The sequence below is a fragment of the Coenobita brevimanus genome, chromosome 60, assembly GCF_032717465.1.
Source record: "Coenobita brevimanus isolate Jiangsu-jjx chromosome 60, ASM3271746v2, whole genome shotgun sequence".
Lineage (NCBI taxonomy): Eukaryota > Metazoa > Arthropoda > Malacostraca > Decapoda > Coenobitidae > Coenobita > Coenobita brevimanus.
Window position 1 is genome coordinate 1229120 of NC_137013.1, and position 72089 is coordinate 1301208.

Genomic DNA, 72089 nt, shown 5'->3' on the forward strand with positions numbered 1-72089 from the left:
CTGCTCTAACTTATTCACTTCCACGTTCACTTCCCTGTTTCTTATCACTGCTTTCAAGGAACCAGCATCATTCTGAAAATATACGCATCATTCTGAAATATAAGCAACTGTGAAGGATTTGGCAACAAGACTGATATTGCGATGTTTCCAAGAATCATTTGTCTCCTTGCATCCGAGGGCTTATATTCGTTTTTACTGATTCTACACACACACACACGCACACACACACGCACACACACGCACACACACGGAGAATGAGGGGAAATTGAGAGTCAGTGAGAGTAACTTCCTAGCCCTTCTTTCCCTCTACACACACACACACACACACACACACACACACACACACCAGGTGATTCTCTGCATGTTTGAAAGAACTAGCAGTGGACTAGGTTAATGAGAGAAGGTATATGAGAGGGGTGTCTGTGAGCTGGGAGCAGGGCAGTGAAATGGCGGGGGACAGGGCGACGTGGAGGCGACTGGTTTGTGGCCACCGCTTACGGGATTAGGGCAGTAGATAGATAGATAGACAGACTAGGTTAATAAAGGCTGCAACTAACCCCAGCCACATATAAAAATACCTCCTACGCTTTAATAATCCTCTGAGTGAAGAAAGATGAAGGAAAGACGTATGGCAGTACATTACAACCCTCCATCTTTTCGCCCACATCAGTATCTTTGTCGCTTCTGTTTCGTCTCCCTTCACTTTATCTTTTTCAAATTCTCCATCTTGCCTACCTCACCCTCCTTCCCTTCCTCCTCTCCTCACGGCACTGCTTTCCTCCCTTCCTTTCCCTAAATTTCTCACTCTTGCACCCTTTTCCCTTCCCCTTCCCTCCTTCTTCCTCTCCTCACGACACTGCCTTCCTCCCTTTCTTTCTCTTACTGTCTTTTCTCACTCTTGCACCCTTTTCCCTTCCCCTTCCCTCTTTCTTCCTCTCCTCACGACACCGCCTTCCTCCCTTTCTTTCCCTTCTTCTCTCATACTTGCACCCTTTTTCTCTCCTCCCCTTCCCTTCTTCCTCTCCTCACGACACTGCTTTCCTCCCTTTCTTTCCCTAAATTTCTCACTCTTGCACCCTTTTCCTTTTCCCTTCCCTCGCTTCCTCTCCTCACAACACCGCTTTCCTCCCTTCCCTTCTTCTCTCATACATGCACCTTTTTCCCTTTCCCTCCCCTCTCTTCCTCTCCACTCCTCGTTGCTCCTCTTCTGCCGCCGTTCCTTCAGTAGCAGCGGTGTGGATTTGAGTGTAAAATAATTCGTTCGATATTGTATTTCAGCGGATGGTTAGTAGTTGGCTGGTAGTGAATGGTGAACTTCGTGAAAATCGTGTGGGTAGTTGAGTGAGGCCTTTACCTACCAACTCAGCCTTTCATCTTGACGTGCATCAGTCTTGGTGCATCAGCGTAAAGCAAGTGTGATGTGGGTGGGTTGTTTGCAGAGAGAGAGAGAGATTATTTTTCTTCACTCTCTCTCTCTCTCTCTCTCTCTCTCACACACACACACACACACACACACACATTCTCTCTCTCTCTCTCTCACACACACACACACACACACACACACACACACACACACACATTCTCTCTCTCTCTCTCTCTCTCACACACACACACACACACACACTCTCTCTCTCTCTCTCTCTCTCTCTCACACACACACACACACACACACACACACACACACATTTCTCTCTCTCACTCTCTCTCTCTCTCACACACACACACACACACACTCTCTCTCTCTCTCTCTCTCTCTCTCTCTCTCTCTCACACACACACACACACACACACACACACACACTCTCTCTCTCTCTCACACACACACACACACACACACACACACACATTTCTCTCTCTCACTCTCTCTCTCTCACACACACACACACACACACACACACACATTTCTCTCTCTCTCTCTCTCTCTCTCTCTCTCTCTCTCTCTCACACACACACACACACACACACACACACACTAGGAAAACTTTCCAATCTTACCGCCTGTAAACTTTCACATCTAATCAGTAGCGACGTGGCCTGCAGTCCTAATGGGCCCAGGTTCGAATCCCGGCTGGGGCAGGGAACAGTTTAAGGATTTGAATTTCTTTAACGCAGGCTTTACTGATCTACCAGAAGACCCGCCGACATGTCGTAAAAATACCCCCGCTAATACCAGTACACCAGTCCTGTATGAGACAGCCCTAGCATGTACTCAATATAGACGGTGGTGTTGTAAATATACCCCTGCTAATACCAATACACCAGTCCTGTATGAGACAGCCCTAGCATGTATTCAATATGGACGGTGGGTGTTAGCGCCGAAGTGGTGACATGTGGAGGTGTATGGTATGTAGGAGGACTACTGGGCCTTGGTAACGGGCTGGGAAACCTATGCCCAGAGTCGGACACATAAAAAAAAAAAAAAAACTATCTCTGTCTGTCTGTCTCTGTCTGTCTGTCTCTCTCTCTAGTCGTGTCGCAACTTTACGCAAGGGTTACGCTTCCAAGGCCTCACGTCAAACCAAAAATTGCGTATACCCAAAACACCGCACTTTTCCCTATATATTTCGTAAACTTAGAAAAAATATATATCAACAGATCAGTTTAATACGGTACACTAAATTCACATAGATTTTTAAAACAGAGGAGCTGGATTGTTTGGTATTTGGCGGTGAATGTGGTGAAAGAAAGACTACAAACGACATCAGATAAAAATATGACTAGAAGAAGCTGTTGATAACGTGGGGATCGTTGTGGAGGTGGTGTGTGAGCTGTTGTCTACTCCAGTTTCTTTTTATTGAGGCGAAGATGCACGTGAGAGGTTGGTGTTGATTGGCTGAATGCAACATGTCCGAATAACATTTACTATAGTCGCGGCGCACGACTCTGAGGCTGTCATTATCGTACCCTGGCAACCTACCATTCAAAAGTGCGTCCCATTTCGTGCATAACATGAGACGCAAGTGATTCGTGTATAATATGTTCGTGTATAATAATATTCGTGTATAATAATATGATTCATGTATAATATGACGCGAAATGGGACGCACTTTTGAATGGTAGGATACCAGGGTACGATAATGACAAACCTCAGAGTCTTGCGCCGTGACTATAACCCAACTTTCTCCCTCAGATATATGTTGTCAGTTAATAATGCAAACGAGTAAAGAGATTATATGGTAACGTTGCATTCAGACAATTAACACGAACCTGTCAAGTGGATCTTCGCCTCAGTAACAAAAATAAAACTGAGTATAGTAATTATGGAGGTGTTAGTGACCTCTTCAGTAGATCTGGCCTGACCCTACCCAGTGCAAGGCGTGGTAATCTTTCAGTAGGAGTGATGGACAGTGCATTGGAGTCCACCTGTTCGCCGTTTATGATGCTGTGTGACCTACTTCTTCATAATCTTGGTCAGGCCACTCAGGCAGGCTTGGGGAATTGGAAATATTCAAGATGGCTTTTAAAATGGGTGCCGAGAACATGAGAAATACAAATTAGTCACAACTTCATTATTGATTCACTTAGAAATATACTTTTTTTTTTTATCTAACTATACAGGACTCTACAGGACTCTACAGGACTAACTATGTAGGACCACACAGTCTGTTGTGGTGATAATATTTGCTACGATAACTAACAGTCTCCCTATCCACAGGAACTGGCGTACTGAAGAGATGGTGATGCAGCCATAACCCCTCTCCACCACCACCACCACCACCACACACATTGTCTCCACTACCACCACCATCACATTACGTCCACCACCAACACTACCACCACCTAACACACATTGTCTCCACCACCACCACACACACTATTTCCACCACCACACACGTAAAGCCACGAACAACATCAGTGTACAAGCAACGAAACCAGATTAGTGTACAACCAAGGAACACCAGAGTCGGCAGTCATGAACATTTGTACAACACGCAGCCTTAGATAGTTATTGCTCATCTAAATTCTTTCCCTGTAGCGAATTAACAACCTCTAACAGCATCCAGAATTGTCAGTATTTATCCGCCGGAATCTACCTATCTATCTATGTATTGCCAGACGCCTTAATCCCGTGAGAGGTGGCCACAAACAAATCGCCTCCATGTCAGAGTAATAATAAACTACCACCCAACTCTCCTGCCTCATATTTTAACAACTCCATCATCCATCAGTTCAAAATACTTCATCCCACCGTCATCAAAACCAACTGTGGATTCTTGTACCCGTGCGACTCTCGACACATTCCAGGCGTTTTTCTTTGAACCAAACACCCCCCTTACTACCCACCAAGTCTAGCGAGGAATTAAAACACAAAAACACCAGCCTCAATCAAGCTTTAGAAAGGGATAGACTAGCAAACATCTTTAAGTAAATGATATAAAAAGGCCTGGACGAAAAACCGAATGCAACCTACCTACACCAACACCTAAAACAAATGGACTAAAACCTTCATCTTCTCTCTTACTTTCAAAATCTTCTCCCATTTCTTTCTTGGGTTTATTCTTACTTTTTATCCCTTTCTCTCTCTCTCTCTCTCTCTCTCTCTTTCCCTCTCTCTACTTCCAAAACTTTCTATTTCCTTCTTGTGTTTTTTTTTTTTCCTACTTTAACCCTTGCTACCTTTCCCTCCCTCCCTTTCCCCTGTCTCTCTCTCTCTCTCTCTCTCTCTCTCTCTCTCTCTCTACTTCCAAAACTTTCCCTTATTTCCTTCTTACCTAATTTTTTCCTACTTTAACCCTTGCTACCTTTCCGTCCTCTCTCTCTCTCTCTCTCTCTCTCTCTCTGAACAACCCTCTTCGTTTCCCCGCAACTCGTCCATCGCTCCCGCCTTCCTTACTCCTTCCCCTGCATCCTCCCCACCTGGTCGCCCCAGCCTCTTCCTCCCTCTCCCTGCCTCACCCTCGCACCGACACTGGCACACTTGAGTATTTAGGGTGACAATAATATCACCTTAAAAAAAAAGGGATAAAGGAAAAAAGCTAGCAGACAAACTGTTTAAAATACTTACCCCCTTTCCTTCTACTCTAGGTACAGTTTATAAATATTTTCAGATCAACACCAGTATTGTTCAGTCCAGAGAATTATTACATGATTTTTATAAAGCTAGGGAGAGGATTTTGGGTCATGAGGCGGTATATACACTCCTCATTACCTCATTCTTAAACACACACACACACACACACACACACACACACACACACACACACACACACACACACACTTCATTCATAAACACACACACACACACACACACACATTCATTCTTAAACACACACACACACACACACACACACACACACACACACACACACACACACACACACTTCATTCATAAACACACGCACACACACACACACATTCATTCTTAAACACACACACACACACACACACACACACACACACACACACATTCTCTCTCTCTCTCTCTCTCTTACACACACACACACACACACACACACACACACACACACACACACACACACACACACACACACACACACACACACACACAGTCAAGAGAATAGTTAATGTGAAAGAAATACACACGAACATACACCTACATATAACCTTCTTTCGTGCCTACATACACACGCACATACACTAACCTTTCGTGCCTACATACACACGCACGTACACTACCCTTCTTTCGTTCCTACATACACACGAACACACACCTACACACACCATGACCCACGAATTCAACTTAAACGAAGAGGGTGAGCTGGAAGGCTTTACGTGGCTGGATTACCTGCTTTTCGTGGTGATGCTGGTCGCGTCCCTGGCCATAGGTGTCTTCTACGCCTTCAAGAGCAGGGAGAAGGACGCCAATGATGAGTTCCTGCTGGGAGGAAGGTCCCTGAGTTGCGCGCCTGTAGCAATGTCTCTCGTGGCCTCCTACATATCGGCCATCTTGGTTTTGGGTGAGTGGGTGTGGGTGTGGGTGAGCGGGTGGGTGGGTGTGGGTGAGTGGGTGTATAGCGAATTGCTCCGTGATGTAATTTCTTGGGTGCCTCTTACAATTTTATATTTAAACAATTTTGAATACATTTGTTTTTATCTCTATTTCGTTATATCAATCCCTTCACTACCATTGCATTTTTTTTCCAGCTTATTCTCACTCTCTCCAATTTAAGAAAAACTTTTATAATCAGTCTTTAAATATATGCTTACTAACCCCCTTCCCTACGACAGCTTCATCGAAAGTAGAAAACGATACAGAAAACGGACGTAAACAGACATAGGATTGAAGCGGTAACTAAGTCATAATGCGTCGGCAGGACCAAAACTTCGCCTTGTCACTCTAATACCTCTCCCTCACACTTAGGGCAGGTCTGGCACGTTCCCCTCTGACACACGATATCAAAGAGAATCATGTGTGGGCAGAGAAGCATAAGACAACAGAATGAAGTGAGCAGAAGAAGGGAAATATTAGGGAAACTTTTATCTTTGCTGTGCCGCATATTTTTCCGTATTCATATTTCAATAGTGTTTCTTGACTATCTGCCATCATGACGCCTATGTAGTCGATAAATTGTCCTTTTCCTCCTCCTCCTTCTTCTCTTCTTTCTTCTTCTCGTTATCCATATCGTTCAAAGACCTAAACCCAAGCCATTCCTTGGATTTAAACCCTAATCAGTCCCACCTGGTTGGAGCGCCCTTATCCACTAGTACACCAGGGGGTCTAGGTTATATATTTACTACCTAATTCAGTTAATGGTTTCTTGGAATATAAAACCACTTGACTTTTCCGTACAGAGTCGCGTGAAAATACTAAAATAGCATAATATGATGTGAAACGCCCCGACCTGCCAGCTTCAGTTTTAAGTCTCTTGCGGATCTATACGGCCTTCGTGTGGGATCAGCTCGATAACATTACTATGCTTGTAAAATATTAGTACACATTAATTTCCATCTTTTACACACTTGAGATGTGGCCCACTGTAATGATGCATTCGTGTTCAGCAGACAGGTTTGAAGGCTTGAATGGTGAGGCAACAGATGTATATTTCGGTTGGCTCTCCCTTGACAGTATCTAATTCTGTGTTCTTTTCCCTGCGTCTGGATTCTGCACATCCCGTCTGTAACTGTGGAAAGTTGGTATAAGACAAAGGAGATAATAAAAGTATAACTGTTTCACTACGACGGCGTATCATTACACCCGCACTCGCAAAGCGAAAGCAATGTTGTTTTGAGTAGTGTGCGCGTGTATGAAAGAAGTACAATATGTTTAATCCAACTATAGGCATATTTGGAGGAAATGTTGAAGGTCAGCCAATAAGTCAAAGGTCAGAGTCACAAGGTTAGGTCATCGTTTTATCTACAGAAGTCAGTTTGAAAAATTTTATCCAATTTAGACCAAACTTGTGGGAGGTGTTGAAGGCAAGACAAGAACGAGGGGAGGTAATTCTGAGAGCAGTCAGGCCAAGGCCAAAGTTCAAGCCTTGTGTTTGTGTGTGATGAATGCAACTAAAACAGCTTTGATTTTATTTGGATGGAACTTTGTGTAAGAGATGAGGATCACACAAGGGGATGACCTAATGTTTTCGAGGTCAGGGGTCAAAATCACATCGAAAAGGTCAGCTTAAATAGCTTCTACCTGAATTATACCAACTTTATGGTTTTAGGATAAGACAAGGATAATGGGATTCGATATTAAGAACAGTCTATCAAAGGTCAAGGTCACAGGGAGGGGACAAAGGTCAAGATCAAAAGGTAAGGTCAATTTAGAAACAAAATGGAAGGGTTAGGGGTCAGTGCTTCGATTCTGAGAGCAGCCAGCCGAACTCGCGACATAAAAAGCTCACTCGTAATGAAAGGGTTACTGAGAACTCCATGTAATTCCTAGTGTGCCTAAAGCCTCTTCTTCTCTCTATAATTTTCTAGTGGCACGTAAAATAAACTATGAAATACGTCACCGAGTTGAAAAGGTTAATGTATTTTCTGATGATTCTGCAATACACCTTCTGTTTTTCATTTTCTAAGGCACTGTCACCTGGAACGTACCTTCTCAAGCAGGTGCGCCGACTCTCTCTCTCTCTCTCTCTCTCTCTCTCCTGTATCTTCGCAAATAAATCTATGGCAAGTTGAGAGAATTCACCTATTTCAAAGACAACTTTTCTTTTCGAGTTATTTTGTCTCAATGGTCAACCTTTTTAGACCGCGACTGCTACATAATCTGCAAAAGTATATAATGTAATCTCTTTCAAGATTTTATACCCGTGAATGTAATCAGTGAGACAAAAATTTATGGATTCCTCTGCTGTTAAATTCTGATCCACCTTTGGTACCCACTGAATCACTGTTCCCCATTTCTTATGCACGTACAACCAAGGGAAGTCGGTGGTACCTTGGTTGGCACATTCAGCACGCGCCTGGAAGAATCCAAGTTCGATATTGGGCCCCGCCAGACTGTTAGACAAAATCCGTTTACCCATTTCCTCCGTCCACCCACTTGTGCAACCGCGGAAGACTGGGACTTTGCAGGAACTCGCCGCTTTAATCGCTCTCGTGTAAACAATAGGTATAAATCTACCCTACCCGTAAATTTACCCTACCTATCTTGTGTCCACCCTACCTAACTTGTGCCTACCCTACCCATCTTGTGCCTACCCTACCCATCTTGTATCCACCCTACCCATCTTGTGCCTACCCTACCCATCTTGTGTCCACCCTACCCATCTTGTGCCCACCCTACCCATCTTGTGTCCACCCTACCCATCTTGTGTCCACCCTACCCATCTTGTGCCCACCCTACCCATCTTGTGTCCACCCTACACATCTTGTGCCTACCCTACCTATCTTGTGCCTACCCTACAGGTGCGCCCGCAGAGACCTACTATCACAATGTTGGGTGGTGGGTTGGGGTGGGCGCCGAAATCTCCACCCCCATCGTGGCCTTCGTGTTCATGCCGTTCTTCTACAACCTGCACATCACGTCTGTCTACGAGGTGAGGTGAAGGATACGAATGTTACACAGAAGGGCTCATTACTTGAAATTACACAACATTATTCTTATAAATACGGATTGTGCATCAAGAGGGTTCGTCGTCCCATGACCTGTGTCGCATTGTGTAACCGCCAGGGAGGGGGAATGGGTCAGATGGGTGGGAAACTTGGTGGATGATGGAACAGAGAAAATGACGTTGTAGAATTAGTGGTTTCAGTGTTATGAGGGCCTATTTCTCAAAGGATAAAAATGCCACACCAAGAATCGGAGGAGAAAGTCTGAGCAGAGTTCTACGTTTTCATTAGAAGAAACGGCTACAGAGCCATCAGAGCGGAAAAGGGGAGGGAAGGATAATGAATTAAGATGTTAGAAAGGTTTTTGATAAGATGCCAGAAGGAGCAGGAAGAATCTGAGTTGGAGAGTCGCCAATCAAGCTCTTTGTGAAGACTTTAATGCCCTGAAAGTTTGTTTACCTTTCGTCTTCGTTCCTGGCTTTTCATCAGCTCTACTGTACATCTACCCGATCCCTTACTTTCCCCAAGATCTTACCAAAGACCGAGTTGTTCATGAGCCTGTGTCTTTCTCGAACTCATTCCCAGCTTCTTTTCCTTTTTGTGTATTAGCCAATGTAGGACCATGCACGGGCTCTGACTGAACTCTCAACACTCATTGTACTTTCTTTAGTGCTCGAGAATAATCTGGCACGAACTTTGTTATTTTATCCACTTCGATCTTCCCTGCTGCTTGGGAGTAGTCGTTATGGCGGTCGTGGAGGTTCTGGGGTATTCTAGGACAGTCTGTGGGATATAATTCTTCTTCGGGTTATCAGGTATTTTCTCTAGGCTATGTGTTCTGTCTCCTTCACGCACTTGAAGCTGCCTGAGGGTAGGTACTGAGACACTGCCCAGCCATAAAGATTACTGGCATCATGGTACGCAACGAAAGTATTAGGCTTTGTTGGATTGTATTTTATCCAGGATGATTAACCATTGCGTATGTGTGGGTGATGGTGCTAATGCCTCCTTCAATCCCCTTCTCCTTCATCACAAGCATAAAGTCTCGTATAAGCAACTTTGGACTTCCATTTACCCATTTTCTTTGGGGGGGGGGGCGGATTCGCTTTCAACTTTTAACTTTCCTGCGAATAAAACACGCTTTTTTTTTTCAATCAAATTCAGTTATGGTTCCATTTACCTATTCTTTGGGAGGGGGGGGGGAATGATTCACTTTCAGATTTTAACTTTCCTCCTCATAAAACACGATTTTTTTTTTTTTCCAATCTCGAAGGTCAAAAACGCATGGCAAGATCAAATTCAATTACGATTCCATTTACCTATTGTTCGGGGGAGACCAATTCACTTTCAATTTTCAACTTTCCTCCTTATATAACACGCTATTTTTTTTATTTTTACAATCTCGAAGGTCAAAAACGCATGGCAAGATCAAATTCAATTATTTTCACCTTCTCATCGTTCACTCCTCAGCCTGGAAAACACCATTACCACCGATCCCTGGAAACACGTCTCCTGAAAGAGGCAGATTTCAAAACAGGATGCACGGTTCAGAGATGGTGCCTGTGTTAAAATGAGGCTGTTGATTACCATTTACTCATCAAATTTACCCCACAGTCACTCAACCTCCTTCGTCTTCCTGGCAGTGTATGGTATCTTAGAGTTGAATATCCTACCGTCAACACCACATAGCTGTAGCAGTTTAAACAGTTTATAAGATAGACAGTATTAACCGGTACTGCGCTAGGCAAAAATAAGTAAATATATAAATATATATATGAAAAATAAATGATACCCCTCTATGCCGGCCGAATTTATATTTTTTTATTTTTCTGGGATAATGGGCTTAATACATCAATACAAGACCCCAGGCGCTAATCAAAGTAATCACCAAAGACAGAAAGTTGGTTGGATCGAGTCGGGTTGCTGCCACTCGACCGCTGCAGTCTTCGAGGTGACGTGTGTAGATCCACCTGACTGTGTTTGTGGTTCTGTATCTGTCTCAGCGTACCAGATATATATTAACAATGGACGGAAATTGTTGAGGACGCATATATCAAGGCCCTGGACACTTCTGCAGGACGTAGATCAATGTCGTAGGCGGTTTAAATGGGGATGTGTATGTAGTACGCTGGAGTGGTAGACAGTGAGGGATTTCTTTCGATTGCTGTTCTTCACTTCCCCGTTAGCTCCCTCACACTGATTCTTGAGGATAACGAATCTCTCTACATCATCCTGTACACAGAACCAATCTTTATGCTTCTTTTCAGCGACCGTAAGTATATTTCCAGAGAATACTTTGACTAATAATAATCTGCATCACAGGAACTGGAAAATTCAGGTGGAAACTAGCAAGGGGTTGACAGTTTTACAGGAATTACAAACTCTCAGCTTATTGAATTCCAGAAAGCTACGTGAGCATTCCATTTATGTAAGTGTAAAAGACTATAACAACATTTGGATAGGTTTCTCCTCTTTAAAACAATTTTCACTGAGATACAATGATTTACAAACCCTATTTCAAAATTCTCATTAGTCTCGTTTAGTCACCGATGACATTCAAATCAAAAGATGAATTCAATGTTTTGGAACTTTAGATACAAAACTGTTATGGGGATTTGTATGCATTTGTTGCTACAGAAATTTATATGTTGGCTGGGTTTGTCAACTATCTATCTATCTATCTATTGCCAGACGCCTTAATCCCGTAAGGGGTGGCCACAAACAAATCGCCTCTACGTCGCTCTGTTCCCTGCCATTTCACTGCCCTGCTCCCAGCTCACACCCACCTCTCATATACCTCTCCACTCCATCCCTCCATCTCATCCTTGGCCTCCCCCTCCCTCTTCCCTCCTCCACCTCACTCTCCTCGTCAGTCTCTCTCTCCATCCTCTCCACATGGCCAACTACCTAAAGCCATAAAGGTCATCGCCCTGTGTACGTGGGCTGAATTAATCACCTTTCTTTGTGGTGTTGTAGTGAAAATATTTGAGTGTTCCTGCGGTTACGTTTAATTCCACCACACGGGACTATACCAAACACTGCCTAGGGTCTCTTGGTTGTATGGTATTGATGCACCACAACGAACTGTCGCAATGGTGTGTTGAAAGAGACGGGAGTACCATGCTGTGTGACCTAGTGAACGTCTGAGAGTGTAGTGGGCTGAGTGTGTGTGTGTGTGTGTGTGTGTGTGTGTGTGTGTGTGTGTGTGTGTGTGTGTGTGTGTGTGTGTGTGTGTGTGTGTGTGTGCTTTTATTGTGGCTACTCTTTTCTGGGAGTTACCAGCCATCTGACACTCGCTGGTGGGCTGCTACATGAGGGAGTTGAATCCACTATCAGCCGGCTAGTGAATGCGGCTGGAGCGTCAAATATTTCCACATATGTACGCTCGTGCAGTGTATGTTCCCCCATATATACACCTACATATACACGAGTACAGTCAGTACACGTGTGGGCATATGAGGAAAGCGTTCAATCCTCTAGTCAAGAATCGAACTCGGGACTTTTGGACAGGAGACAGGCAGTGATATCCTTACTCCTTCACGTGATAAAAAGCAAAGCCACCTGCATTCCATGAAGGACCACGTCAATCCATTACGGGAGGATATGTTTCGACTCCTGTCCGTAGGGTGACACACAGTTCAGTCCCCCATACTTCTCTTTAGCCTCACAGATTACGCTGAAAACTGAATTACTTTCTATTTGCCTTACCCTCAACCCTTCCACCGAGTTTGGTCTACTTCCAAGATAAAATTCTTTAAATTCACCTTGCCTGTGACCTAAACTTCTTCTGATCTTTTGATCCGGAAATAGTTGGGTTACTCCATAGCTAACCATGCACCAAAAAGTAAATAAATAAATAAATAAATAATAATACTAATAATATAATCATCATCATCATCATCATAAAACATAATAATAATAATAATAATAATAATGATATAATATAATATAATAAAAATAAAGATCTAGTTGTTTCAGATACTCGTATAATATCTCACCAAAACATCCACTTGTCATACTTTGATCTTGTCCTGTAACCTTGACCTTTGACCGATTCTCCCCAAATGTAGGTCACTTCATTCTTGCCTTACCCTCCACCGTTCCTCAAAATCTGATCTAAATTGGATGAAAGCTGTTTGAGTTGGCCTTCCCCTATGACCTTGACCTTCGACCTATTGTTGTGAAGATGAGCAGATTATATACCTCTTGGGTGATCCTTAACCATTTCATCAAAACTTGGGTCAAAGTGAGTGAAACATGTGTGAATTATTTTGCCGACAGACACATACAGGGTGATCATCGACTGTGATCTGTGACTGATCTCAAAACTGAATCACTCCATTCTTGCCTTACCCTTAACCCTTCCTTCAAGTTTGGTCTAAATTGGACGAAAACTGTTTAAGCTGACGTTGCTTGGACGATGTTTGACGTAACCCTGTGGCCTATCCCTCAACCTGTCCACCAAGTTTGGACTAAATAAAAAATGTTTGTGTTATCTTCTTCACATACACACACACTCTCTCTCTCTCTCTCTCTCTCTCTCTCTCTCTCTCTCTCTCTCTCTCTCACACACACACACACACACACACACACACACACACACACACACACACACTTGTATTGTTTTTGTTTTGTTTTGTTTTTTCTTGGAAGGAACAGGTTACGGGCTCCTGGCCTTTGGTTCCTTCTTCCTAGCATAAACATACACACACACACACACACACACACACACACACACACACACACACACACACACACACCACTCATAGCCTCTGTTTCGCCTATTTTTCCAACATAGGTGTCAATCATACTGAAACTGACCCAGGCTGACCTTGCTGTATGACCCGCTGCTCTCAAAATTCAATATCTATAACCTTGGCTGACCTCAGTAGTCTATCCATCTATGTATTGCCAGACGCCTTAATCCCGTAAGGGGTGGCCACAAACAAATCGGCTCCATGTCGTTCTGTCCCCCGCCATTTCACGGCCCTGCTCCCAGCTCACATCCCCCTCTCTCATATACCTCTCCACTCCATCCCTCCATCTCATCCTTGGCCTCCCCCTCCCCTCTCCCCCCTCCACCTCACTCACATACACTCCTTGTCAGTCTCTTACTCTCTATCCTCTCCACATGGCCAAACCACCAGTAGTCAGTGTATGAAATCTAGCCCATATATATATATATATATATATATATATATATATATATATATATATATATATATATATATATATATATATATATATATATATAAAATCGATAGATAACAGGGGCAAAATTTTGACCTTGCCCTGTGAACCTGACCTCTGACGACCTATTCTCAAAATCAAAGCCCCCTCAACCTCGTCTCACCCTGACCCTCCCAGCAAGGTTCATCGTGCCTCGTGACCTTGACGCGCTCTCTCTCTCTCTCTCTCTCTCTCTCTCTCTCTCTCTCTCTCTCTCTCATTTGGTTATTTTTGTTCTGTCTGTCTGTCTGTCTGTCTGTCTGTCTGTCTGTCTGTCTCTCTCTCTCTCTCTCTCTCTCTCTCTCTCTCTCTCTCTCTCTCTCTCATTTGGTTATTTTTGTTCTGTCTGTTTGTCTGTCTCTCTCTCTCTCTCTCTCCTTTGGTTATTTTTGCTCTGTCTGTCTGTCTGTCTCTCTGTCTCTCTCTCTCTCTCTCTCTCTCTCTCTCTCTCCTTTGGTTATTTTTGCTCTGTCTGTCTGTCTCTCTCTCTCTCTCTCTCTCTCTCTCTCTCTCTCTCTCTCTCTCTCTCTCTCTCTCATAACACCAACACACATGCTCGCTGCGACACATTCCAGTTTGAAATGCGGACGGTTATGATTCAATTTCACTCACATTCCTAAGCAATTTATTTACGTCAGGAGAGTCTTTCAAACTGTAGTGGCCCAATTTTTTACTTACGTTCAATTTTCCACCACTGTAGTTGTTACTGAGCTGCGTAAATTGTCTGACAGTAGGTGGAGTGTTGTGAAAGTGACAGTACATTGTTTAAGGCTTACGCATTTGAACCTACAGAGGCTGATACGATGGTTCAAGTCTCTAAGGCTGAACTGAACATTATGAACATTTGAACCTCACGTCTCAAAAGAACAACTGAACATTTTGAACCTCACGCCTCTATAGCACAACTGAACATTATGAACATTTTGAACCTCACGTCTCAAAAGCACAACTGAACATTATGAACATTTTGAACCTCACGCCTCTATAGCACAACTGAACATTATGAACATTTTGAACCTCACGCCTCTAAAGCACAACTGAACATTATGAACATTTTGAACCTCACGCCTCAAAAGCACAACTGATCATATTGAACATTTTGAACCTCACGCCTCTATAGCTCAACTGAACATTTTAACATTTTGAACGTTATGCCTCTAAAGCACAACTGAACATTTTGAACATTTTGAACCTCACGCTTCTATAGCTTAACTGAACATTTTGAACCTCACGCCTCAAAAGGACAACTGAACATTTTGAACATTTTGAACCTCACGCCTCTACTGTATAGCTCAACTGAACATTTTGAACATTTTGAACGTGCCTATTGCTCTTTGCCCTGGCCTTACAATGACCCCTGACCTCATTCAGCGTGGTTGATTTCCAAGTAGGGTCACACTGGAGGGATCTGACTAGCAATCAAGGAGACTTACTGGCCATGTGGAGAGGATGGAAAGCGAGAGACTGACGAGGAGTGTGTATGTGAGTGAGGTGGAGGAGGGAGAGGGAGGGGAAGGGAAGGGATGAAATGGAGGGATGGAGAGGTATATGAGAGAGGGGGGTGTGAGCTGGGAGCAGGGCAATGAAATGGCGGGGGACAGGGCGACATGGAGGCGGTTTGTTTGTGGCCACCCCTTACGGGATTAAGGCGACTGGCAATAGATAGATAGAGAGCTAGATAGATAGAATTTCATGCAACTTCCACTCCATAGTCGAGATTTGGGAGTGACCCAGTTCCGTCATGTGAAAACAGTCTACAGTTCTTTCACCTCAACTTGGCGCAGATTTAAGTCCTTTTGTAGCCTCTCTCAATGCAGAAGCGAAAACCAAATTGGAAAAAAAAAAAAATATACATCCTTTCCACAGCCCCTATTGACTAACATGAGAATTCTTTTTACTTAATAACAGTTCGTGGTTCAAGATGGACTGATGGCAAGTTAGGACAGAGTTAGAATTAGAAAAGTGTAAACAATGCAGCGGCGATAATTAAATTAGGGAAAAAAATCTACATCCTTTCCACAGTTTCCCACTGACTAACATGAGAATTCTTTATAATCAGTTGCTACAGCTCGTGGTTCAAGATGGACAGATGGCAATTTAGGACAAAGTTAGAGTTAGAAAAGTATAAATGCCAGAGCTATTCCATTCCCAACAGTACCTCGAGATGCGGTACGACTCCAAGTGGGTGCGGAGGATGACCAGTGGCATGTATGTGCTGCAGACGCTGTTATACGAGGCAGTGGCCATCTACGCCCCATCCCTGGCCCTCTCTGCCATCAACAACATCCCAGTGTGGATCTCGATACTCTGTGTGGCCGCCATTGCATCCATCTACACCGCCATTGTAAGCAACAGTTTCTGCATTTAGTGAAAGACGTCCAGCTCAGAGTGTGCCTGTAGAAGATGTTGTTTATGTGTTGTACTTGCATTTGGGTTTGTCAGGGATCCGCATACTCTTTGTCTTACTGTAACATCTCTTCCTTAACGAACTGTTTTGTATACTGTATCTTCAATGTCACTGATTGCATAGGAGCCTAGTGGTTTTGCATAATTTTACACCGCCATTGTAAGTACTGCACGTCTATCAGTTCAGCAATGTCGCCGTCGTGCTGAGTGTTTTTCTTGAGAACCGCATAACTGAAAGACTTCTTTCCTTCCAGTATTATAAGAAATTTATCCATACACTGGTCACCACCCTTCTGCAAAATTCCATCAAAATCTGTTCATAACTTTTTGAGTAAAGTTGCTCACAGACAGACAAACAAACAAACCAACGTGGGCAAAAACATAACCTCCTTGGTGGGGGTAATAAAATGATACACAGGTCCCGTGGTTGAATGAAGTACTTGCATAGTGTCCTTGTCCCCGATTTCTCTAGGGCGGGCTGAAGGCGGTGGTGTGGACGGACGTGCTGCAGCTGGGCTTCATCCTGGGCGGTCTACTGGCGATCGTAGTAAAGGGATCCATAGACTTAGGTGGCTTGAGCAACGTGTGGCAGGTGGCGCTACAACACAACAGGACTGGCACCGATATCATCAGGTGAGGACTGTAGGTCGGGCCATGTGCAGAGATAGGAAAATGAGAAATTGACTAGGAGAGTGTATGTGGGTGGGATGCAAGAACACAATAGGACTGGCACCGATATGATTAGGTGAGTTGGACACGCAGGAGAGAGTCTGAAGTAACCTGAAATGGTTTGGACACGTGCAGAGATGGGAAAATGAGAAATTAACTAGGAGAGTGTATGTGAGTGAGATGCAAGAGGATGGGGGAAAGAGGGGGACCAGGGATGACATGGAGGGTGATGTGAGTTGGAAGAAGGACAGCTTGACAGATGATGACAGGGTGGCATGGAGGAGATTCGTTTGTGACTGCATATATAGAGTAGAATTAATCATGCAGGGGGAAGGGAAAAATGGAGGGGTACATCACAGAAGTAGAGACTCAACTGGGCAGACAGCGAGGAACAGATGAGGAACTGACAGGTGTGAGTAAGGTGTACGTTGAAATCTGTGCAGCATGTGAGATAGTTTGGGACGTAAGGATGTGAGAGGAACAGCGTGGGTGAGTGAAGTGAAAGTACTGATGAGAGGCCAGAGAGTGACTGGTTGGGAGAAAATGAGGATAGGGTGAGACAAGAGAAAAAATAAGGGGGAGAGAGAGTCATAAATAAGGTTGGTTATAAGTTTAAAGCGTGTCTGAGGGTAAGTTGGAGGAAGTGTAAGATACTGGAAGAAGGTCAAGGATGTAGGTGAGGGTGATAGGGAAGGTAGTAAGTGGGTAAAAGATAATAAATGGCTGAATAATAGTGGACAAGAGAAAGTGAAGAGATACAGAGAGCGTTTGTATCATGTGCTGAATGTAGCAAACGAAAGCAGTGCAAATGTAAATAGAACGACAAAGACTTGGAGAAGGAGAGAGGTAAGAAGGGAGGAAGCTGTCAGAACAGAAGTGTGTGAGGCAATGGCAAGATTCGGACTAGGGAAAATAACAGGCACCGATGGATTGTGTGGTGAAATTTTGATGTTTGGGGAACATAGTTTTGCCATTGCACTTGACATCTCAAAGGTTTTCGATCGAGTCTGGCATAAATCTTTCATTTCCAAACTGCCCTCTTACGGTTTCTATCATTCTATCTGTGCCTTCATCTCAAGCTTCCTTTCTGGTCGTTCTATAGCCGCTGTTGTAGACGGCTATCGTTCTTCTCCTAGATCTATCAACAGTGGTGTTCCTCAGGGCTCTGTCCTATCACCAACTCTTCCTTTTATTCATCAATGACCTTCTAAGCTGTACATCTAACCCTATCCACTCATACGCTGATGACTCCACCCTTCACCTTTCCATTCGGTTCCCGCAACGCCCATCTCAGCAGTTACTTCAACAAACAAGGGATGAGGCTATGGCACACCTGATGTCTAACTTGGCTCGTATCTCTGACTGGGGTAAAAATAATCTGGTTGTTTTTAATGAATCTAAGACTCAGTTCTTACACCTATCAACCCGACAAAATCTTCCACAGGTATACCCACTAATGCTTAATAATAGTCAGCTTAATCCTGCATCATCCTTGAACATGCTTGGGGTTTCATTTACTCGGGACTTGTCTTGGAAAGATCATATTACATCACTTGTAAAATTTGCTTCTAAGAGTTTAGGTGTGCTAAGCCAACTCCGTTCCTTCTTTACCCCTGCACAATTGTTGACTCTATACAGGGGTTTTATCCGCCCCTGTGTAGAGTACAACTCTCATGTGTGGGGAGGCTCCCCACATACAGCTCTTCTCAATAGGGTGGAGTCAAAGGCTTTTCGTCTCATTAACTCTTCTCCTCTTACTGACTCCCTTCAACCTCTGTCTCTTTGCCGCAGTGTTGCATCTTTATCTCTTTTCTATCGCCACTTTAATGGTCACTGCTCCTCTGAACTGTCTGCGTGCATTCCTCCACTTCTACGACGGGCGCGTAGCACCCGTCTAGCAACAAACTCTCATCCCTTTTCCGTCCAACTCTCTAATGCAAGAGTTAACCGTTACTCCCAGTCCTTCATTCATGCAACAGGTCAACTCTGGAACTGTCTCCCTCTGTCTGTATTGCCTGCTTCCTATGACCTCCAGTCTTTCAAACGCAGTGCGTCCAGGCATCTCGAAATGATCGGATCTTGAATTTGGCTCTCTCTTGTATTTTGTTTTTCTCTTGGAGGGAACAGTTATTACGGGCTCGTGGCCTTTGGTTCCTTCTTCCTCACACAAAAAAAAAAAAATGAATGGATCCCGAAAATGTGCATAAGGGGAAAAATGTGTGTGTGTGTGTGTGTGTGTGTGTGTGTGTGTGTGTGTGTGTGTGTGTGTGAAACTATTTTGATTCGAATATCACCTACTTCCGCCATCTTCACATGCCACACGGTGCTGCATTGATGGAAGCGATGGATGAGGAACAAGGAAGCGTTTATATGGATTTTCACAACGTCTACGGAAGTCCTTAACTGCTAGATGAACAGTTCTTGATGATAACAGCCAGACACCATCTCTTTCATCCACAGTCAAATTCAAACTGATGGGTCTGCGTTCGTCTGAGTCGGGAGCTGGGGTACCTTGCGAATTTTTTCAAACAGATTTCATGGCCTAATTTAGTTGTATTTTTGACACTTTGTATCATATCAGTTGACCGATATGAAGTTACTGGCGTCCACCCTTTAAAATGTGGAAAGCGTTTAGCGAGGAAGTTTGCTGATGTTATTTTGGCGAAGAGAAATGTACCGCCCCTCGTGCCTTATAACAATGCACACTTCAAAATAAATCCACCTTATACTAGGATGAGCACAGTATCAGCTAAATTTTCAACTCTCACGGCGGATCAGACACTTGGCTCCATAGCTATGTTCAGTTTGACACATTTTGACTCTTTTGGCAGTGTGTCAACGAATTCAGAGCAAAAACATTCTTATTCCTTTCCAGAACCTTTCAAATTGTGTCCATAGGTCTTCTGTAGCTCTGAAAATTTCCATTCTTATTATCCTCTTCCATATCTTTTGAAATAATGTCTATATGTCTTCTGTAGCTTTGAAAATTATTGGTGATATCCCAGTTTTGGTGGTCAATTTGGCACTCTTCTGAGCTCACTTTGAAATATAATCATCAGCTTGAAATTCATATGAACATAATAAGTTGCATAATTTGTGATGTCATATCCAGTTTAACGTATTTTGTTTAATGGGACAATTTTGTGATTTAAAACACAGGTATAATGTATTCTAGTGTCTTAGTCTGACCACTGGATATATACAGATTGTCCTGGAACTTGAAGGCAAGATGAGAAGGAAAAGAGAGAAGAGGAGGAGGAAGAGAGAGAAGAGGAGGAGGAAGAGAGGAAAGAGGAGGAGGAAGAGAGGGAAGAGGAGGAGGAAGAGAGGGAAGATGAGAAGGAAAAGAGGGAAGAGAAGGAAAAGAGGGAGGAGGAGGAGGAGGAGGAGGAAGAGAGGGAAGAGGAGGAGGAAGAGAGGGAAGAGGAGGAGGAAGAGAGGGAAGAGGAGGAGGAAGAGAGGGAAGAGAAGGAAAAGAGGGAAGAGGAGGAGGAAGAGAGGGAAGAGGAGGAGGAAGAGAGGGAAGAGGAGGGAAGAGGAGGAAGAGAGGGAAGAAGAGGAGGAAGAGAGGGAAGAAGAGGAGGAAGAGAGGGAAGAGGAGGAAAAGAGGGAGGAGGAGGAGGAAGAGAGGGAGGAGGAGGAGGAAGAGAGGGAAGAGGAGGAGGAAGAGAGGGAAGAGGGGACTTATTAGCTTTTGCAGAAGGTTCTAGAGATAGTTATGAATACAGTGCTATACTAACAGGGGTCCCGTCCTCAAGCGTTACGGACCTACAGTTACTGATAACCTCTTTTTTTTTTTTTTTATGCAAGAAAGAAGGAACCAAAGGCCAGGAGCCCTCAAATCGTTCCTTCCAAGAAAAAAACAAAAACAATACAAAAGAGAGCCAAATTCAAGATCCGTTCATTTCGAGATGCCTGGACACACTGCGCTTGAAAGACGGGAGATCATAGGAAGTAGGAAATACAGACAGAGGGAGACAGTTCCATAGCTGACCAGAGTTGTGTGATAACAGGTGCCGTAATAATTCAATCGTAAGGTAATCGGTAACTGTGGCTTTGTTATGGCTGAGTACTGGACCCATGAAGCATTAGGTACTCAAAATCAGCTCTAGAATCACCTCCTGAAGTTAGTACATCAGGTCCCGGCAAACCCTGTGCACTACGGTCGGTGATTAGTACAATATCCCCTACTTAAGTTGGGAAGGGGCCGATAAGGAACTAAATTTACTTACGCACAAGGTCCCTCAGCACAGTATGGCCGCCACTGTTTACAGGAGAATAATAATACCTAAATTAGAAAACAAATCTCAAAAGAAGAGGCGTCAAGGAGTTTCCCTAACTGATAAGAACACAATCCCTAACGTGTCCTTCTCTTCCAGCTTAGGGTTTGACTTGTACGAGCGTCACACCGTCACCAACATCCTGATGGGCTCCATACTAGGGGCTCTGTCCGGCCTAGCGTGCAGCCAGACCTCCGTGCAACGCTACGTCAGCATGAAGTCACTACTGCACGCCCGCTTGTGAGTAAGACCAAGACACAGCGTTGACACCAGGGCGCGAAGATGTTAGCAAGTCCCTGATTTTTGGCTGTCTTGGCTGGTATTTACGAAAGACGTTTAATTAGATGTGACCAGCTTGTATGTCACAGCAAAGGGTGTAGCCTAATCCGCCCTGATGCCGGAGGGTCAGATAAATTTCAGGATTATCCTATGCTCGTAAATAATTGTCAGAAAAAGGGGTTTGTCCACACTTGCTCCATCTTAGTTTTATAATACGGACATTTCTGCTCACCCTCTAGTTCTGCTTCTTCTTCTTCTTTTTTTTTTTTACGGATGATGAATAGAGGAAGGAAAAACAATTTTACAAAGTTACCCATACGCCAGATTACGGGTATCCTTCATTCATAAAAGATATTTAACAGTTTGACTTGATCTGCTGTAGGTGGAAGTTTGAAAGGGAAACTGTTCTAGGGAAGAGAGTCTATCTATCTATCTACATAAACATATCTATATCTATATCTATCTATCTATCATTAACTAAAATCGTGTTTGTTTCTATAATTCGTTAGTCTTCCATGATACCGCAACCAAACACTTCAAAATCAAATTATAATGAACGCATTTGAGGCAATATACGTTACATCCAACCATCTGTGATAACACCTGACTTGTGCAGACGCATTGATGCTGTAAAGTAGTTAGGATTGTTTATAAATACGACCTGACACCACGCCTGTCTTCCCCAGGTCGCTGTTCCTCACCATCCCATTCTTCGTGTCTCTGTCGAGCTTGTCGGCTCTCACAGGTCAGTATCTGAAGCAGGCGTCTATGTGGCAGTGTGGCTTGTGTGTGACGCTACTGCAGTAAACATTCTCAGCCCCTGTGACGCACTCCTACCGTAATAAACTCGTCTGATCATTAGCAATATCCACTGTCATTCAAATTCTTCAATACCGATTACCTATTTAACATTTCGTATTGCTTTTTTCATGCATTATTTTGGCTAACACAAGACGATATTATTAAGCAAAGAAAAAACCCAAGGAACCAGAAATATTCAAAGTTTTCACGCTTTCGTTATGACCTAGATTAGAGATTTTTGAATTTTACTGCAGCTTTTGGCAAACTATTGTATTCAGCTCATAGAAAACGCATCGCAGCCAAAGAGTTAAGACTGCAACTGTAATCCATTGTCTGGTGAGTAAATTTGTCTTTCGGTAGTTGGAATAGGGCGCGAGGGTCTTTGTCAGAAGAATCACAAGTAAGTCTTCAGTACAATTTTTGGCTGTCACTAAAGAGGTTTTATGTTTAACGGAGCATTTCCCTTCCTTGACGAAAAAGCTTATGTATTGCAGTTCACAGTGTAGGTATATCAATATGTGCATCCGTACTAGGCAGGTTCACTGTCGACCCATTTAATTTAGAGACATTGTGTGGTGTGGATGTGGGTGTGATAGGAAGCGTTAGGAGAAACACACTGAGGTGGTTTGGCCATGTGGAGAGAATGGAGAGTGAGAGACTGACGAAGAGAGTGTATGTGAGTGAGGTGGAGGGGGGGAGAGGGAGGGGGAGGCCAAGGATGAGATGGAGAGATGGAGAGGTATATGAGAGAGGGGGGTGTGAGCTGGGAGCAGGGCAGTGAAATAGCGGGGGACAGGGCGACATGGAGGCGATTTGTTTGTGGCCACCCCTTATGGGATTAAGGCGTCTGGCAATAGATAGATATAGATTTTTTTTTTTTTTTTAATTCTTTCAGCCTCTCGATCAATATATTTAACTCAGGAAAGAAGATAGTGAAGTGTAGAGGTCAGATACAGTCTTCACTAAATCTTGCCTGAGCTGAGTGCATGTTGTGTGCGGCAACAAGACACTCCTCTACTCCGGCAAATATCTATCTATTGCCAGACGCCTTAATCCCATACGGCGTGGCCACAGACAAATCGCCTCCATGTCGCCCTGTCCCCCGCCATTTCACTGCCTTGCTCCCAGCTCACACACCCCTCTCTCATATACCTCTCCATCCCTCCATCTCATCCTTGGCCTCCCCCTCCTTCTCTCCCCCTCCACCTCACTCACATACACTCTCCTCGTCAGACGCCTTAATCCCATACGGCTTGGCCACAAACAAATCGCCTCCATGTCGCCCTGGCCCCCCCCATTTCACTGCCCTGCTCCCAGCTCACACACCCCTCTCTCATATACCTCTCCACTCCAACCCCTCCATCTCATCCTTGGCCTCCCCCTCCCTCCCTCCCCCTCCACCTCACTTACATACACTCTCCTCGTCAGTCTCTCACTCTCCATCCTCTCCACATGGCCAAACTGGGGTCTCTCCGGCAAAGAACTGGAGGCTTTTACTCCGCCAAACGAGGATAGACTCAGCCTCTTCTCAAGCCACCTAAAGTAATATCTAATTTATAAGAATCTATTGAAATTATGAGATGAATGTACTCCAGGAAAAAAAAAAAAAAAAAAAAAAAAAAAAAGCGTCTTGTTCAAAAATTATCAACTTCAAAAGTGAAGCTTGGACGTTGTTGGAAGGACACAAGTCAAGAGTGAGAGCAGTGGAAATGAGTTATTTAAGAGGAGCCTGTGGAGTCACATGGAGAGACAGGCTGACGAATGAGGATATAAAGGAGCGTTGTGGTGTGGATGTGGATGTGATAGGAAGCGTTATGAGGAACACACTGAGGTGGTTTGGCCATGTGGAGAGGATGGAGGGTGAAAGACTGACGAAGAGAGTGTATGTGAGTGAGGTGGAGGGGGGAAGAGGGAGGGGGAGGCCGAGGATGAGATGGAGGGATGGGGTGGAGAGGTATATGAGAGAGGGGGGTGTGAGTTGGGAGCAGGGCAGTGAAATGGCGGGGGACAGGGCGACTTGGAGGCGATTTGTTTGTGGCCACCCCAAACGGGATTGAGGCGTCTGGCAATAGATAGATAGATAGAAAATATTCATTAATTTCTCAGTCACCCACAAGCTATAAAATTTTAACAGTATACTCGCGCTTAGTGTGTGTGTGTGTGTGTGTGTGTGTGTGTGTGTGTGTTTAGCAATATACCTCATTATAAAAAACAAATTGGTGGAAGTGTTAAGGGACAGCCAAGGAACAGACCTACTGCTTAGAACAACAGATCAAAGGCCAGGGTGACAGGGCTGGGTTGAAGTTTGATCTAGCGAAGTCAATTTTAACAATTTACATCCGATTTAGTCCAAACTTGGAGGATCGACTGTGGGTAGGTCACGCGATTTTTAGAACAATGAGTCAAAGGTCAAGGTCAATGGCCAAGGCTAAATTTCGACTTGTGTATCTAGTAAGGAAAAACAAAAAAGGTAACAATTTTGATACATTATGAACCAAATTTTATGAAAAACTGAAAATGTAGAAAATCAGCAGTGGATTTGACATTTTTTTCGAGAATAATAACGTCAAGGTCAAGGTCAGAAGAAAAGGTCATCTTAAGAAATTTTTATCCGATATACGCCAAAGTCTGTGGAAGGGTTAAGGATAAGACAAGGCTAAAGGGATTCCATTTTACGAGTTAACATTTAAATGTCAAGGTTCACAGAGCAGGGTCAACTCAAACATCACTTATCCGATTTTAACCAAACGTGGTGGACGAGTTAACGATCAGAGAGCAAGGTAAACTCAAACAGTATTTATCCGATTTTAACCAAACTTGGTGGACGAGTTAACGATCAGAGAGCAAGGCCAACTCATATAGCTTATATCCGATTTTAACCAAACTCGGTGGACGACTTAAAGATCAGAGAGCAAGGCCAACTCAAACATCACTTATCCAATTTTAACCTAACTTGGTGGAAGAGTTAAGGATCAGGCAAGAATGACGTAAGATAATGTTGAGAGCAACTGATTGAAAGACAAGGGAACAAGGCAAAATGTTCAGTCCTCAGATCAATGGGTGGACGCCGCTATTGCACTCCTTAACTGCTCCTTCTTGTCATTTATTTGCTCTCAGTGTGACGCAGGTGGAAGTGAAAAATATCGTGGATTGGCTGAAAAATGGGAAGACGTGAGATGTTAAAGAAGTGCTGTGTGGAGTTACGTGAAGTGGAGAGCGTGGATGTGGAGAGCGTGGATGTGGAGAGCGTGGAAGTGGAGAGCGTGGATGTGGAGAGCGTGGATGTGGAGAGCGTGGAAGTGGAGAGCGTGGATGTGGAGAGCGCGGATGTGGAGAGCGTGTCAGTTGGATGTACAGTATGTGGGAAAGTTTTGGGCGTGTGATTATACCAATGAAATGGATGAATGCTGGGAAGGGTTTTCGGCAGAGACGCAAAAGTGATCGGCGTAACTAAAACCTCTTTCACGGTATATAAGACTGCTGAGGGGTGGGAAGGCAAGGAGACCCCGTAGCATCCTTTTCGTAGCGACTTATTATGCCTCTTACACCTTGATCTCTGGCAGGTTTGGTGTTGTTTGCCACGTACGAGGGGTGTGACCCTCTGGCTGCGGGCCTCATCAAGAAGAAGGACCAGATCTTGCCCTTCTACGTGATGGACAAACTGAGCGCCGCACCGGGGCTTCCGGGACTCTTCTTGGCGTGCATCTTTGCTGGCGCCCTCAGGTAACTTCCTTACAGGTGATAAGCTTCTATATTTACAGTAGATTAATACGGTTTTGACTACAACAGCCTTTTTATGTCAATACTAAGATCCCTAGAGAACGGCACTGGTTTTAGCGACGTCACGGTGTCCAAACTCTTCGCCTTTCATTTATGTAAAAGAAAACTACACTATAATCCTAAAATAACGTGTGTGTGTGTGTGTGTGTGTGTGTGTGTGTGTGTGTGTGTGTGTGTGTGTGTGTGTGTGTGTGTGTGTGTGTGTGTGTGTGTGTGTGTGTGTGTGTGTGTGTGTTTGCAATGGCACTGCATCTCACTCAGCTGGGAAAACTCCAAGATACCAAAAATAGCAGCTCTTTTTATGAGAAACCCTGCCTACAGCTTCCTCTCAGCCAAGGATAGGGTTCTGAGTTGACACGATAGCTTACGACTGTGCATGAAATATAAATACGTATGTGAGTATGTGTGGGAAGTGTTTATGTTAGTACATACGTATGTGAGTATGTGTGGGAACGGTTTATGGCTAGTATATATGGAGGCGTGAATTATATATACGTATGTGGGTATGTGTGGAATTTGTTTATGTTTATATGGATGCATGTATTCGGCAGCACCATCTCGTCAGCAGTCAGTGCCCAGGCAGCCGTCACGTGGGAGGACTGGCTGTCTCCCCTGCCCTTCTTTGCCGCTATGTCCGCCTCCACCCAGGCCAAAGTCACTAAGCTCGTAGGTCAGTGGCTGTCTGTACTTTGCCAGCTTTAACCCATTTAACCCATTTTCTGACGGAACCCATACGGACAAGCGGAAAGGCTATGATAGGGAAAGCGATTTTTTTTTTTTAATTGATTCAAAAACTTTTGAAATACAGGACGTTAATGCAATTGGACGATAGTTAGAGGGTTGGGAGTGGTCACCCTTCTTTGGGACAGGCTGAATGAGAGCAAACTTCCAGCAAGAAGGAAAGGTACAAGTTGATAGACAAAGGCAAAAGAGTTTGCCTAGGCAGGGTGTAAGCACAGAAGCACAGTTCTTGAGAACAACAGGAGGGACCCCATCAGGCCCATATGCCTTGTTAGTATTGAGGCCAGTAATGGCAGAAAATACATCAGCTGAAGAAATTTTAATGTCAGCCATGAGGAAATCAAAGGCGGGAAATGATGGAGGAACAGCACTGGAATCGTCTAAGGTGGGTTTAGGAAAGTGGTGAGGTTAGATGCTCTGTAGTAGCAGAAGTGGTGGTGGTAGTAGTAGTAGTAGTAGTAGTAGTTGTTGTTGTTGTTGTAATAGTAGTAGTAGTAGTAGTAATAGCAGTAGTAGTAGTGGCAGTGGTAGTAGTAGTAGTACAGCAACCCCACAAGTAGTGTACAGGAACCGCAGGCAAACAATCGCTCCTGCAGGTCCATCCCATTTAGTGAACACATACTCCCATGCGGCGGACAGTGTCTTACCACAACGAGGTGCTGGGGAGAGTGTGAAGCTTTGGTTCCTGGATGGACACTGCATTTGCGTCTCTCCACCCAGTTACACTTCACATCATGGTTATATGGATTCCCACTCAATGCTGTAAATAGCTCCCTGGGTTACAATATCAGGTTGTGATCAGTGTAGCCACCTAAGAAAGAAGTTGGTAGCACTATATCACATGAGTGGATGATGGTCTCCACTATCTGCCAGTTAGGAGTTTTGTAAGGTTAGGATGGTAGTAGGTTTAGGAAGGTGGTAGGGTTAGGAAATTTTTGAGGTCAGGAAGATAAAGTAAGAAAGAAGACGAAGCAAGGGATGTTTGAAAGCGTCTTACGGTTAAGGTTAGACTATAAACTGGCAGTACGAGTATAATTAGGCAGGGAGAAATTGTTGAAGTTCTCCATTAAAAAAAAAAAAAAAAAAAAAAACAATAATTATGTTGGGAAAATGGTAATATTAATTGAGTAGTTTGGCTCTGTAATTCCAGCAAACCACCACTGACTTAGTTGAGGTAACCCCTTGGGAGGTAACACGGACATCCAGGGTGATACATTGCCCTTGTGTCTCAGAAGAATGGGTACTGAATAACCCACCACAGGTTATAAGGCCTAAGTTACGAAGGCACCGTGGCTAAGCACCCCATGGCGTCCGCTTCACCTGTACCTTTTTTACCTTCAGGCGGGAAAGTGATTATCCATTTCCATTACAGTTGATTTAACGACTACGTCACCGCGATGCAGGGACTCGCTCGACGGATGCGATTATTAAGTACCGGTATTTAATATCTACCTCCACGTGTGACTTTGGCATATTTCCTCCATGATCAATATATGGTCATGAGGGTGTCGGGTAACATCAGTAATTGACTTTAGTGAATTTTTGCAAATAATTTTCAGGGATGGAGCTATCAAGATGGTCGGAGGTTAGGGAGACAAGTATCGAGATATTCACATGAGCAATACGCACACGCACATTTTTGTCTTTTTTCTGATAATGTACTATATATAAGTCAGAGTTTGAGGAGACACACACCGACAAAAAGCAGAGCTGAACCCCAGCCAATGGCATAAAACTGCCACGTCAGGTAGATCTGATGTTAAAGCGATGTTCCGACTCCACACACACACACACACACACACACACACACACACACACACACACACACACACACACACACAAAAGCATAGTCCTTCATTTTATGACTTTCTGATGAATCTTGTCATTAATTTTGGTGCTGATGGTGGCTGTTGTACTGTTCAGCGCTGGGGTACGGGGCGCTGGCTGTGTGCCTCTCATTTATGGCGGGCAACCTGGGCGGCCTCCTGCAGACAGCACACGCCTATGTGGGTGCCGTCAGCGGACCCCTCCTGGCGGTGTTCATAATGGCCCTCTTCATGCCCTTCTCCAACCCAGTGGTAAGTGTGCACAGCAGCTTATTATTCACCTGTCTAGAACAGGTATGAAACTGAGGCCTGGCACTCGACTCGCGACCTCAACCTCCAAGACTGGTCCTGGCCTCGACCGTGGCCTCGAGGGCAGGTGAGAAGTGTAAAGGCCATGTGACAGTTTCGAGGCCTAATACAGATAAAGAGTCTAGCAGTAGATCCCAAAAGATACCACACACACACGCACACACACACACACGCACACGCACACACATCTGCTCTCCCTCTCAACTTCTTGCCCTCCTCTCCCACACCTTTCCTTACCAAACACACACACACACGCACACACACCTGCTCTCCCTCTCATCTTCCTTTCCTTCTCCTCGCCCTCCTTTCCCACAACTTTCCTTACCAAACAAACAAACAAACACACACACACACACACACACACACACACACACACACACACACACACACACACACACACACACACACACACACACACACACACCTGATTTCCCTCTCCATTACCTTCTCCCACACCTTTTCATTCCTGTCATACCTGTGTCATTCTCGTAGTCTTGTCGCGGTTTTACGGGAGCCACAGTGTTAATAAAAATGTCAATATAAACTGCTTCTTATGTCATTTAGTAAAGCTTAGAATCACTACCCTAACCCCAGACACTAGGTTTTTGCTTAGAATGATCCTCTGCCTACGACCTCCTCAGTCATATGTAAAACAGGGTAGGCAGAAAATATGGCTTACATTTGTCCATCTATCTATAGCCAGACGCCTTAATCCTGTAAGGGGTGGACACAAAAAATCGCCTCCATGTCGCCCTGTCCCCTGCCATCTCACTGCCTTACCCCCAACCTACACCCTCCTCTCTCATACTTCTCTCCATCCCTCCATCTCATCCTTGGGCTCCCCCTTCCTCTACCCCCGTCCACCTCACTCACATACACTTTCCTAGTCAGTTCCTCACGCTCCATCCTCTCCACATGGCCAAACCATCTCAATGTGCTGCTCCTAACGCTTTCTGTCACATCCACATCCACACCACAATGCTCCTTCACTTCCTCATTTGTCCGTTTGTCACTCCATATAACTCCACATGCTTCTCTCAGGTAACTCATTTGCACTGCTCTCACTCTTTATATGTATCCTTCCAACATGGTCCGAGAGTCACTTCCATACGTTAGAGGTGATAACACAAGACTGTCATGCAGCGACTTTTTCACTTCCCTATTAATTTTCTTATCACTGCTTTCAATGAACCAGCAATCTTTCTTCACTGTTGTACCCTGTCAAGCACTACATCCTCTAAACTTCCGTCCTTACTCATCACACTACCTACTGTATGTACGTAAATGCACTCACATTTGTAGGCCTATGGGTGCCATACTTCCCATGTGTCACTTCAGGAATACAGCCATCATACCAGGGTAGCTTCGTCACACACAACAATGACCATTAACTCCCCATTTGTCACTACCTTCAGAGTTATAAAACCCACCCTTCCTTTTGCTATAACTTTTTGAACTGTTTGTCAGCATAAAGTACTAAAATGTTAATGTTATGTCGCTGTGTTATTTTGTGATACAGGCAGCGTGTGTGTGCCTGGTGGTGGGTACTGCGGCGCCATTGACGGTCAACTTCGGCGCGTCCAGTCTCGGTTTGGGTCCAACACTCCTGCCCACATCCACCGACACCTGCCCCCCAAACATCGATATCCCACCACCATCACCACCACCACGAAGGTATGTATCGTGAGAGTCAAAGTCTTTTATGTATCGTGAGTCAAAGTCTTTTATGCATCGTGAGTCAGTCTTTTAATCTGGAATGCAAGGGACACTGGGAGTTCTGAAAAATTTCCGGACTGGTGGACAGGCCCTCAAAAAAGCCCCCTAAACACCCCCCCCCCAAACATTGATAAAATTCCAGTAATACGTTTCCTTTTTCAATTTACCCATTAAGTGCAGTGCAGTTGTAGGCGTGATGCAGGTGTATTACCGGTAAATCCAAGGCATCAGTGGTGTAGTTATCCAAGTTAATCCCAGGGTTAATCACGAGTCACAATACACGAGAGGTCCGTGAAAATTCCGGGAGCAAACCATACTAGGAGAGGTACAGTACAATGGCAGACTGCAAGCCGGGCAACATCCGGGACTTTGGGAGTAGTGGCGTGGGTACGAAAATTGATGGTTCGGCTCAACCATACCGTCATTTTATCCCCCTTCTTAACTCAGAGTAAAAATTCCGACCCATCAGGCTTTCCGAACCATCAGATTCCGAATGAAAGGAATATGAGTGTATTACTGTGCCATGACGGTAAAGTGGATGAATCAGTGCCGGATTAACCACGAGGCAAATGAAACGTCAGACACTCCACACAAAGGCGGGCCATGTTGTTTGTTCTCCATTTTTTCCACTTTTCACACCTCCTGATACAGCACAGTGCTTGAGTATAGGTTAACGTGAAAACAGCATATTACTTTTATGCATAACAGTGTTGTAGATAGGCTTATAGTGTGATAAATTCATTTACATTAGCATAGGTATGAACAATATTTCAAGCAGCAATAACAAGGAGAAAGGAACAATTCCAACTTTACTGTTTTTTGCTGCCCTAGCTCGATGGCAGGTGGCATGGAGCTGGGGTGTGGATGAATGGCACGAACGTGAAAGTATACTACATCACTCGTATATCTCAAACTGATCTTGATTACTTTTACTTGTTTTGTTGCCTCTGTATTTCCATGCGGGTTTAAAATGATTTTCAAGACAATAGTGTTTATTTTGCTTAATGTTCCTGCAGTTTCTCCAAATTGAGTTAACTTTAAAGTCACTGTAAACTAAAAATTTAAAGTCGTGTTTACGTTCGTGACTTTATATTTCAAATCAGTGTACTGAAAATGAGTATAATACCACGAAAGACAGGAGATGATCTAGTCTAGTGGGCTCAGTGAAGTCAGGTATGCATTTCATGTTCCATACCTTCAAGTTGGATACACAGTTATATCTTTATGGAGATGCGCGTTTAACAGCACATTGATAAAAACGAGCAGCGGAAGCAGAGATGGAAACGCGAAAGATGGGGTAGTCTTTAGCGACAGAGCGATACCAGACAAATGAATTATTGGCCTTTTATGAAATACCATTGTTTAAAAAAAAAATAATAATGTGCTTCATGATATCATTTCCCGTTGGCCCTTCGTATGTGACTGGATCAGATTTTTTTTTCTTTTTTCAGTGATAGTCTTACATAACAGTTAAAGACAAGAATTCATGCCTACCCGGAAACAAATAACAGATTTGGATTGCTACAGGATTTTTTGGTAAGTGAATGCAGTCTTAAAGAAAATTCTGACCATATGTAGGCGTGTATTATATTTCAAACACTGATACAGAGTGACATTAGTTTCACCCTATTGTACGGGAGCTTCTGCCCGCAAGAAGAGATGAGTCTTGAAATTTGATGTTCAGAGTTATTTGTAATCAGAAACTAGACTCAGCATTTCCAAAACCAGGCATAATTTTAAGGATTTATCTGAATTTAATGGTAACAAATTCCTCTGGAGTGACAATTTTCCAACTAAAATATATAAAAGTGTCTTTGATTAAATATGGCCCCACAAAAAAGGAGTATACATGGTTTGGCATTAATGGGTAAGAGATGCAATACTTCAGAGCATAAATTTCAATAATGCACAATTTTTGGCTGGACGGATTCAAGCAGCCTTTGATTCCGTCCGCCAGAGGACCTTGCCATGGGGGTTTAAATTTTCCGTCCCTAAGTGTGCCCCTCTAGTTCTTATAACCGTAACGTCCCTGATTTCCATTCGATTTTGGATAATCACCTGATACCTTTACAAATTTGTGTCAATTTTGGGGGGCGTGCATTTTGATAAGAGGTTAAATTTTAAGTATCATGTTAATAATTTAATTGCTCATTGTGATAAACCATTATATGTCCTTAAATTTACGTCTTTGTTTTTTTTCCATGCTTCGCCACAGCGTGCACGACCTGGATTACCCTGAGAAGCTGCTGGGTCTCTCCTACACACACACTGTCACCGTCGGCTTGCTGGTGGCGCTCATCACTGGGATCTTTGTCAGTTTAATTACAGGTCGGTCTTAAGCGTTTGAAACAGACATCCGTAGAGTAATTATATAAAACTGTATTTACCTCTAGTTTCGGTTTACTGCAAGGATACAGGTTTCAAGCAATATCTTTAAGTTTAAAAACACTGTCCATCAGTTTATTAGATTCCATGGTGCGCTTATACAAAGGAAAACCATCACTGAAACAGACATCCACAGAGTAATTATGTACAAGTGTATTTACCTGTAGTTTCGGTTTATGCCAGGGTTTTAGGTTTCAAGCAACATCTTAAAATTAAAAAAAAAACATTGTCCATCAATTTATTAGATTCCATGGTGCGTCTTATACGAAGGAAAACCATCAATGAAACAGACATCCGCAGCGTAATTATGTACAAGTGTAATCTGTAGTTTTGGTTTACTGGAAGGTTACGGGTTTCAAGCAATATCTTTAAATTTAAAAAACGTTGTCCATCAATTTATTAGATTCCATGGTGCATCTTATACGAAGGAAAACCATCATTGAAAGACATCCACAGTGTAATTATATAAGTGTATTTACCTGTAGTTTCGGTTTACTGGAAGGTTACAGGTTTCAAGCAATATCTTTAAATTTTAAAAAACATTGTCCATCAGTTTATTAGATTCCATGGTGCGTCTTATACGAAGCTGCAGACCATCAATGCAGACCAAACCAAGGAGCGCCTGTAGACACAAACCATTCGGAGTTCAGACCAGACCAAATCCCTCTGACATGACCAAGGAGTTGCAGACCAAACCAAGGAGCTGCAGACCAAACCAGGGAGCTGCAGACCAAACCAAGGAGCTGCAGACCAAACCAGGGAGCTGCAGACCAAACCAAGGAGCTGCAGACCAAACCAAGGAGCTGCAGACCAAACCAGGGAGTTGCAGACCAAACCAAGACTTGTTATTTCGTATTAAGGAGGTGGTTCGAAGCTTTGCCAGACAGCATGAGGAACAGCTCCCGATAACACTGCTGCTCGTGCTGTCTACAAAAGCTCTGGACAGCCAAAAATATGCCTTCCATGGTGTAAAGCGCTGGCCACGACCCCCTTACGGTGGGGGTAACTCACAATTTTACCCTATCACTCACAACTCATTATTTTACTTGTGTGATAGAAAATCAAGCCAAAAGTAAATTTCCTTTTTAGAGAGTAATCCCCAAACAGCAGCCTATCTATCTATCTATTGCCAGACGCCTTAATCCCGCAGGGGGTGGCCACAAACAAATCGCCTCCATGTCGCCCTGTTCTCCGCTGTTTCGCTGACTTCCCCCCAGCTCACACACACCCTCAGTTATATACCTGTCCACTCCATCCCTTCACCTCATCCTTGGCCTCCCCGTCCCTCTCCCCATCCATAATAATAATAATAATAATAATAATAAAGATCTGAGCTGCCTTTTGGAGCCTCGTGTAGCGGTATGCATAAAATCCTTGAACACATTGATATTTTCGTTAGTTTTTTTATTAGTTTTATTAACATTAAAAAAGATAATTTAGGAGTGGATGGATAGAGTGGAGAGGTATATGAGAAAGGGAGGTGTGAGCTGGGGAGGGCAGCGAAATGACGGGGAGGCGATTTGTTTGTGGCCACCCTTCACTGGATTAAGGCGTCTGGGAAATGAAAACTTCACCAAATTCAGTGAGATAGTCATAACACCCCTTATTTTCCTTCCTAGCTGTGTACTGGTTATGAATTACAAGCACTGCCTATTATTCCATTCCCCACACTTTCATTTTCTTTCATCGTGTCATGTGGAGAGGATGGAGAGTGAGAGACTGACGAGGAGAGTGTATGTGAGTGAGGTGGAGAGGGGGGAGAGGGAGAGGGAGGCCAAGGATGAGGTGGAGGGATGGAATGGAGAGGTATATGAGAGGGGGGGTATGAGCTGTGAGCAGGGCAGTGAAATGGCAGGGGACAGGGCGACATGGAGGCGATTTGTTTGTGGCCACCCCATACGGGATGAAGACGTCTGATAATAGATAGATAGATTCACCCCCGCTGGAGACGTACCTTTACCTGGAGGGACCAAGGTAAGAATTAAGCATAGGAGCTGCCCAGGTAAACAAATGATTCCCAGCTCCCTCTCTGTTGCCCGAATAAAAGGTGAACTGTGGGATTAGGCTACCTTGAACCTGCAGTCCTTAGGGTGTACGTCCGAATGAGCTAACAAGAACAGCAACAAGAACAGCAAATTTTAGTGATACAAGGCAGAAGCAGTGGTTGGATGGTGGGAGAGGTTGTGGATGGATGGGTGGGAAGGAAGAGTGTCAGTATTGTATTTTTTATTTATATTTTCATTCTCTCTCTCTCTCTCTCTCTCTCTCTCTCTCTCTCTCTCTCTCTCTCAATTATTGCTTTACAGTAGCATTCTTAGTCTTAGATGAATTCTCTCTGTCTGTCTGTCTGTCTCGCAGTAAAAACCTTCGTGCCCACAGGTAGGAGTCGTGGGCGTCGCGTGAAGAGGTGTCTGGTGCATCCGTGGGTGAGATGGTGCCTACCTGACGATGAGGAGGTCAGTGCCAGGGCCGCCCGCCACGCCCATACCAACCCCGCCCTCACCAACTCCACGAACTTTTAAAATCTTGGATGAAATTAACGAACAAGCAATTATCTTCCTCTCCCAGCTCTAATATGCATGAAAAAGTAATTGGAAAAATATCTGGATTCATTTTCTTGTCCTCCATGACACCCCGCCCTCACGAACTCTACGAACTTTTAAAATCTTGAATTAAATTAACGAACAGACAATTATCTCCCTCTCCCAGTTCCAATATGCAGGAAAAAGTAATTGAAAAAAATATCTGTACCCATTTTCTTGTCCCATATAAAGACAATCAAAACCTTGTGATATATTTCCTCCCGCAGTATTTGTTTTTAAAGAATGGGAGGCATGGAAAGATTCTTGTGTTTCCTTCCCTGTAAAATTGTTTGTAAATCTGTCCTTGGATATGGGGTCTTCTCCACGTTCTCGACGAAGATTTCTCAGCCGTTTTAAAAATTATATTTGCTGTTCCAGACGATGATATTTAATTTAGTAGTGACTGTCTGGACTTGAGGAGTTCCATACAGCCTTCATGAACACCTTCCTTACTGGGGGTCGTTCGTAACTCGAGTTCAGGCGTCTAAGGATAGCTTAAATGAAACATAACACTAGGCGCAAACTCGGTATTTCACCTCTCTTTCTTTCCTAGAGAGTTATAAATCACATGTAACTACCTATGATATCTATAAATATGTATATTCTTGAATAGGATCTCATTTTCTTCGTGAACAGAAACAAACTACTGTGTTGGTATTGAGCGTCATGAACTGTCGTAATATATTTCTTTTCTCAGATGCCGGGATATTGTTACATTCATTACACAACCTGAACCACCCGCCTGCACGGAGTATGTTGTATAGTCTGGTTAATCACTAGACTTCAGTGCCATAGTTTTTATTTTATTGATGTTATACACGATTATCTTTAGTACAGGAGACACTTTTCTGACTGGAGGCGTTAGGTACAGCCGTCAACACTTTCAATATAAGAGATATTGCCGACGGTCACTGAAACTGTAGTTAACATGAATGTAATACAACCCAGCTACGTCATCGGATGGAAGGGGTTCATGAACTACAAACCTAACAGTCTCAGGCAAGATTATAACATTAGCTGTGACGCTAAACATTGTACTAATGTAATGTTATATACCTAGCAAGGTTTTAATGCTGACCACCAGCATTTACACACACACACACACACACACACACACACACACACACACACATATATATATATATATATATATATATATATATATATATATATACTGTATATTAGTGTGTGTGTGCGTGTGTGTGTGTGTGTGTCGTTCAGTGTAAATAAACAGAAGCTTCGTCATATTCAGTAAGCGTCAGTGTGAAGCCTATAACCGTAATAAACGCCATTTTTCTTTCACTCAGACATTCATTAATGTACAGTCTTACAAAAACCAGTTTCTCAGCATTAAGACGGTAGATCGAGCCTTCATGAGACAACACAAGGAACACTTAGTGAAGACACTGTTACCCTTGTAGTGCAAAGCTTCGAAGCACAAGTAACAGATGTAATTCGATGTGAAACCCTCGTTAGCACTTCCTTTCAGGCAGGGACAGGGTGTGAGGCTGCACTGAAAGCAGGGCTCAAGCGTGTACCATTCCCGAACTATCGCGTTTCCTGTTGTGCGTTCACAGAGAAAGCGGGTTTATCCGTGCGGGTTTCCGGCGCCGACCTGCGCCAAGAATTAAACCACACAAACAAGTGGGGGTGTTCATAGAAGCAGCGGGGTCGAGCGTTTCGGAGCAGGCAGCCTGCTTCAACCCGCTTTCCGGAATCCTCGGACCATTCTTGCCTGCTCAACCCGCGCGGGTAGACGTGTACAGACTGGCGACGGCGTGAAATTGTGGGGATCGCGACGCGCCAGTAATATGCAGAAATCATTTTTTTCCCGCCTTTTTTATCAGAATCGGTCACTGTGGATTCAGGATCGGTATGGAAACAAAGATAATAAAATATAAACATTTTGTGATGGAAAGGCTATTAGTTAGTCCCGCAATTTTCTGCGGGAATAACTAATATAACTCCTTCTTAATAACTCCTTAATAAGATCATAAAAAAGATGGTGATATTCTCCAAGCTGTTCTCTCTTGCAGTTTATTTCATGTGTTGCAATTTTTTTCCTTTTGATTTTTGGGTGAACACTGTCAAGCAACATGAACTCATCAGACGACGAGCCTGACATCTTCACTGTATAAACGTCCCTTTAACGTCGCGTGGGTCGTAGCTGGTTACCTGCTTCCTTTGTGAACACCGACCCGCGCAGGTAACAAGGGCGGGTCGGCGCCGGAAGAGGCGTACCGTATCAGTTGGATGTGCTAAGAGCCATTGATGGTGCACGTACTGAGTTGTTATGCTGCAACAATACTGGATTATTTAGTCCAACATAACTGCACACACACACACACACACACACACACACACACACACACACACAGCTATTATCTATCTATGCATCTATCTATCTATGTATGTATGTATCTGTATCTATCTATCTATCTGTCTATCAGTATATATGTATGTATATATCTGTCTATCTATATATGTACAGTATATCATCTGAGGGAAACAGCCAAGAGCTAAGACCTCAAGTCACTGCTTCTGAAACTTCATAAAAATCATCCGAGTCATAATTGTAACATTTCATTCACCCTTCACCTCCTTATAGATGGTTAATATTCCATTAATATTCCACTATGCATTATATACACAGCTCTGTATAGTTCATATGGTTACACATTTCTAAAAAGCAAAATAAAGTGATTAAAAACGTTAGCAAGTTTCTTTGTACATCCTTCTTCAGTTTAAGTTAAGTTACAGCTTGTACAGAAATAAATACTAACGAATCTCAGCAGGAGTTACACATGACGAGGGTTGGTGGCACGGCAGGGGTGGGAAAGGACCAAGACGACCATTTCCATTTGGGTGGGTGGATATGCAGATGTCTTCCTCTATGCAAAGTTTCGTTTTCTTGAGTTTAAAAAAAAAATAATGATAATAATAATAATAATAATAATAGATAGGAAGCTGAATACACTGGATAAGAACTGTTTAAGCTCATTTTGTTCGGCCAAACATTGACATCAACCCGTCGACGTCCGCACCGATCAAAACAAAACTCCTGATATCGCTTCGCGAGTGCTGGTGTAATGAAGGGTTAGACAGGGAAGAAGGGAGAGAAGTGCAGAGGCGTAATACCTTTCCTTTTATCTTTTTTCGAAGATTTTTTTATTTATTACATTAGAGACATTAACGCTGAAGATCCGCCAAGATAAGTTTCCTATTTATGTGACAGTGGAGGTGTGGATGGGAGGGCAGTATGGGTGAGAGGGTGGGGATGGGCTGGTGGCAGAGGTATGAGGGTGCTGTGGGTGGGAGGGTGGTGGTGATGGGTGGGAGATGTAGATGAGTGATGTAGGTGGGAGGGTGAAATAGGGGATTGGGTCGTCTAGGTGAATGTGTGATGTAACTCGTATCTGCTGATGTGAACGAAAAGGCTAATACAGTATTATAAAACAATAGTTAGGAGGGTAACAGACAGGGGAAAGGAAAATGAGGAATGTACAGATGACTGCAGCCGCCAATAACATCCTGAACCAAATCACATATCGAGAACTGCAAGATCCATTTTATGCCTTTTATTGTGTTTGCCGTCATCATACACACACATTTTAAAAAATGTTTCTGTGTGGATGACGGAAAATCACAGCGGTTGCGAGCATTCGCAAATATTATTCCTAGGATTTTTTGCAAGATTATGAACACTCACAAGAACTGATGAGTACACTTAACCCTTACAGCTCGGATAACTGCCATAGCCATCATGAAACAGGGTCGGGGCAGCTAGGATGATGGCAATAGAATCTATTGCCATCATCTATGGAGTAGATGCTTTGCATTTCCCGCCACTGTTTGAATTTCTACCAATTTTCTATGGTCCCCAGCGTGTGGCACAGCAATATTGAAGGCAGTGTTGCCAACCGCAGGGACATGTCCCTAAGCCTATGGACTTTTGACTAATTCTTAAGGCGTAGGGACGCAGGGACGCCCTGGCAAAATTCGTCAAAACCTAGGGATTTCGGACATTCATTGATAATTAGTATATTTTTCTGCAAGAAAATCTGCAAAGCTACAAAATTTAATGATAAAATATGGCCATTTAGCAGGATCTCAGAGTGATATTCAGAACGAGTGGGAGGATTTGCCAGCATATTTCAGTGCTGATGAACGAACGTAACCTGCTTCTTAAGAAAAGCTGTGAAGAACTTTGGTTGTATCCTTCCAAACTAAGGAATTTTTCAGACCAGTATGTTTTTAGGAACCTTGCTTCTCTAGCAAAGCTCATCCCAACTTTGTCATATTCCACTGCAGAAAGTGAGAGGATCTCTCAAATGGCAGATGCAAAGACAAAAAAGAGGATTGGGATGGAACCGAAGTTATTAGACTCCTTGTTCATCACATCTAATATGAATTCCAAAGATAAAAAAACTCTTGATTTTGCAGAAGAGACTGAACAGAGGCACATGGCACTTCATAATCAACAAACGTAATGATCGCCAAGAGTAAAGTTTTACTGTTTTCTTTCCACTCAGGCCTGAAGTTAGTAACACTGCTGTGCTGATTATGAATGAAATTTGATTATGAAATGCTGAAAGTGTTTATACTGTTTCATCGGAGCCGATGATAAATATCCACATCCAATATCGTACTGCGGCAGGAAATATGACATCGCATTATTTATTTACTGTTCCTCTTTCATACAATGTGTTCCTTGTATTTTCACTTTCATGATCATTATGAATAATTAATGAAACAACCTATAGCATTTAAACATATTATCAAGTAAACTATATTGAAAACAAGGTATGTAAACTTTATTTTTTTCTATTCTTAATCTTAATTTATAATAGGAATTTAGAGAATTGGACGCATATCCTGTAAAACAAAAAACTTACTTTTCTTGAATAAATATTAAATGTCATTGCGTTCATATTTCGTTCTCCTGTCTCCATGGAACTTATTAGTTACCTAAGAAACATTCTATGTGCATTTCTTGTGTAAAATAAAGTTTAAGTCATGTAGGGACAAGCATAAGGACTTCGACTTTTTACGTAGGGACACGTGGGGACTTATCTTTATTTAGGGATATTTGGACCAAAAACGAATTTTCGGGTTGGCAACACTGATTGGAGGCTGGTGAGGGTGAGCTATTCCCAAATTTGCCAGTCTTTCATGTGTATCGGGAGGGGTAGGGCTGATGTTTCTTTGATCCCTTGATTCCGATTTATTTACCGCCGCAAGTGGATGTCTGCTCCCTACCACCTCCACTCTCGACTTGTCTCCCACTTGTGCAGGGAAGGGGATGAGTGAGTGATTAATTGGGAGAGTTTTAGAGATAAAAGTGTCGCCATTATGAAGTGGAGAGAGGATGTGAGAGAGTGGGAGTTGGGTTACTTCATGTAGTGTAAAGTGACATGTGACGGCCACTACTTATTGCCTCCCACCTCCTTCCCATCACTTTTTTTTTTTCTTTTAATACATAGCATAAGGAACCAAAGGCCAGGAGCGCGCAAACCATTCCATCCAAGGAAAAAAAAAAAAAAAAATTCAAGAGCGTACCGCCTAACCTCGCCATGCACACCACCATCCTTTCCCAGCCAGACATTTCTTGGGTTTGTGAGGAAGTGTGAAGTGTGGCATATATAGTGCAAATTTCTATATATAAAAAGCGGCATAGACGAATAAAATGTCAGTGAAGAGTGTTTATGAAAGTAATGACTGGTATTTCGTGAAGTGAAAGTGTAAAAAAATATATAAGCCATAGAAGATAAGGAACGCTACAGATAAGTGTGTATGTATGTTTGTGATAAGTGTTGTGAAGTAAGAAATTAATTGAATAAGTGTTTTTGAAAATAACGAAAGCGTCAGTGAAGAGAAAAGAGTGTAAGAGTAAGGACTGATAATCATTTGAGTGAATTAAGACTGTAGAAAAAATATATATATATCTAAGCAACAGAAGGAAAAAGTAAAAATCAGGCGCTACAATAATCAGCAATTTATATATTTGTGATAAGCTTGTGAAGTAAGAAATAAGCGTAATTAGTGTTTTTAAAGAAACCTATGAGTGTACGATGGAAAGACCTATGGAATAACTAAAGGGATTTTACGCGGCACAGAAAACGTAGAATGAGTGGTCTTTTGCGGCAAGTAATGTGTAATAAACCTTGGTATTGTTTTCCTTTCTTTGCCACACGTCCGTTCAAGGGATTCATGCATGCAACAGTGGCAGAGGGCATTGGATAGGAGTGTTAGGTGCATGTGGGGCAAGGGAGAGGGTGAGCGAGTGTGTATAGGGCCCAGGTTGTGTGCTGTAGCCATGAACTCAGACTCCTCCAAACACAGCCTTGAGCAACCCCGAAAACTACCTCCATTCATCTGCCTCCTCAAGTCCTCCATCTAGAGACTTGGTGACAGTTCCAATGGGGAGATGAAGGATTGGTGAGTATTCTGATGTTTGAAAGTTCTGTGTGCTCTAATTACGGAACTGTGCTTGAAAACAGTTGATTTTTTTTTTTTTTTTTTTGGGGGGGACACTGAGTAAATACCTCTCAAAACCACTGGGCTTTGAGGGTTAAGGATTAAAAAGGGCGATAGATACAGGCCCAGATGTGTGTATTATGACAGTGGCTCATGTATACAATTTATTCAAACTTAGTCATAATTTGAATTTGAAATATTAACATCCATTTTGGCATTCATTTCCGCTAAACATATGAATTTAACAGTATCTTTACAAACGGTCAACGCAAGATGAGTTGGGCGGGATGTTCGAGCTGCGCATGTGCAGTCGTCGTTTGGCACAATTTTCTGTCCAGGGATCTTTTGAAAGGCAGTGAAATGGCGGGGGACAGGGCGACATGGAGGCGATTTGCTTGTGGCCACCCCATACGGGATTAAGGCTTCTGGCAATAGGTAGATAGATAGGATCCTCTGATTTGCTAGACTGGCACCAACCCAACTCTCAATCCACACCTGAAAATTACCCATGCCGATGTACGCAAAGGTAAAGGGTTCCAGTGCAGGTATTGTAGGGGTCTGTCCTATATTTATACAGGTACAAATGGGTTAAGTTCCCGATTATGTACCGTATCTACAATTCTCGATAACCTAATGGATGAGCGATGACGACGACCATTGTCTCCCTTAACGTCAGGTCGTTTGAAATTGTAGCTTCGAAACGACTGAAATTTGAACTCAGTACAACATTAGTTATTCAAATCTAGCCAAACTATAACATAAAGAGTCTCATATCTTGCTGTGCCTTATATAATGGTGTGTTTCTCTGATTTCCTGTCGGTTTGGTTGTGTGCAGCCTAACGGCTTCTTGTAATACCATTTTTCTTGTGAATTAAACAGGATATAGAATGGAACACACAAACACACACACACACACACACACACACACACACACACACACACACACACACACTACCGAATGAAATAGTGTGTGCCAAAACTATTCACAAATTTAAGGATATGTATGGTAAAAATGATTTAATACAAGGGACAGTACGAGCTTGACTCATTCCTGTAAAGATACAGTTAGGTAAGAACACACACACACACACACACACACACACACACACACATTTTTTTAAATTGATCGATTGATTTATTAGATGCAAAAATTCTCTCCATATTAGCATTTCATTACAGCAGACCTACAGTACGAGTATACCCTGCTCACTTCAACCAGGCGTAAAATTGCCATCCTTCCACCTTGAATGATGCCCTGTAGCAATCAGTTAACACTATGATGCTAGTCACGAAGAAGTGCTGTGGAAAGTATGTAGGTCCGTAGTATTGTCCTGTTCTGCAGTTCATTGACAGAAAATAAGTTACAAAAGGACAGAAAATATAAATAGTCGAACACTCAGATAAATAAAATACTCGTGTCAGGTGGAATGGACTACTAGAGTTGTTCCGACCATGTGATGGGCAGTGGTGCTAGCAATACCAGTTTCATGCTTTCCACTCTACGCTGGATACAACCATCTACCGTTAGAGTGAATGTGGTGCTAGAGTTGCCCCGACGCTGAGATGGTTACCTTTTATGTGTCATGTTTGGTGTATGTGAGTGAGGTGGAAGGGGGGAGAGGGAGGGGGAGGCCGAGGATGCGATGGAGGGATGACGTGGAGAGGTATATGAGAGAGGGGTGTGTGAGCTGGGGGAGGATAGTGAAATGACTGTGGACAGGGCGACATGGAGGCGATTTGTTTGTGACCACCCTGTACGGGATTGAGGCGTCTGGCAATAGAGATAGATAGTTAGTAGCCATAACAAAGAAACTGGAGGGACATGGCTGTCAGGTAGTTGAAGGAAACATTTTAATATTTGAATTTTAAAACACACTGTACTGGTCATCAACGAACCTCATCGAATTTCATATAACTTTCCCTGCCCATACCATCACCGTACACCAGAGTATTGAGATAACCGTAGCATGTTTTTGTTTTTTTTCTAATGCAAGGAAGAAGGAACCAAAGGCCAGGAACCCGCAAACCGTTCCAAGAAAAAAACAAAACAAAAACAAAGCAAAAGAGAGCCGAGTTTAAATTCAATACGGACGTTGAGTAGCATATTTGAGGGTGCATGTCATAGAAAACGAGGACTCAAGTCTACCCAATGTCAAACTCTTAAAAAAATAGTCAAACAGCGTGTAAGAAAAGGAAATATTGAAAAAGAGAATATGGAAACGAAAAATCGAGTCTATATCCAGTGTCAAACTCTTAAAAAAACAGTCAAACAGCTTGTAAGAAAAGGAAATATTGAAACAAAGAGTAATGCAGATATCAGTGGTTTATAACTTAGTGCTAAAAACATCAAGAAACACAACAAACAGGTTAACAGGTTACTAATACATACACTGGTAAATGACGTGAGCGATGGCCTTACCAAAAAGAAGTTTGCATTATATATGAATGTTGTATACGGTAAAGTCTATGTTATAATACACCTTTTAAATAATTACCTGTACCTTCTGCTTTTAAGTCCAGTCAAGATTAAAAATAATCCTATAAACACCTTCACGCTCTTCTCAGCTGAAACAAAATCTCGTAACGGTTTCTAGAATAATTAACTTTTTTTTTTATGCATGGAAGAAGGAACCAAAGGCCAGGAGCCCACAAACCGTTCCTTCCAAGAAAAACAAAAACAAAAACAAACAATTCAAAACAGAGCCAAATTCAAGATCCGTTCATTTCGAGATGCCTGGACACACTGCGTTTGAAAGACTGGAGATCGTAGAAGTAGGAAATACAGAGGGAGACAGTTCCAGAGTTGACCTGTTGCATAAATGAAGGACTGGGAGTAACGGTTAACTCTTGCATTAGACAGCTGGACAGAAAAGTGATGAAAGTTTGTTGCTAGACGGGTGCTACGTGCCCGTCGTAGAGGTGGAGGAATGCATGCAGACAGTTCAGAGGAGCAGTGACCATTGAAGTAGCGATAGAAAAGAGATAAAGAGGTGTCCGGCGAGCAGGTGTGTGTGGTAACATTATAAACACTCCCAGACTCATGAGACTCACATATAGCTTCCTAAAATCGTTTAAAGTTATCTGGAGTAAGTTTATGAGAGTTGTCCTTACACTGAGAGGGTTATTAACTATGATCCTTTGCAAGAATACTCATAATTAAGTAATCATTAGCCATTTTTAAAGCAGGAAGCGACTTTATTAATTCTTTGTTAGTTCCTGTTAGTTTTATTAGACATGGTAAAGGCTTCCCATGTTGAAGGGTTAACGAGGCCGTGTGACCCACTCCTGTTTGGTAAATTCTCTCCTGAAATGATTGAAATAGTATGGAGATAGCAAGAATAAACTCATATGTTGGTGGTAGTAGTAGTAGCAATAGTAGTAGAAGTAGTAATAACAGTAGAAGCAGCAGCAGCAGCAGCAGAAGTAGTATTAGTAGAAGTAGAAGTAGTAGTAGTAGTATAGTAGTAGTAGTAGTCGTTGCAGCCCTAAACTGAACTGAATGTGAACTCGGTGGACTGCACGCCAAAGCTGTCCTTCTTTTGCAGTTCCACCATCTTCCTGTCCGGGGATAGGCTAGAAGGAGACTGAGGGGCGCTTGTAACTTTGCATACCCAGGTGTCTCTACCGCTCAAACATGTCTCTGCCACCACCTGAAGGCGTTCCTCTCGTGCACCCTCTAATAAAGTACCGTATGTGACCTTATTGAGGGAAATAATTATATGTGGATCACTTCAGTAGTACAGGCATATATAGGAGAGAGAGTGAGAGAGAGAGAGAGAGAGAGAGAGAGAGAGAGAGAGAGAGAGAGAGAGAGAGAGAGAGAGAATCGTTGTTTCTGAAGTCCACCTGAAACCATTCTTAGGTACCGTAGGAAAAGAGGTAATGATGGTGATGATGATGATAACAGTGATGATGATGATGAGGAGGAGGAGAAGGATGACGAGTGGTGGTGATGGTAATGATGCTGAAGATGATGACTGTGATGATGATGATGGTGACACGGAACTACACAGAGCAGGATTCAGACATCTTTTTAGTAGTTTCAGTATTTTCCCCTACTGTGCATCAAAACATATGAAAGTATGCCCTGCCAATTGTGATGCAGGCTTTCTAACTGGTTCCTATTTATTTCAAAGAGGGAAGACGCGGAAAGTACGTGTAATTGTTAGTTAATATTCACCACACTGCTTACCTACACATATAGACGACAGAATTGTGTATAAAGTCATTGTCAGCGTGTCCAGATCTTCTTTGTAATTGATTTTTAGTTACTGGTGATGTTATGGGCAGAGTGGGTGTCCCTGATGATGCTCCCATTCTCCCACAAGTTGAGATAAACCAGCGTTCATTATACCGTGTGTGTGTGTGTGTGTGTGTGTGTGTGTGTGTGTGTGTGCTGCCAACCGAATATTTTTACTAGCTTAGTTAAATATGCTTGCTGTAGATAGGGGGCGACCACCATCCACTCACCTGATACAGAGCTACAGGTAGGCGACTCGACCCTTACTGACAAGCCACATAGTTTCTTATAACCCGGAAGCATTTATTACGTTGGATGGCAGGCCTATATAATTTTAAAACCAATTGGACGCCTGGTGGTTTATGGGTTAAGGTGCTCCATTAGACGTGGCCTACAATGATTTACATCCAAGGAATCGTGAGGGTTTATAGCTCACGTGCTGCCACTCAGGGGCGAGCAGCAAGCCACTTTCACCTTAAATGTTTGGACTCAGTTGTCTTGACCCGGACACCTACGCTTCTGGTGGTGCAGGAAAGGACTAGACGCTTCTGGTGGTGCAGGAAAGGACTAGATGGTAGAATTATGCTCATGAGGGAACGGTTTGGTGTAAAATATTTTGAGATGAGGTGCGAGCAGAATGAATGAAATGATAAGGACAGACGGAAACACTGGAAGATTAGAACTGGGTGAGGAGGATTACCGTATATATGGGCATGATTGATGATGGTAGAGTGCTATGGGACAGGCCTGAGAAGTGATGGATGAGATATTACGGAACAGTCCTACAGTCCTCATGGTACAGGGACTAAAGACAAACGGTGCAGAGATCGACAAGCCCAGGAACAGTCATCAGGCGGCAAAGGCATGACCAAGACGTTTAAAAAGGTAAATGTAAAGGTTGTGATGCGATTGGTAACAGGCCAGAGTAAAGTTTTCTTAAAGTATTATCCTAAAATCAGCAGACCAGCAGCCGAGTACGATGGGGTGACTAGAAATCCAAGTGACGAGATGTTACGGCCACGATGACAGTGAGTCAGGATGCAGTATCAGCAGGTAGGAAGGGCTGTGGCAAGGCTTGGGAGCGTTGGGAGAGCTGTGGTGGTGGAAGGGAGCGTCTGGAGGGAGCGTTGATGTGGGTCTTCCTCTGCCACAGTGCCGAGGCTGAAACTCCCGTGTAGCTATACCGGGACCGTAACCACCGACCTGGGAAAATTATTGTTATTAGCAGATATATTGCAGTTATAAATAATAGTGTTCTAAACAGCCTCTCAGGATTAATTGAGACACGTTTCAATCCTTTCAGAGTGGCATGCGTCCCTGGGTTGAGTAAAACCATTTGGCAGTAAGCAGTATATGCAACTCAGTTGTGGGTCTCTTGTTATAGTAACAGACCCATAGTTAGCCTACATAATCGCCTGTGCTCTTAACGTCCTTGAAACTAACTTCTCACTCGGTGCAAAATCTTGGAAATACAACATAGAGGGTTAGATGAGATGGATATAGGCTATATTTTAAATAACTCTTACACAAACCCAACATTGTTAGTACTATACGTGACACATGTACACGGTGTAATGGTGCATCCTACACCAAGTAACACAGTGTTATACTATGTGACACACTTCACGAAGACAGCAGCTCAACAGCTCCAGTGTGTTGCAACAGAAGACCTGCTAAAAATATTGAACCAAGATGGTGGATCACTTATATTAAGCTGTGTCTGTAGCAGAAGACTATTCACACAAACATTATAATGCTACTAGGAATAAGCGCGGTAAAAACAAATACGAGTATGATACCGTACTCTTCAGAGGAAAGTAAACAAATCAATTATAAAATAAATATTATACCGGTAAAAATTATAAGGCAGAATAAGAAAAACAGTGAATACGTCTGTATTCACTTATGTTCGTCTGTGTGTTTGTTTGTCCACACCGTATCCAAAAGTTCACAGTGAATTTCAATGAAATTTTGTGGAAGGGTGGGCCATGGGCCGAGAAAAAATTGATTACATTTTCGGGCATTTTAATGGCGGTGGCATTGGCGGAGGTATGTGCAGTCTGAGTGCTTTGTAGTTTTTGTTGTTGTTGTTGTAGCTTGACCTCAGTACGGTATGTCTGGCCCATCTGACTCGTCGATCATAAGTAAGTTACTTCTTCCATGAGGCAGTGTTACAGGTATGGTACAGTACATACTGTACATCGTGCCAGGAACCAGCGCCCCATTACGGTAGACAGCGTGTCATCAGGGTCCTTCCTACAGTGAAGTGCAGGGAAATAAAAGGAGGTTTGGCTCAGGGACGGACACCGCAGCAGCAGATTCAGGGTCACAGTGCCACAACGTGTAGGCTCCTCTTAGCGCCTAAACAGAGATGTAAGTTTATGGAACAAATTGCCACCTAATGTGGTAAACCCTGATACAGCACTAACGTTGAAAAGACCGCTTGATTGAGTGTTTCTCTTATGCTTCCCAGCTAGGCACGTTGAAATCATGGGTCTGCTCGGCCAGATGGACGGGTTACTCAACAACCACATCTGAATAATACGTGTCTGAATTATAGTGTCGAATAGTACAAAAACACGGAAGGCGTAATTATCGAACATCTACATGTTCTTTATGTTGAGTAGATATATATGTTTTCTTTAGCTGTCATGATGACTGTTTTCATAACCTCTGATGTACGGTACTTTGTCAAGTTTCCAGTCTCTTCCTAGTTTTACATGTAGCCTACACCTAGCCACAGCTGTGAGATATCAAGACAGGTAAATGCTGATCCGTAAGCTAAGGCCGCTGATATCACTGTCCAAGGGAGTTATGAAGCGAGTCAGATAGTGTAACACAATAACAAATACGGTATAGCCTATCTCTGCATTCCCTTGATTGGCTCTCTGTGTAACATCATTTTTACCCATTACAGTGGACGAGATAGAACGATTTCAAGTCAAAACGGTTGTATCCTCCCAACACACAGCTTTCTCAAAAATCTGTATAATTTTTCTTCATGATCAGTTCAGTCCTAAGTCAGATTATAGTTGGCGGGAAAAATACGGGGCACAGAATATTTTTGCTTCCTCCTTTCCAAACCGTTCATATACAAAAAGAAAAATGCTCATAATATTATTCTTTCTTAACTACAATCTCTTTTCGTATAGAGTTACGGGAATATTGTACTTTCCTTGTCAAGCCTGCAAACACAAATTAGAGTTACAAAGGCAGGGTTACGAGAGGCAGACAATGCAGAATTTGTTTATGAATTCAAGAGTTACGAGAGGCAAACAGTCCTAAATTTGTTTCATGAATTCAGTTACGAGAGGCAAACAGTGCAGAGTTTGTTTATGAATTCAGAGTTACGAGAGGCAAACAGTGCAGAGTTTGTTTGTGGATTCAGAGGCTGCTTCACTCACCTTCCCTGTGGCATCGATACAGACGATTTAGCTTCTTGTAGTCAATCTGAAGCATAAGAAAATCACCTTAGTTTTTTTTTTTTTTTTTTTTTTAGTCTAAGTGCATTGATTTTGTGACAAGTATCTTCATCATCATCATCATCATCATCATCGTCATCATTATCATCATCGTCATCCTCCTCCTCCCTTTCTTCCTCCTCGTCCTCATCATCATCACCATCACCACCATCATCATCATCATCGTCGTCGTCATCACCATCCTCCTCCTCCTCCTCATCATCATCATCATCATCGTCGTCGTCATCACCATCCTCCTCCTCCTCCTCCTCATCCAAATCATCGTCATCATCACCATCCATCTCCTCCTCCTCTTCCTCCTCCTCCTCCTCATCATCATCATCGTCATCATCATCATCATCATCATCGTCGTCGTCGTCGTCATCACCATCCTCCTCCTCCTCATCCAAATCATCGTCATCATCACCATCCATCTCCTCCTCCTCCTCATCATCATCATCATCATCATCGTCATCATCATCATCCTTCTCCTCCTCCTCCTCATCATCATCATCATCATCATCATCGTCATCATCATCATCCTTCTCCTCCTCATCATCATCATCCTCATCGTCATCATCATCATCATCGTCATCCTCATCGTCATCATCATCCTCATCGTCATCCTCATCCTCATCGTCATCATCATCATCGTCATCATCATCATCATCGTCATCATCATCATCATCATCATCATCATCATCATCGTCATCATCATCATCCTTCTCCTCCTCCTCCTCCTCCTCATCATCATCATCATCATCGTCATCATCATCATCTTTCTCCTCCTCCTCCTCATCATCATCATCCTGGCCTCTTTTTTCCACTTTAGGATGGGGTGAGGTAAGGTCCTGAATACAAGGGAAGTGAAGCATGGAAAAGAGAGAACTGTAAACAACATGCCCAGTGAAATGGTGCAAACTCTCATCAACTCACCATCCAGACCAAGGAATCATGGCTCTTATAGGTCTAACCATCTCTACATTTTTTTATTTGGGGGGGGGGGATTTTCGTTAGAGATTCACCTTACATTTTTTTATGTGACCGACTCTGGGCATAGGCTTCACAGCCTGCTTTCAAGGCCCAGTGGTCCTCTTCCATTCCATACACCTCTACATGTCACCACGTCGGTGCAACCACCCACCGTCCATACTGAATACATGCTAGGGCTGTCTCATACAGGACTGGTGTATTGGTAATAGCGGGGGTATTTTTATGACATGTCGGTGGATCTTCTGGTAGATCAGTAAAGTCTGATATTTATGAAATTCAAATCCTTAAACTGTTCCCTGCCCCAGCGGGATTTGAACCGGGGTCCATTAGGACTGCAGGCCAACTCTCTACCGATTGAGCCACCACCTTCCCCTGCCAGATAAGCTAATTCGTCGACCAGAAAAAAAAGAAAAGAAAAAGTGCATGCCCAAACAATGCTATGTCCTTCAGATCACACTCATTGCCCTGTCAGCTCCCTTTCTTCCTCTTCCGCAGCCCACTTTCCTACCATTTACGACACCCATTCACCGTATACCATTAACCCTTATCCAGCCACCTCTGTGTATTTCTTAACCCACACTTTACTCCCCTGTGGTACGGATTCCAGACCGGGTACTGAGCATAGACCTGTTTGCTACGGTGATGCATCTTTCATTGCATTCTGGCTATTACTGTATGACTATTAATGTTAGGAAGGACTGTTTGAAGTGAAGGGATTATTTTGAAGTTATATGCAACCTGTTCAGTTCGAAAGGTTTCCCATTACTGAATATAATCGTTCGTTAAGAAGAAAAATGAAGAGTCGTTTGTCTGAAGGTGTTAGGTAGGAATTCGTGTCAGAAGTGTACCGCCATGATCAAAGAGGCACCGAAATTCCAGTGTTACACCTTTCATATTTTCCATTCCTCCCTGAACTCTTGTGTATTCTTCCTTCTCATCCTCTTGTTGTGTGCTTTAGGCCAGACAATAATAATTCACGTATCCCCTTCCATCACCTCATCAGAAAGGATTCTTCCATGTGTGTCATTCCTCCCCAGAAGTAAGAGAGTATCCCTTCTCATACCTATTTCTTGTGTGGATCTTACTGTTATTCCACTAAAACATCTCACGTAGCCGCTGTCATCGTTACAGTAGGCAAGGAGGTGTCGACGAACTCTGAATTTTAATAGAACAATTCACTGTCTATCTATTGCCAGACGCCTTAATCCCGTAAAGGGTGGCCACAAACAAATTGCCTCCATGTCGCCCTGTCCCCTGCCGTTTCATTGCCCTGCTCCCAGCTCACATCCCCCTCTCTCATATACCTCTCCATTCCATCCCTCCATCTCATCCTTGGCCTCCCCCTCCTATTCCCCCCCTCCACCTTACTCACATACACTCTTCTCGTCAGTCTCTCACTCTCCATCCTCTCCACATGGCCAAACCACCTCAGTGTGTTTCCCCTAACACTTCCTATCACATCCACATCCACACCTCAGCGCTCTTTCACATCCTCATTTGTCAGTCTGTCACTCGATGTGACTCCACAGGCTCCTCTCAGATAACTCGTTTCCGCTGCTCTCACAATTCACCTTACACTAAACACCGGACAGACTTACCTTAGAAGGTTTGCTGTTGCGCCAAAACCCGTAGCCAAGTTTTCTGGACCTGATGGTGGGTGTGAGGATGTACCATTTGCCGAAGGTGAAGGGGCTGTAGTGCATCACAGAGTCTGGTGGGGAGAGGAGGAAGAATGCTGAGATTAATGCAGATCGACCTCACGGCAGTCATTAAAGAAGACGGTCTGTATTTGCGAAGTTCCAATAATTGATGGATTGATGGACAGTATTTAAATTTAAGCGATTTACATATACATATTTAAATACATACAGCTTAAATGCGTGGATTAAATAATACTTTATCTCAGCGTATTTAACTGAGGTACGTTTCCAAAAACACTGCATTCGAATTTAGTGCTTACAAATATATACATAGTTTTATTTTTTCATAATGTATTCTGGAGAGAGAGAGAGAGAGAGAGAGAGAGAGAGAGAGAGAGAGAGAGAGAGAGAGAGAGAGAGAGAGAGAGAGAGAGAGAGAGAGAGAGAGAGAGGAGAGAGAGAGAGAGAGAGAGAGAGTGCACACGTCTCATCTCCTAACAACTTCGTGCTGCTGAGGGCAAATATTGATAATCTATATGCTGCTCAATATGACTATTTCAAAGGTAAACATGAGTCTCCCCAGCAGGTAACTCTTCTCATAAGCCAATCAGTTCGTCTGTCAGTAGGAAGTAGACATTTAAGGACAAAATTTACGTGATAACCGCAGGAGCCTCAGAGCGCTAACATGTGGCTTCGCTAAACTCAGCAAAATCCTCGGCTGTGAAACACCTCGCAATAACCAGGGATACAGAACCGCTTGTAAACAAGCTCCCGCATCTAAAACTGTATCGTGACGCATCTCATAAATCAGTTTAGTCAGCGCCACATCGATTCCCTCTTTCGTAACACACAGTATCCTAGCACCTAACCCTGTCATGGTCGGAACAACTTTAGTATTCTATGCCAGGTAACGCCACATGATTGCACTCACCTTGGAATGAGAACAGTGTAAAAGGAAGGTGTCCAAAACATGTACTGTACAACCCCACACCAGTTCCTCTCTCTCTCTCTCTCTCTCTCTCTCTCTCTCCACTTAAGATTCTTAGCCTCCTTCGCCCCACTCTCAGCTGAATGAACTCGTCCGTCAACAACAAACACAGGAATGATCACCGGACTCACTGATATCGTAGGGCAGTCCGGTCAAGTCCACATCAGTCCACTCTCTCTTCACGAAATTCTTAGCACCGCCTTCTGCAATGTTGTCCCACTTGATCTCCACGTACTTGTCACGGTCGGGGCGGTTGTGTTCGTGGTAGAAGCCGAGTGCGTGGAGGAGTTCGTGGTAGACGGGGCCCAGGTCAAGCCAGGTCACGCACATCAAGCCCAAGGACAGGACCTGAGCACCCCCCACACGACCGATGTGGCTGTAGCATCTGTGGAGGAAATATTGGTGATTCAGGACTGTTATTATCACCACATCAGTCCTCTCTCTCTCTCTCTCTCTCTCTCTCTCTCTCTCTCTCTCTCTCTCTCTCACACACACACACACACACACACACACACACACACACACACACACACACACACACACACGACCGATGTGACTAGGATCTGTGGAGGAAATATTCAAGATTCAGGACTTATCAGTCTCTCTCTCTCTCTCTCTCTCTCTCTCTCTCTCTCTCTGTAAACACTATCCCCACACACCCATGGCTTCCAGACGATTATAACAAGGGCGTCAGCTGAAGAATATAGAGTTGTCGCAACCGTGAGGGAGTTAATGGTGATAACTCAGGCTCCCGTAATCTCTATCAGCTGAAGATAATAGGTGTTAACTAGATAAGAATGCTAGAGTTATCCCAACCATGCAGTACTGCCTTCAGGTAAAAAATACCCCCGCTAATACCAATACACCAGTCCTGTATGAGACAGCCCTAGCATGTATTCAATATGGACGGTGGGTGTTAGCGCCGAAGTGGTGATATGTAGAGGTGTGCGGTACGTAGGAGGACTACTGGGCCTTGAAAGCAGGTTGTGAAGCCTATGCCCAGAGTCGGTCACATAAAAAAAAAAAAAAAAAAGGTGGCTCTGCACTGAGTGACAAACCAAACGATCTTGTGTAGCCAAGGAAACCATTTTTTACGTTGGGTGGTAACCATAGAACTAATATGAGGCTTGGTGGTACAGTGAGTCTATCCGCAGCCAGTTATGGAATTACATTTGAAGGTTGAGGTTTACTGGTCACATAATACCACTCAGGGACGAGCGACGGGTCATTCTCATCTTAAATGCCGGGAATGAGTAGCCGAGACACTGGTGATGAGACAATAAGGAATGAGGTAACAGCAAGCAATAACATCAAGATCACCAATATTATCAAGATACAGAATCGGATCTTTTTCTGTGCCTGCCCTCCTCTCTTCCTATTTCTCCCATCTTTCCTGTCACTTCTTATTGCTTTTCTTTCCTTTACAGGTGGCTTTACATTGAGTGACAAGCCAAATGGTTTCCTCTAAGCCAAGAAACCATTTACAACGCTGGGTGGTAACCATATAACCAAACCATACGTGCTCTCCATGTGTCAACAAGTAGGTTGGTGGAGGGTTAGTGCCCCTCCCTGTAAAACAAATAATTCAGAGTCAAATGGCCACCCCTTATGGGATTATGGCGTCTGGCAATAGATAGATAGATAGAATCGGATCCAGCGTTTGTTAAAGGGGGGGGGGTCCTGAACCGTTTTATCTTTTTTTACTTACTGAGAAAAATCGTGCACGGAAAATTTACAATAATAATAAAAATATTTAGAATCACTGACACTGTTTACGTACAGCCACAAACACCACTAAAGGATCAACGGCATGTGATGAATTTTATTACACGCTTTTTGTTTCCGTGCAGTAAATCAACATACTGCCGGGAAGAAATTAAGCAGACGAAAACACAGACACTAAAACAGACACGAAAACACACTAAAACACAGACACGAAAACAGACACTAAAATAGACACGAAAACACACGAAAACACAGACACGAAAACACACTAATAGACATGAAAACAGACACTAATACAGACACGAAAACAGACACAAACACAGTCACGAAAAGACACGAAGAAACAGACGAAAACACAGACACGAAAACAGACAGACGAAAACACACGAAAACAGAGACGAAAACAGACAGGAAAACACACTAAAACAGACAGACGAAAACAGACACGAAAAAACAAAAACACAAAGACAGACAGACGAAACCAGACAGACAAAGAACAAGAGGGGAAGGGCAGGACCAAACTCCAAAAGCCCGTCTCCATTCAAAATCCATCACTGCACTGACTCTTTCCCCAGACGATTTTATTCAGTTTAGCAGCGTATCTCCTTGGTAAAAAGTGTTATTGAATAGCATGTTTAATTCTTCTACTCCGAAAATCACTCTAATCTAGCAAAAATCGTGTGAAAATAGCGAGAAAAAAGAAAATGCCGATTTGAATGTTGTCGTGGTCGTTGCGTCATTGTAAGGGATGTGGAAGTGAAATTTGGACAGAGATCGTATGGTTGATGGTTTTGTGACGTGTTTAGGGGAAGGATTAGACTTAGAAAAAAAAAAATAGTAATCCAGAAGTCGATATTTAGTTATTTATGTTTTATTCAGTTACCTAAGATTTATTTGGGAGGATGTATGTCTGTGCTTCCATTACATAAAAAAGTGCGATTACTGGATTATCAGAGAGAGAGAGAGAGAGAGAGAGAGAGAATCCATACAAGACTAAGAATAATAGTACTGTAAAAATAGAGAGAGAGAATATCCATCCAGGACTAAGAATGCTCCTGTAAAACAAGTGTGAGAGAGAGAGATGAATTGAAATCTTTATTGTTGTAAAAGGTAGAGTGCTAAGAGAGGGAGAAAGAGAGAGGGAGGGAGAGAGAGAGAATCCATCCAAGCCTTCTTATGCTACAGTAAAACAATCACTGCGTTCATTAAAAAATAAAATAATAATAATAACAATAATAAATAAAGTATACAAATAAAGAAGCCATGCAGTATACAGGTAGACTGCCAAATTTATCCCGTGAAGCGACGTCAGATAAACAAGTACAGCACGTTGTCGCCTCCTCCACATGACTTTTTTCAAATTATTCGGTGTTTAAGGGTAAGTGAAGGCATATTTAGCCTCCCCAGTTCAAAACGTCTCTCCCAAGCTGTTTACAAGCCTCTGAAAGTAGTATGAATAAAGTTTGACATCAAGTAACCTGTTATGAAGTCAATGCAAGACAAAATAGAAGCGTAATATCTCCTTTTAAGGCTTGGAACTAATCTCTGACTCCTATGACTTGCTCTCACATGAATCAGTTGTCTGGTGTCAGCTGGAAAAAGACACAGATTTGCCTTGATACTGAGAGGATTAATACAATATCCCATAATTCACCGCAGCATAAATTCGCGTGACGTGAGCAGAAATGGAATACTGTAAATGGCCGTCTGGAAACCCCAAGAGAGGTAATGGTGTCGATATTAACACAAAGGCTCCTTGAATTACTCTCAGTTTTAAAAAATAGTTTGGTGTCATCTGCAATATTGGAGAAAAAAAAATCAAAGGCTTAAATAATAGAAAACAAAAACTTCGTATTAATTAATGAAGAAACAAATAACACGGAAGTACACACAGTTCTTTGTAACTTAAAGCAAAATAAAAGCGTTTCCCATCCAAAATTTACGTTCTCTCGATGTAAATATCCATTTTCTCTCGCTAGGTCATGGCGCGATCATAGGGGGGTATTCACAAACGTGCTTGAACTGAATTGTGTGAAAGACTATTTATCAATATCTCTTATCTTTATTTATACAGCTGCCTAGTACTTCAGAATCGAACTAGAGGAAAGAATAGCATAAAAGAGCTATAAACGAATGGGATCATGATAGAATTAGTTACAATAATTTAAATAAAACATAAAAATTAGGTTAAGATCCATTTTGAATAAGTCTTCCTGCACGGGTTATTGTCCTACATTTTCGCGCCAGGTTTCTCGCCCATCAGAACGAAAGCAACGGAAGCGGAACATTCATACACCCTCATTTGCAGCAATACACGCGCAGACAACGCGCCAGAGCTGCAATTTAGCGTCAGATACATATTTTCTTTCGGGGGTGCGTCAGTGCAGACAAAGCATACAGTAAACAAAGGAACGACGGGAAGAAAAAACGTTTGATGTGGTGAATTTCAAAAAGGCCAAAATGCACAGACTATTTAACACGTAAGGGACAATTGCTAACTTTCTCATTGCTAGATTCATACGAGGTGGTTTGAAAATCGAACTCGGGTCTTCTGCGTTACGGGCCGAATGTGCTATGGGGTGAATGAACGATGAAATACGAAGGGCGTGAACTTCAGACATCTTCCCTTTCCGCTGCGTATTATTTCCACACATGACGTAGCTGTTTCACCTGGGTAGCGCCCCACGATTTTATTTTAGCTAGAATCACACCATTTTTCCCGCCATTTCCAAGAACCGTGTGGAGTATTCTCTTCAGTTCAGGGGTCGCCTCTTTAAGTTTAATCGTGGTTGCTATCAGACAGTTTATATTCATCTTTTGGAATTTTTAACCTAAGGAAAGGCCTCTTGTACTGAATGGGTTTATCGGGATTAGCTATAGATATTTTTTTCAGTTTCGGAATTTCGTCAGAGTTCGAAATAAGTGACGCCAAGAATTCAAAATGTCACCGGACTGAAACGGTTGCACGGTTTATACGGATGATGTATTTATATAATCTTTGAACACCAGACGATTTCTGTCCGTTATAAAGAGACATTTTGAACTAGAGGACGTAGATGTACCCTTCGCTAACCATGCCCTTACTGCATGTCTGTCATAAATCAGTTAAAATCATGAGCTAGGGAGAAAAAATAAATATAATTCTTCATGATACAGAGACGCTTACACAGTTTTAATAATGTCATCTCAAAATCAACACTGTGGACGAAAATTCTTTGGCGCCGAAACCCCTTCAGTTAAAAAACGCCTTCCATTTTTTTAAAACGTGGCGCCAACGACTCCATTCAGATTAAGAAGGATTTATACCAACAAAGGATTATTGAAGTCCATATCTGTCCCCTATAATTCGATATAATATTTTCAAAGTTCGTCATATCTATGCATACCGAAATAAAACACAACACGTCCTCGGTGTGAAGAGGTTAGGATGTTTAGGTGTTGATGTACAAACGGTCGCCGAATGTCAGATGTGGTCCGTAAGGGGTTTAAGTCCAAGGGTTGGCTGGGGTTTTGCACGCGATGCTACTCATGGAAGGGCGACTGGTCATTCTTCCCGTTGATGTCTGGAATGTATAGCCTAACCCCAGCCCCCTACACCTGTGATGAGGCAGGGTGTAACGCATGTGTAAATAGATAGAAGGATGGATAGACAGATAGATAGATAGGTAGGTAGATGGGTGGATAGATAGATAGACATAGATGGCATAGGTGAATTGATTGGTAGATAGATAGAAGGATGGATGGACGGATAGATAGATAGATAGATAGATAGATAGGTACTGGATGGATATATAGATAGATAAGGATAGATGAATAGATAGATAGATAGATATAACTTCTAAAGACAAGGAAAAGAGAACCCAGGGTTTTACCACATCTTTTGTCTGTCCCGCAAAAACGAATGACAGGCGGATCCAGAAGGGAGGAGAGGGGGGGAGGGGGTCCAGGGGACACACCCACCTCCCACCCTGTCTTCACCCTCACCATCCCCCCCCCACCCCGTAGCATGTCCAGAGAATTAACGAAAGAAAACGAAGATCCATTTGTGACATGTCGTAATCGTGTCCATAAACTTCTGTGGTCTACGCGCGTGATATAGGCTCGTATGGGTGTGAGAGAAAGGATACTAGAGCTGCCGTGATCATGAGAGGGTTAACGATGAAGGTATGAACACTCTCAGGCTCTTACGATGTGCCCAGTTGTGAGAAAGGATACTAGAGTTGCCGTGACCATGAGGGGGTTAACACTGAGGCACTTTACGATGTGCCCAGTTGTTGTGAGAAAGGATACTAGAGCTGCCGTGATCATGAGAGGGTTAACGGTGACGGTATGAACACTCTCAGGCTCTTACGATGTGCCCAGTTGTTGTGAGAAAGGATACTAGAGTTGCCGTGATCATGAGGGGGTTAACACTCTCAGGCTCTTACAATGTGCCCAGTTGATGTGAGAAAGGATGCTAGAGCTGCCGTGATCATGAGGGGGTTAACGGTGAAGGTATGAACACTCTCAGGCTGTTACAATTTACTCAGTTGAATATAATAGACTAAGTTAATTGGAATAGAGTGCTAGAGTTATCCCGACCATGAGTTAAGCGCAAGAAGTCCGTCAGTGGGTAAGAAATTTGAATGCGTTTGTTCCCCCCCCCCTCCTTTCCTATGCTGAATCCGGCCTTAAAAATTATCTACTAGCGACAGGGGGTGGACCTTAAGTGTATTTTATGAATTTCAAGATCGTATGCTTAAAATGGATGGAGAGCGAGAGACTGACGAGGAGAGTGTGAGTTAGGTGTTGAGGGAGGGGAAAGGGAGGGGGAGGCCAAGGATGAGATGGAGGGATGGAGTGGAGAGGTAGGCCTATATGAGAGAAGGGAGTGGGGTGAGCTGGGAGCAGGGCAATGAAATGGCGGGGGACAGGGCGACATGGAGGCGATTTGTTTGTGGCCACCCCTTATGGTATTAAGGCGTCTGGCAGTAGATAGATAGATAGACGCTTAAAATTCAAATCGCAAGCTGAAATTCAAATCCCTAATTACTGAAGGTCATTTATGGAAGGCTTGTAAATATTGGGTATAGTTTAGCCTGCATGCTATATTAAAGAACGCAGTCAGCAACCATATTGATCAAATACCATCCACTATCATCACGTACTTTAAAAACCAGGAATATGAGTTTTGTGAGCGTGACGAGCGAGCGAGCGTTGGAACACGTCTATCATAATTTCATGTTGGTGTAAACTTTCAACATTTCTGGTGAGGCAGTTGTGCAATAACAGGGGAATAACCGAACTATAATATTTACTTGGTGAGGTAGTTGAACAATAACAGAAAAATAATTGACCTAAAATATTTACTTAGTGAGGTAGTTGGGCAATAACAGAGGAATAACTAAGCCAAAATATTTACTTGGTGAGGTAGTTGTGCAATGACAAAGGAATAAGTGAACTATAATATTTACTTGGTGAGGTAGTTGAACAATAACAGGAAAATAACTGAACTATAATATTTACTTGGTGAGGTAGTTGTGCAATAACAGAGGAATAACTAATCCATAATATTTACTTAGTGAGGTAGTTGTGCAATAACAGGGGAATAACCGAACTATAATATTTACTTGGTGAGGTAGTTGTGCAATAACAGAAAAATAATTGAGCTAGCTTTACTTTCTCACATTTTCTCTAAGGTTTTCACTATATATCGTAATTCCGGAGACATTTTCATACAATTCCCTTGACGCTTGGCTGCCATTTTTTTTTTTCTTAGTTTAATTTTCTGCCCCTAGACTTTTTTTTTTTTTTTTTGTCAGTTTAAGGGATTCTTTCTGTGCTTGAAGACTTAAAATTTATCTTCCCTAACTTCTTCACCTTTAAAAATTATTGCTGTGCTCAAAGGGTCTACCAGGAGAGAGAGAGAGAGAGAGAGAGAGAGAGAGAGAGGGAATAAAATGACGATTGAAAGGGTTACATTTCCTGCCACATATAACTCACTCTTATAATGAGAGAGAGAGAGAGAGAGAGAGAGAGAGAGAGAGAGAGAGAGGGAATAAAATGACGATTGAAAGGGTTACATTTCCTGCCTCATATAACTCACTCTTATAATGAGAGAGAGAGAGAGAGAGAGAGCAAAAAAGACGATTGAAAGGGTTACTCTTCCAGCCTCATATAACTCACTCTTATATTGAGAGAGAGAGAGAGAGAGAGAGAGAGAGAGAGAGAGAGAGAGAGAGAGAGTAAAGTGCACTCTCTCTTCCGGCCAGGGTCAAGGGAGTTCGCTCAGGCCGAGAGAAAGTGAGCGAGAGAGACAGAGAGCAAAAGGGATGGAGGAAGGAAGAGGACGCTATGAAGGCAGGAAGGAGAGAGAGAGAGAGAGGAAAATAAAAGAAAAACAGCTGTGTATTTTAACTCTACATATTTCATTATTATTTATCGGTAGTCAGTTATGGTGGCTGTTTTATCGAGAAGGGGGAGGTCACAATAATAATAATAATAATAATAATAATAATAACAATAATAATAATAATAATAATGATAATAATAATAATAATAATAATAATAACAATAATAATAATAATAATAATAATAATAATAATAGGCTATTAATACTGTAGCAATAGTAGTAGTAGTAATAATAATAACAGCAACAACAACAACAACAATAATAATAATAATATTAATAATAATAATAATAATAATAATAATAACAACAGCATTTCCTGTAGCAGAGGATGTCAGTTTTGCCATCGTTATTAAAAAGTCGTTCAGATTTTAAAAGATTTAGTACCAGGATTTTTGCTGTATTTACCGCGGTTGTACCATACGATTTATCCCGTACGGTAGTTGTTTTATGGTGTCACTTCTCGCACCGATCAGACTGGCCGGCAAAGTATGTCTTCCCATGATCCACGTTCACTCAGCACTCAGCACTACAATGAGGGACGTGAAACAGCCGCTGAGGGTCGCCTTTTATGAGACTCTGATTTAGGGAACTTGTCATCCACTCACTTGATGTAGTGCTGTCTACTTCTTCCTTAGCCTTTATCATTCTTTTTCTGTGTCTGCCCTCATCTGTTCCTATTTCTCACCATCATCCACTCACTTGATGTAGTGCTGCCTACTTCTTCCTTACCCTTTATCATTCTTTTTCTGTACCTGCCCTCCTCTCTTCCTATTTCTCCCATCTTTCCTGTCACTTCTTATTGCTCTTCTTTCCTTTACAGGTGGCTTTACATTGAGTGACAAGCCAAATGGTTTCCTGTAAGCCAAGAAACCATGTACAACGCTGGGTGGTAACCATATAACCAAACCATAAGTGCTCCCTAAGTGTCAACAAGTGGGTTGGTGGAGGGTTAGTGCCCCTTCCCGTAAAACAAATAACTCAAAGTCAAATGGCCACCCCTTATGGGATTATGGCGTCTGGCAATAGATAGATAGATAGATAGAAATTCTGCCTTATGGAGTCTCGTGTAGTCGATAGGTACGGATCTAAGCGTATTTAACACCATCTGCAGGTTTTGGAAGAAACGAAATCCATGTGCTAGGAAGCGTTAGGAGAAACACATGGAGGTGGTTTGGCCATGTGGAGAGGATGGAGACTGAGAGACTGACGAGGAGAGTGTATGTGAGTGAGGGAGGGGGAGGCCGAGGATGAGATGGAGGGATGGAGTGGAGAGGTATATGAGAGAGAGAGAGGGGGGGGTGAGCTTGAAGCAGGGCAGTCGAATGGCGGGGAACAGGGCGACATGGAGGCGATTTGTTTGTGGCCATCCTTTACGGAATTAAGGCGTCTGACAATAGATAGATAGAAAACCATGCCACAAATATCTTCAGATCGAGGACATCGTTTGCATCGTGTAGCTAGATTATTATTATTATTATTATTTTTGGTTCAACTGATGAAGCCTTGCATATTAGTAAGGGCCTTTACGAACACTGTATTTATCATCTAATTCGAAATGCCTATCCAGAGGTGACTGACATCGCCTCTTGTTTGCCAATAATAATCACACTACTTTATTCAGCTGAGGAAAATGTCAGAAGTCAGAGTTAATTTTAATATATTTTTTAACCGTTTGCGAGAATTTTCCCATCCATATATAAATCGCCTCATATCAGGAGGAAGAGTACATTAGGACATGTGGAGAGGCTGGAGAGTGAGAGACTGACGAGGAGAGTGTATGAGTGAGGTGGAGGGAGGGAGACGGAAGAGGAGTCCAAGGATGGGATGGAGTGGAGCATATGAGAGAGGGGGGTGTGAGCTGGTGTACCAGGGCAGTGAAATGGCGGGGGACAGGGCGACATGGAGGAGATTTGTTTGTGGCCACCCCTTACGGGATTAAGACGTCTGGCAATAGATAGATACAGTAAACTAGGTGTATCTCAAACTGCGATAGGATTGATAAAGTACGAGGTTCTTGAATCCTGTCTCGAGAAGAGCCTGCAACTTTTTCTGAAACATTTTATCGTATTCATGGTATTATTTAGTGTTTTATTTATTATGCATCGATAACCACTTTCCGTCGTTCAAAATCTTGCTGTCTCTCAAGGTCATTCAGCAGCGCACAGCACACTCGAGGGCGTAAAAAGTGACCCACACGCCACTGGTCAGGTCCCGTCCTTTCTACCCGCCAGTCACTCTCGGGTGGAAGGGAGGGAAGGGAGGGTGGAGGGACCAGAGGGGGGGAGGGAGGACAGATGGTTGGGGGTGGTGGCGTAGACGTGATGTGCAAGCGTAGTAGTAGATGAGAAAGGCAGAACTAAACTTTCCCTCAGGTAGCACATGCTGTATTAACTTTTGAGAGATAATACGTATCGTGTAGACTGTAATAATATGCAGTTTCAGCAGATGAGGCCCTGAACTAGGATACAGTAGTTTTTTTTTGTTACAGCAGAGAAATTGTCTCCATTTGCTCTGAGAGGAGGGCAAGGAATGTTCAAAATAATCCCATTTTTCCTATTCTTCCCTCAGAAAGAAGTCTTAATTACAGGGAAAATTATTTAAGGACAAGGAGAGAAGGGTGCTTAGTCTTTCCATGTCTCTATTATTACAAAGGGAAAAGAAGAAAGGGAAAGAAAACTTCGCTATAAAAGGGAAACTATCGCAGGTTTGTTTGGGCTGGACAATATTCCCGCCGCTCAACTTTTGGCGCGAATCCTGTTAGAAGGCAATGTCGGTTCGGCTCCCAGCGATCACTTCTAATAGCTATAACTGCCACTTTCAAGCAGCTGGTTTCGTGAGTCTCCAGCAATTTTGAGTCGTCATTTTTAAGCAAACCAGCTGTAATGAAAACAAATGAATATAAATATCTGTCGCGATTACACACACAGCATATGCAGTTCCAGGCTCACTTGTTCTCTTCCAGTGCTGTGCCGAATTCTTACACACCCCACATCTTACACACTCCACTTTTTCTTTCTTCTTTCGATTTTGTTTTGATTGTCTGAAAAATCTTAGACCTAATTTTTACACTCGATGTGAAGTTTATTAAAATTATAATCCAGTGTCGCATTTTTCTCTTCGTAAAATTGCAAGGTGACGTATCTGTGTAGAGGCGGGTCCTGTTAATTTACGTTACTGGGTTTTTCTGCCGAGGTGAAGACGAACTCATGATATGCGATTTTGAAATTTCCCTTTTCTTTCAACGCACAATCGGACGTATAGCTCCTAAATTGAACATAGCTATAGATATTAATGTAATTCTTTAAAATCTTCACGCTGGCCTCGTTATTAGTTACTTCTGAGGGGAAAACAACTTGGTATAGTGTTCGAGGTTAATTTTAATATTTATCCTGTGTAGAGACGAATTGCAATACAAATTATATATATTTTTTTTTTGGGGGGGGTTGCAAGACGGTTTTGTTCAAGCTAAGGGAATTACTCTTGGACTACTACAGCTCCCCTGACTCAGTGAAATAGTCGGGATTTAGAATGACTCAGGGAAATAGTCGGGATTTAGAATGACAGGGAAATAGTTGGGATTTAGAATGACTCAGGGAAATAGTCAGGATTTAGAATGACAGGGAAATAGTTGGGATTTAGAATGACTCAGTGAAACAGCTGGGATTAAGAATGACTCAAGGAAATAGTCGGGATATAGAATGACTCAAGGAAATAGTCGGGATATAGAATGACTCAAGGAAATAGTTGGGATTTAGAATGACTCAGGGAAATAGTTGGGATTTAGAATGACTCAAGGAAATAGTCGGGATTTAGAATGACTCAGGGAAATAGTTGGGATTTAGAATGACTCAGGGAAATAGTCGGGATTTAGAATGACTACAGTACACTGCAGGGAAGGGCTGGTGGTGAGAGAGGGTGCGTCATATTGTTCATAGTGGTACTCGTACACATTGTCCCACTGGCCAGGGTGACGGAGCACACTACTGGGCTACACATCTGCAACTTTCACTTCCACACCACCGTGCTCTCTCTCTCTCTCTCTCTCTCTCTCTCTCTGCATGTGTGTGTGTGTGTGTGTGTGTGTTTAGTTATGTATGTTCCTAAGGCTGGAGGGATATTTTAATTGTTGAAAGTTAACTTGTGTTGACTTATCACATAAATTTTTATAGCTCTGTTAAAGTGTTGATGATCCAGCGGAACTGTAAGTATTCCTGCTCCTCCTCCTCCTCCTTCTCCTCCTCCTCCTCCTCCTCCCCATCATCATCGCCATCATCACCTGCAGGTCTCTACCATGTCTTTTGTGACAACTGACTGACACCTAAATCACCGCGAGATGTACCTTCCCATTCAGAGGGTACAGCACGCCTTCAAGCAGGGTAATGTTATAAAACTTTCCTGTAGCCTGCATGGCCAGAGAGACACCGATTCTGCTTGTCAGGAGTTTCACGTATCACATCCAGCCGGGGCAGTCTATAAAGTTGTAAATTTCCGGAAAAACTCTCAAGGTGAAGCACACCAATGTGGCGAACCATTTATATTTACACCAGAAACATCAGGTGGCGGTGTTGTAGGGAGTACTGTCTGGATTTGGGTTTGCTATCACCATGCTCACTGCTCCTCCATCTGGCCACACTCGGCATGTCATTAATTCACGTCACACAGAAAAAGGTGGGAGCATATGCCAAGGCGCGTAGCTGCGGTGCTCATCTCCGTAACATAGGCCTATGAGTCTGTAGCGGGTTATTCAGCCAATAACCTGGGATACAAGGCCACTGCATCATCCAGGTCAGTTACCTGCCCTAGGTGTTACCCTTGGTACTCGTTTTACCTACCAACCCACAGGGGGTGGATGGACACCTGAGTCAAGTGACCCCAGGTGCCCGCACCAGTATTCCAACCCTGGCACTAACGGACCGGCAGCTTGGCAGTCAGCGAGGCTTACCACTCAGCCATACAGCAACACCAGAATACACGGCTTCTGCACGTGACGTTCATGAATCTCCAGAAATATTGAAGTTATTGCAATGTAAAGTTACTGATACTGTCTGCAAGGTGTATGTGAAGCTCATCGAGAGAGAGAGAGAGAGAGAGAGAGAGAGAGAGAGAGAGAGAGAGAGAGAGAGAGAGAGAGAGTTGTATAACCGTGCTAAAACACTTGGGAAGATCCTGGCGGCCCTCAGGTGGGTCATGACCTAAGGTGTTGGGACCGAGGCTTGTGCTGTTCAAAAGAATAATCACTTTCTTTTTTTTTACCATATCACTCACTTATTATCATGATTTTTTTGCAGTTTTTTTCGTTCATATTCACTTTAAACTGGATATTACAGTTGCCGTTATCTTACAGAGTTCAAAGCATATGAAAACGCTCTTATGCAAAACCTAAGCCACAAAAGTTTTATAAGTACGAACGAGGGATCTGCATTCTTCTTCTTCTTCTAGTTCTTTTTCTTCTTCTCCCTCTTCTGTCTGTCTCTGTCTGTCTGTCTGTCTGTCTGTCTGTCTGTCTGTCTCTCTCTCTCTCTCTCTCTTTCGGGGAAGAAAGCTAAAAGTTAGTCCGTGTTGGGGGTGGGCTTCCTCTCACTCTCTCCACGTTGAAAGAGAAAGCAGGTACCCCATCCAACAAAGCCTTGCCCCAGGGTACAGGTTACGCCCCCGTACCCATACACGTGCCCGCAGAGAGAGAGAGAGAGAGAGAGAGAGTTGAATTATGGTGATATAGATGATGATTTATGGTGCTGAAGATGGCAGTGATGAAGAAACGACAATGATAATGAAGAAAATGATAATAACGACAGTATTTAATTGACACAGCCGCGGGAATATGTTCGTGCAATGCAATGTTCAGAGAGAGAGAGAGAGAGAGAGAGAGAGACGGTGAAAGTGATGGCTGGGTATATCAACTGAGGAAGCGACAGGAAAGTGAGAGTGTGGGAAAGCGAGCCAAAGGGCCGGGTAGGGTAGGGGTTTGGGTGTATGGGGGTAGGGAAGGGTAGGGGTGGGGTAAGGTAGGGGTGAGGGAAGGGGTTGGGGTGGGAGGAGGTTAGGGCAGGGGATGGGTAAGGTAGGGGTGAGGGAAGGGACTGGGTTGGAGGGAGGTTTGGGTAGGGGTAGGGTAAGGTAGGGGTGAGGGAGGGGTTGGGGTGGAGGGAGGTTTGGGCAGGGGGAGGGTAAGGTAGGGGTGAGGGAAGGGGTTGGGGTGGGAGGAGGTTAGGGTAGGGGTTTGGCTGGGGAAGGAGGGGTTGAGGGAAGAACAGGGGATGAAAATTCGTGTACCATATTCGATTTGTTTACATGAGGGACCTGAGCCAAGCCTACAGTTCAAACGCTCGTGGTTGTGTGAAAGCCGATGAGATATGAGGCAGGATGAATCTCTGAAGTGACTACTTAGGTATACAGTGACTAGTTAAACAACAGTGACTGGTTAAATATACAGTACATTTTGACAACACCTGACCGTCAACTGAGCTAGAAGGTAGGAATCTCTCTCAGGTTACTGCGCTAAAATCCACTGCGTCTTCTTCACACCTACGGCATGTCTCACTTCCTATTATGGCGCCTACAGTATATCAGAGAGAACCAGCTGTGAACAAAGAAACATACCATGCCTCTTTCAGCTGAGGAATGTCAGTCTGCAGAGAAAGTGGAAAGTGGAAGAGGTGCTATATGAGGCACTGATGTCGCTACTTTGAGCACAAGAACGTAGGAGGATAACCGCAGTAAATTGTTGACTCATTTTTATAATTCGTCCACTTTTACTTCGTGGAGATAATCGCCCCTTTGTAGCCTATTTGTCGTAGTTCAGTGAAAAAGTAGTGCTACAGCTTTCCATCCTCTCCACACTACCTCATCATTAACATCATATTTCAGTGATAATATCTTGAATGTGACAGTACTACAGCTCTTCATTCTAGCACTTCTTCGTGACAAGCAACGTGTTCTAATGTTAATCCTTTCAGCTCAACATTAGAAACAGGGAAGATGGCAAATTCAGGTTATATTGGGCACGGTATATGCTGAGTGCCGGCATTTCCTCACAAGACAACAGACTGACTGATGCTCGCGTAAGTGTAATGCAAATAACACGTATATCGGCGCGCGACTCTGAGCTTGTTATTATCGTGCCCTGGCAGCCTACCATTCAACAACGCTTCTGATTTCATGTATAATATGAGACGCATGTGACTCGTGTATATGTTCGTGTATAATAATATTCGCGTGTAACATATTCATGGATAATAATATGATACGAAATCGGACGCATTTTTGAATTGTAGGTTGCCAGGGTACGATAATAACCTCAGAGTCGTGCGCCGCGACTATAGAATGTCCCTATTGCACTGCGCAGATAGCTGTTCAGATAGAAAGCTTGTACAATCATATGGAAAAAGTTGATGCAAAAGATACAGTAGTTTCGGATGGACTTACACCCTAATCAGGTACATGGATGGAGACCTCGTAACGTACGGTATACACACAGGTACCGTCTTCATCTATGTCACGGATTTGAATTTTTATCTTTTGAATGAATAACCACTGTGGATGTGCGTATCAATCTTTCATCGTGCTAGGGGTCTTTGTTTGTGGATGATATTAACATCCTCAGGCTTCTATGACTCCGCTACGTGAATAAAGTCATCCTGAGAGAGTAAATGGTATAGTATTAACACTCTCAGGCTCCTATGCTCAGTTTAATGTGTACGAAATAGCCTTACATTAACGGGAATAGAGTTGTTCTGTCACGGGCAGGTTACTGAACTGAAGGCGGGTATTTTCAAATTTGCGGAGTGTGAAATCTGAGTTGCTGTACCAGTCAGTTTGTCTGTTTATGTTTAGCCTACATGCGCAGTATACGAAATGAATGGATCTTGAATTTGGCTTTCTGTTATCTTGTTTTTGTTTTTCCTTGGAGGGAACAATTTGCAGGCTCCTGGACTTTGGTTACTTCTTGCATAAAAATAAATATATATATATGAACACAGTAATGCACCAGTGACGCTGGCTGAAGTACTGTATTTTCGATGCGCTGCTCTCCTCTAAGATGTACCGTAATGCTTTTGCCCATCACCACACCTCGGCCGGTACTTGTTCTGTATTTGTGTGCATCCATGCCGAGATGAATCATATGCAATAGTATTAGGTGTATGGCGTGTACTGCAACTTTACCACTGAACGTATAGCGCGGGTGACATTAAGTTGGTTGAGGACATCAGATCCTTATGTCTCTTTGTGGTCTTTGCAGGTCTAAAATATCGCAGTTTTAAGTTATGTGGAAAAAAGTACACCCCTCCGGATTTAAAAAAAAAAAAAAAAAAAAAAAAAAAATACGCCAGGCTAGACCGGTTTGTTTGGGTGTGGCTGGGAGCTCGGGTGGCATTTAGGTCGCTTTTTGGTCAACTTTTGAAGATTTAAAATACCTTAATTTTAAGTTATGTGGAAAAAGAGAAGTGTACCCTATTGATTTTTTTTTTTTTTTAACGGGCTGTACTTATTATTCAAAAAAAGGGGGAGGGGGAGTCAAAGAGTGAATTGTTGTGAATATGCAAGGCTAGGTTAGGTTAGCACTGATGTGTTGGACTCAGGCTGGGTTAGGTTAGATGTGTTTATTGATGTCAGAGAGGGGAGTGTGAGCTGGGAGCAGGGCAGTGAGATGGCGGGGGACAGAGCAACGTGGCGGCGATTTGTTTGTGGCTACCCCTTATGGGACTGGGGCGTCTGGCAATAGATAGAAATAAAATGTAATCACTGACTTGTCCCTGTCGATGGTGATGGCGAGGTAGTCCTCCTGATGTGTCCTGGGGATGAAGGTGACGCAGGACCGCCGGGATATGTCACGCATCACACGCTGGATCATCAGACGCTCCAGGGGAAACAAGACTGTGGGGGTCATACCGGGTCAGATGGGGTCACGGAAGGTCAGGTCAAGTGGGAGGTTAAGAGTAGGTCAAGGTAGGGTGAAAGGTAAACAGGAATGGTCAATAGGCAGGTAATCCAGTTGTCCAGGAATAGGTCATACAAGGTCATCTGAGTGGTTCAAAGTAGGGTCAGAAGGAGAGGGATTTACGTGCAGTAGGTCGAGAGGCTAAACACACTGAATCTCTCTCTCTCTCTCTCTCTCTCTCTTTTTCTCACACACACACACACACACACACACACACACACACACACACACAAGATTTTATACATCATCAGGGACACACAGCTAACTTGAAAGGTAACACAGCCTTCATTAACCCGTTCCGTACGAGCTGTTTTTTCTGTGTGGAATCAAATCGTATAGTGAGAGTAAACTGTAACATAGAAGATTACTTGATGCGGGAGCTTCAGGGCCCCTCAATTAAAGATCTTGGTGTGGTATGGTGTGAGAGGATGGTGTGATGTGTGGTATGGTGTGAGAGGATGGTGTGATGTGTGGTATGGTGTGATGTGTGGTATGGTGTGAGAGGATGGTGTGATGTGTGGTATGGTGTGATGTGCTGTGTGGTGTGGTGTGAGAGGATGGTGTGATGTGTGGTGTGATGTGCTGTGTGGTGTGGTGTGAGAGGATGGTGTGATGTGCTGTGTGGTGTGGTGTGAGAGGATGGTGTGATGTGCTGTGTGGTGTGGTGTGAGAGGATGGTGTGATGTGTGGTGTGGTGTGAGAGGATGGTGTGATGTGTGGTATGGTGTGAGAGGATGGTGTGATGTGTGGTGTGGTGTGAGAGGATGGTGTGATGTGTGGTGTGGTGTGAGAGGATGGTGTGATGTGTGGTGTGGTGTGAGAGGATGGTGTGATGTGCTGTGTGGTGTGGTGTGAGAGGATGGTGTGATGTGTGGTGTGGTGTGATGTGCTGTGTGGTGTGAGAGGATGGTGTGATGTGCTGTGTGGTGCGGTATGGTATGGTATGAGAGGATAGTGTGATGTGCTGTGTGGTGTGGTGTGGTGTGAGAGGATGGTTGGATGTGCTGTGTGGTGTGGTGTGGTGTGAGAGGATGGTATTGTGCTGTGTGGTGTGGTGTGGTGGGAGAGGATGGTATTGTGCTGTGTGGTGTGGTGTGGTGGGAGAGGATGGTATGGTGTGTGGTGTGGTGTGGTGTGAGAGACTGGTATGATATGCTGTGTGGTGTGGTGTGGTGTGAGAGGATGGTTGGATGTGCTGTTTGGTGTGGTGTGAGAGGATGGTTGGATGTGCTGTGTGGTGTGGTGAGAGGATGGTGTGGTGTGGTGTGGTGTGAG

General features: G+C 43.3%; 2 protein-coding genes across 2 annotated transcripts in view; one reads left to right on the forward strand and one right to left on the reverse strand.

Annotated features, from left to right (window-relative positions):
• Positions 1-5683: 5683 nt before the first annotated feature.
• Positions 5684-35901, forward strand: LOC145403084 (sodium-coupled monocarboxylate transporter 1-like). Its single transcript, XM_080274917.1, has 12 exons — positions 5684-5918; positions 8815-8945; positions 16343-16531; positions 17066-17226; positions 21642-21782; positions 22508-22566; positions 26186-26345; positions 26954-27072; positions 29067-29221; positions 30798-30952; positions 33210-33322; positions 35759-35901. Exons 1-12 carry the CDS (start codon positions 5684-5686, stop codon positions 35899-35901), a joined length of 1761 nt encoding a protein of 586 aa, XP_080131043.1.
• Positions 35902-47711: 11810 nt separating this feature from the next.
• The window catches only part of LOC145403085 (hatching enzyme 1.2-like), a 46747-nt gene continuing 22369 nt past the window's right edge, over positions 47712-72089 (reverse strand). The window contains exons 5-9 of the mRNA XM_080274918.1: positions 70624-70750; positions 53892-54145; positions 52731-52843; positions 50083-50128; positions 47712-47881 (exon numbers count right to left, since the gene is read on the reverse strand). Of these exons, the coding sequence (XP_080131044.1) occupies positions 47712-47881; positions 50083-50128; positions 52731-52843; positions 53892-54145; positions 70624-70750 (710 nt within the window). The remainder of the gene's footprint in view (positions 47882-50082; positions 50129-52730; positions 52844-53891; positions 54146-70623; positions 70751-72089) is intronic.

Excerpts from the sequence above, each read along its gene's own strand:
- LOC145403084 (XM_080274917.1), top strand. The coding sequence starts at position 5,684 with ATGACCCACGAATTCAACTTAAACGAAGAGGGTGAGCTGGAAGGCTTT. Across the intron at positions 21,783-22,507 it reads TCACTACTGCACGCCCGCTT|GTCGCTGTTCCTCACCATCC; the intron begins GTGAGTAAGACC and ends TGTCTTCCCCAG. Across the intron at positions 33,323-35,758 it reads CTTTGTCAGTTTAATTACAG|GTAGGAGTCGTGGGCGTCGC; the intron begins GTCGGTCTTAAG and ends TCGTGCCCACAG.